Source organism: Aythya fuligula, chromosome 1 (assembly GCF_009819795.1).
Source record: "Aythya fuligula isolate bAytFul2 chromosome 1, bAytFul2.pri, whole genome shotgun sequence".
NCBI lineage: Eukaryota > Metazoa > Chordata > Aves > Anseriformes > Anatidae > Aythya > Aythya fuligula.
The window spans coordinates 80899069-80965429 of NC_045559.1; the positions used below are offsets into that span (position 1 = coordinate 80899069).

A 66361-nucleotide genomic window follows, 5' to 3' on the forward strand; every position below is an offset into this window, starting at 1 on the left:
CAGGCCGGTGCAAATACCAGTGCCTGAGATTACCGGTGTATGAATTCATAATACTGAAACGTGTACATGTGTTTTCCAATATGCCCATGTATATATGCACACAAGTTTATATCTGGGCATACATTAAAACATGTAAACATATTTATATACATGCTCCTTTACCTACTTCATACATAGAAAGGTATGTACACATGCATACATAGCTGTATTTTTACATCTGTGCTTGTTTGCATTTGTGTAGATACACTCTTTGTTCATGACTATGTATACCCTTGTACCTACATTCACCTGTTTCCTTATGTGAAATCTTACATTTCTGATGTTTATTCTTCAGTGGCACCTGTCAATATTTGTACTCCTGTGGCTATATACATGCAATTTTCAGACTTGGGGCATTTTCTTTCCGATGCAGTTTGTTCAAAACTAAACATTAACATTCATATTCACAATGACAAAAATTACAGCACAACAAAATCCTGCATGGAAACTTCTGTAGGTAATGCAAGTGGTTTTTTTTTGTTTTGTTTTGTTTTGTTTTGTTTTTCTTTCCCCATAGCATTGTGTCATGCTTCTCTCTTTGCAGTGATAAGATCACAAAATGCAGAAAAGGAGAAAGCTTGAACAGCAGGAACACGAGTTTTGTTGAAAGCACTGAGAAACTCAACACTTCTGACCCAATCCTCAAAAAACAGAATCAAATCAAATCAAATCTGTACTCTGCCAGTCAATGTGAAGTGCAACACTTCCAATTTTGTACAACAACATTTGCAATAGGGTAGGCTGCAGCTGTTGTTCTGCACTGCTGTCCTTTGCTTTAGCCTCTGCCCTTAAGAGACCATGCCCTGTACACTAGTATCTTTTTTAAGCTTAGCCCGGAGCAGGATATGATTTGTCCCTGCACAATTCTGCATGTTTGCCTGAAAAACAAGGTGTTTGGAATGACTGGGTACGTGGTCATCCCTCTTATCTCTGACGAGAGGTTGCCACAAAGGGTGCAGCGGGAATGCTGACCTAGTGTTCCAGTCTCTTTCCTCATACACCTCCTTCCAAACCCATGAGCTGCAGGAGATGGTGTACAAGTTTTCGCTGTATGAAAGGAGGCTTTCACTTGCTTTCTACTACTGTCTCTATTTTTTCCCATAGAAATTCAGGAAACAGAGCGAGCTAACAGCTGGTTTACTTGCCCTTCAGTCCTGGTATCTCTCCAAAAGAAATAATTGAGATTAGTACAGGTACACTAAGTGTAAGGAGATGTCCTTGGTGTTCCATGGGAGCATCTTGCAGCAGAGCCTTACTGTGGGAACTGCACAGGAGTCGTGGCTGTTCTGGCCCAGGCCTCTCCCAGAGAAAGCTTTGTAAAGTGGAAATGTCACAGTCTTGGCTGCACAGCTCCTTCCTTCCAATCCACACTACTCCATCAAGAGTCCTCCCCTAGAATATTTTGTTTGCTCTCAGCTCTTTCTTAGCAAGGAAAAGGTCAGCTGCTGTGAGGTCAGGGACTCTTTCAGGATATGGCTTATAGGTAGAGATGGTTTAAATATCTTCAGTATTGAGAAGCTTCAGATCTGATAGAGATCACATACTATGGGACAAGATGGAGGAAACAGGCTCAGCCCTGCTCTGTGTCTTTTCATCTGTGATAGCGACAGTTTCATAAGGTATCTATGCCACTTTTTCCAACAGGGGCTTCGCTCTTGGAGACATTCCTTCAAGGAAGATCATACAGGAGCGTGTCACACAGATAAAAACACCATCACAATTGGCTCCAACCCTCCTGTGCCTGAGCAGACAGCCGGTGAGCACTGGGGACTAGCTGCCCATCCCGCAGCTCCAGGTAGGGCTGAAGTGGTTCACAGGGAAAGCCACCACACATGCTTTCGGGAGGGAAAGTGCTTGGCCTCAGGTCAGTGGTTCTGGACGGATTTGTTCCGGTTTAATTGACCAGGTGGGAACAGGGTGCACTTTGTTTGAAAGAGATTATGCTCCTGAATTAGCTCTCCTGCCAAGTCTCTTATCGTTCTGCAAACAATGGGAGTATGGGGAAACGGACCTGGGAAAACACATACTGGATGCATAAGGAAGAGCGTAGATTCCTCTGCTGATGACACTGATAAGTAGAACTGGCCATTTCCCAGCACAGAAATTAAACTAAAATGTGGTGGCAGGCCTGGAATAGCAAGGAGACATAGTGGAGGGACCGTGTGCTGGCTGAGCTGTTAACCCCAACTGCTAACAGAGCCGCAGGAGCACCAACAAGGGAAAAGAGAGAAACCAGCCACAGGAAAAGGCAGAGGCACCCATCTAGTCTCTAAACATGTTCTCTGCAGCCAAGGGTTTTCTCCCCACAGTCACATTTTTAGGCATCAGTTGCTCCCTGCCCTGGCAGGGCCAGGTGCCATGCGTACAGCCCCCAGCTATGCTGCTCGGTTTTACCATGTCACGCCACCCTCCTCTAACCAGGCTTCTCCTGCCTTTCGCCTTCTCCCTGCTGGCCGACTTTTCCGCCTTTTTCCACTTCTTCCTCCAAGCCTCCTTCCCTCCATCTGTGGCTTCTGTGCTCGCCCTTTCCTCCCTGCTCACCCCCCGGCCTCTGCAGCTGCGCTCCCCGGCTCCCCTGGGGCAGGAAAGCGGCGGTCAGCGGCGGGTTAAAGCGCAGCGGGGGCGGGCAGGCGCCCTCCTCCTCCGTCCTTGATCGCTGCCATCAGCCCCCGGGAGCCCTCGGGAGGCTGGAGCCGGGCGCGCCCCGTGCGGGCTCGCACGTCCTCGGCAGCCTGCGCGCAGCTGGGACCCGCGGCCGGGCACGGGGAGGGGGGGGGGGGTGGGCAGGAGAAGCTGGCTGTCGGGCAGACAGAGCTGGGGGCACACCCGGGGGCCTCCCAGGCGTGAGGATGGCAGGGGATGGATGTGGTGCAGAGGAGGTTTTACAAAGCCGAAGCACGCTGAGCATCGTCGCCGCCGGGCTCAGCCACGCTGCACCGGTCCTGCGCGCTGCGTGGGTGCCTGTTTTTGCTTTCATCCCACAGCACATCGCTGAGTCCCGCTCGGTACCCCTTCCTTCTGACCCCCCCTACACGTGCCTCTCAGCCCTGCAATCCCCAAGCAGTGAAATTTCTAAAGAACCGAGCACTGCGCAAGCCTGCTGTATTTCCTTCCTCCCTCAGAAACTGCTTCTCTTTGGCAACACAGAGAGCAAAAATACAAACACAGAGACTGAGATTAGACAATTCTGTGATTCTGTGATTTCTCAGAGGTAAGAACAAGAAAAGACATCTCTCGTGGAGGCATCCCTGACCCTCTGCTCAGATGCAGTGGTACAATTCAGTGGGTGGAAAATAAATAAGTACCAAAATCACAGAGTACCTTGCCAAGTGAGACTAAGCATGGGAATTTGGGTGTGATGTCAGGAGCTGTGCCTCCGAGCCAAATGTCCCCAGCTGAAGGATTGCTGGGTTATTCCTGCTTCTGGTCCATCCAGCTGGAACAAGGCACAGAATAGAGTGGTATCTTGCCAGATCCTCAAGCTTTAAGGGATCACAGAACAATATGTGAAGTGTTCCAAAATGTGCCACCAATTTCACACACTCCATCCACGAGGCATGTGTGCAAACATCCCACTTCTGTAGCTCTGTAGGACCTGGACACCTCACAGCCTTGATTCTTCACAGCACCCCACTGGAAAGAGGAAAGATCCTTTTCCAGATACAGAACTGAGGCAAAGGCAAACTAAGAGTAGATCCCAAACTAAGATGCCACAAGGCTGAACACTTCAGCACAAACACTTTCTCAGCCCTTCAGATGGAAACCAAGAGAATAGAAGGAGAGATGACTATTTTTTTGCTACTATGGACCCCCAAAACCAACAGTCAGGGGAACTGTAATGCAAATTAGCCTAGAGGAAATTGGTGAAGCCCAGCATTCTCCAGGCTATGTTGCTTTACCCAGCATCATTGGGAGCTGTCTCCCTCCAGAGGAGACCTGTAACCTGTGTCTTTCTGAAGCCACACTCATCCTTCTTTAAAAACAAAGGGGAAAAAACAAAAAAAATACAAACCCAGCAACAGTAAATCAGCTGCTAGAGAATCTGTTCTTTCTCCCCATTGACTGGGTGACTCTATGATTACTTCAATACCCCAGAACATGAGACCCATACACCAGCTTCTCCATTAAGGAACCTTTATTCTACCTTCCTCTCCATGGTCTTTATGGATCCAAAAGCTGCTGATGAAGAACAAACCCACTCACTGCGATGCTATGAATGCTTTTTTTTAGGTCTCATAACTCCCTATAGTAGTCCTTAAAATATACATCTTCTCTGCCTACCATAATAAGTTTAACCATGCACATGGTCAAAAATGGAGCAAAGACACCCATAGCAGAAGCCAAGGCCACCTACCTGCTCTCTGTAATTCTGCCAGGTAAGGTAGGGATCATGCTGCCTAATGGCTGATTTATGGGCCAATGCATCTTTAACTCTTCGCATGGGGACGTATCTTTCAGCCCAACCCAGAACTTGTAATCATTATCTGATTGGGGCTTCCACCAGTCCAGTTGCCTCCAGTGGTGAGAAGGCTTTCATAAGGAGGCTCTCTAAGATAAAACGTGTTGCATTGCATGTGGCGTCTGATCTAGCAGGCATGCAAACAGTATTTTAAGAAAAATAAAAAAATAATAAATAAATAAATAAATAAATAAGGCAATGACAGAAATTTGCCTCCAGTATACAACAGCCACCAAGTATGTTTTTTTCAGGAACAAGTTTTTTAGGTGTAGTTGCCTAAACACTGACTGTCACCCTTCAGATTCATAAATTCCTGTATTGAAATCTGTCTTAGTAGTGAGCACTGCACTACCTGTTATACTAGAACAAGTAGCTGAACAAAGGATCTGTAAACTGCGACACCAATGTGGGGCTGGAAACTTCTATCTCAAGGGAGGAAGGTGTGTGAACAGGTGATGCCAGTGTAGAGCCATCGAGGCCTATTTTTTAACTCCACCCAATGTTGTGGCACTACAGCCACCACATCACTCCTTTTCCCCAACTTCAATACACATCTGTCTTTTTAGATCTTCTTTTGGTATCATGGACAATGACTGAGAAAGAGAAATGGAAACAAGGATGAAGAAGAGCTGAAGCAAAAAAATAAGGAGAAAAAAATACCTGTCTTACAGAAAATGAAGGAAGGACAGGAAAAAAAGAGCAACAGAAAAACAAAATGCAGGTTAAGATTATACATGAAAGGAATAGCAATGTGAGAAATATATTTGTGAAAGACAAGAATAATAAAAAATGAAGAAAAGAAGAAAGAAACAAATACATCTGATATAGAAACATTTCTCTTTACTGCAGCTATATTCTTCTGACTTGCAGAAAGCAATTGGGTAAAAGTTGTGGGACAGCATAAGGGAAGGATGTTCTTGCAGTGGTTTTGTGCTAAGTGAAGTAATTGGTGCAGCAATGAGTCAGGGGGGCAGGACACATGCAGGACTCCTTCACTATCCACAGAAGGGATTTCTTTTAAGCTGTTAAATCATTACTTCAGTTACTCACTAGCTTGGAGGTCTTCAAAGTTTCTCTTGGTCAAAAAATATCTCCTGAATTATACCTAGTGTTAGGTACAGGCTCTCTCTGCAGCTCTTTGTGCCATAAAGGAGCTTGGCACCACAACCATTCAGCCTAACCTATGCCAAGAGTTCAGGTTTCCCTGGGAATTTGGGACCCTGAGGCAAACCACCTTTACCAGGTCTAAAGACTTATCAGATAACACATTCTTCAGCCTTTCAGATGAATCACTGGATCAGAGACAGAGAGGACAATGTGCTAGTCACATGAGACCCTAAATCCTGAACTGACCTAAAAGTGCAGTGAAGCTCAGAACTCCATAAATGACCGATTTATATGCAACTGATCCCTAACCAAGTGTTAATGCAAGATTTCTGGGAACACCTTAAACGGTGGGGTGAAATGTAGCAGTTAAATACATGTGTCACCACTATTGCTGGGTCCATACAGCAGACCCAAGCCTTCCCCAGATCCCCATTTTGTGCAAGGCTCAGGGTAAGACCTGGAATTGCTTCCCCATGGCAGCCAGTCCCCTGTTTGTTCCAGAGTTTACCCCATAGAACTCAGAATATTTCAGAAACTAAAAATAAAAAATAAATAGAAAAAAAAAATAAAAACAAACAAACAAAAAAAAACAAACAACTGCTGACATGGCTTTCAGAGTCTGCAGCCAGCTAGGCATGGATTATAATAGGAATAATTAGTGCTCCTAAAGGGTCCAGCTCAAATCATAGTGACACTGTAGAAAGGACTGTATATAAACAGTAAGCGTTAGCTATGTCTTGAAGATCTATCTCAAGACCAACACAGATAAGGAAAAAGAATTAATATTAACTCTGTTTTGCTGATATGGGAACCAGGCATGGAGTGATTACATGGTTTAGCCCAAGAGAAAATCTGCAGTGATGTTGTAAACAAAACCCCAGCATGCTGAGACCCAGACTGGTGCTGTACCAGCTAGGCAATCCGTGATCTCCCTCTGGACCAGGAGCAGACACCATGACACAGATGGCTGTTATGTCTAGAAAACAGGGCTGCTACAAATGCTGCATTTTTAATGCAGTTCATCTTTACCCTAGATTCTATGCTCCTTTACTTACTTGAAGCCTCTGGCACCAAAGAATAATCTGTGGGGAAGTGAGGAAGTATAGACATGGATCATAAACCTTTGCTTGCCTGCTGGGAATGTCCACAGCTGATACTATCAGTAGGATAGATGTCAGATTCTGCCATCTAGCCCAGACCAGAAGCAAGAAAATCACCTTTAGAGTTGCACTCCACATTTTTCTGCCTAGCTGACTGGTTCTAGTAGGACACTCAAAAAGTACAACACTCTTCCTAACCCAGGATGAAAATCAAAGATACTTGCTGTTCGGCTTTATGCACCAAAAGAAGTTGGGGCACAGCCCTTCAGATACTGCAGCGCAACATCAAAGTGTTGTTGTGACTGCCTATGGGAGCACAAGCATATTCTTGCTTTTTACTGAGAGGAATAAGTACTGTTCAGGACTGTGACATTGCTCCTAAATTGCAGCTGGAAGTTGACAGCCTGTCAAAGAGAGGAACCAAGCATCACTGAAGAATATGTGTCAAAAATGCAACCTACTCGTGCAGCCATATGGCCTGTTCTCCCACAGACACCTTAAAAGGGCTACATCAAACCTTAGTGGTTTGTAGTGCAGTAAAAGATCTGCCTAGACCCAAGTAAAAGGGACGTGACATGCTCAAACACAGAACGCCTTTTTCTGTTTCTAATTTTGACTCCCTCGTGGCCTAATTACTGGGTCTGGAGTAACCTGTTAATGCTGAAGCAGGTCGATATGGGTTCAGCATGCTCTGTGGAGAACAGCTGTCTCCTCCCTCCAGACTAGACTGTGTGGCAGCAGGTGTGGAAGTTGAACCTGTCCATCCCCTAGCAGTGGGAGGAGAACATATGGAGTAAATGTGGATTTTATCTACAGGGGAGGCTCTCGCAGTTGCCATGACTCCACACTGGCTCCTCCCCAGCTGTAAAGATGATGCAGCATCTGACAGCAATCAATGGCATTCATGTAACGTGTTCCCTTCACTGTGTTGCTTCTGTCCCCACCTTGCCTGCGGCTTTGGAGCCCCACCAGAACTGCCCCACTTTTTGACCCCCACTGGGTGTGTGTTCATCTTCACCAGTGTGAAATTCAGATGGACAGACAGCAATTCACCTTACAAAACCTCCTCCCTTGGTGTCCCCCTTGCCTGCAGCACTCCCCTCTGTTACACACCCAGGCAATTCTCCTGGAGGAGCTCTGCTATCATGGAAACCTTTGTGCTCACCGCACATGCTCTAGCTTTCTCTTCAGCTGCTTTTCTAACTCCCAGGACATGCAGTCCCCCTTCACCTTCAAAGTACTTTCCCAAGGGCAATGGTCCTGCCACAGAAGCTAATATTGGTTTCCTCTTTGTCTTCCAGCTTCAGCTGACCTGGCTGAACCTCGAGCACCCAACCAGCCTACACATTTCGCCTGCCTTCACTGAGTAATTCAGGAAGGTGGAAGGCAGCATGGCAAAAGGAAGAGCTATGGCTGGGTCACCATGTTAGCAGAGCACGTTGCAGAGCAGGCTGCTTTCCCTGATGCCTCTTGACTTGCCACAAGGCTCTGTGAAACCCCTCACCAGCTCACATGTTTCTAGGAAGCCCTAGAAGCACTGCAGGCCACTTCCACTCTTTTAAAGCTTGCCAGTTGTCTTCCACTCACAGTTGAATTAATCAGATGTCCTCACTTACCCCACTAGGGATGAGAACTGTGCTCCTCAGTATGCAAAAATTGTGACCCTGTCAGAGTGAACTCTGGCTCATGAATTTTGCCAATCACAGGCCAAACAAGCACAGACAATATTAGTGATTCTTCTGCTGGGCACTGTATCATTTTTGGCTTTTAAACTCCTTTTACTAGAGTGTAGTTCAGAAATAGGCAGCATTTGAGAGATGCAAACAAATTTCCCTTGCAGTTTTTCCCTCCAGTCATCTCGTCACAGATTTGTTATGAAAAACTAACAACCTGCTTCATAATGAATGGCTATTTTGATAGTTATAAGATCTGTTTCTGATGTGTGATGGTGTTTCAAAGTCCCATGCCTGTTTTCCAGGCTAAAATGGTTTTGGAAGGCAGGGTACTTATAACTGATTAAGGTCATTTTTATTTTCTATGAAAAATGGATGTAAGAACAGCCACAGAGAAGAGTAATTATCTCACTGAGATGAACCCCAGTTTACTTTCCCTCATAAATAAGTATGTTTAGATTCAACAACAACACAAGCAATTGTAGTCAGCAAGGCCTGAGAATGAGGGAACCTTCTTGGGCATATTAATATCTCTCTAGACAAAGTCAGCCTTGATTTGTCATTGTTAAGTATTGCACTCAGAACATCACATTAAGGACTACACAGAGAAGTTACCACAAAAGCAGCAACTAATATTCCCAAGAGTTTACAAAGGTCATAATTATTTAATGCCCTTGCCAAATGACAATGATCAGTCATGCCAGACCTGGAAATGGATTTCAGGCTTTCTATTTCTGTGATCCCACTATCCAGTTTCCCACCTGCACAGTAACTGAAATTCCTGCCCTTATTCTGTCCTCCTCTAGTTTAGCATCTCTGCAGCCAAAGCTCCAAGACAAGTAACATCATGGAAATGTGCAATTGAATCCATCAGCCTCCCCTTCTCCCCTCATGCCCATGCACCTTCCCTGTGCCCACTTTCCTCATCTTTAACAGGTCCCCTCTCATCTTTAAGCACCTGCGCTGTGGTCTGTGCACAGCATTACCCAGCCCCTGCATTCATTCCCTCGTGCATTGCATGTTTCCCTTCTGTATGCTGCCATTTCCTTCTGCATCATCTTTTCGCCATCATCTTTCTCCTCTTCAGCCTCATTTTTTTTCAACACCTCCCTCATGGTTTAACCTAGACTGAAGTTAACATGTGATGTTAGCCACCCAGGATAACCCAACTATTTTGCCCAGAGAAGCTGTGGATGCCCCATCCCTGGAAGGTTTCAAGGCCAAGCTGGATGGGGCTTTGAGCAACCTGGTCTGGTGGGAGGTATCCCTGCCCATGGCAGGGGGGTTGGAACTGGGTGATCTTTAAGGTCCCTTCCAACAGAAGCCATTCTATGAGTCTCGTTTTTACCAGTCTAATGTAGACACAGCAGACTGTTTTTAAGAAATGTTAAGTGGATCGTTAGAATCTGAAAAGTACACTTTAATTCCTAATCTAGGCAAGAAAGTTTCTTTGCAGCTCTCCCAGTTTCTATCAGTTTCTGACTCATTGTTTCCAAAGGTCTCTCCTCAGTTTTGTTCTGGTCTTTGTCATTTGGAACCCATCTCTTTTTCCTTCCTTTCTGCCCTAAGGAGGCTCTTTTGTACAATTTCTCCATCACCCCAAACAGCACACAACTCTTTATTTTTCCCCTTCAGACTCTGCTACCCACAACACATTTTTAGCCATTCTCAGAAAAATCACATGGCCTTTCTCATTTTTTTACTTCCTCTTCTTACGTGTTCATGTTAACATTTGCTTGTTTCTCATTGGGAGTTCATCACTCCTTCCTCAAAGAGGAGAGAGAAAGAGAGAAAGAAAGAGAAACAAATGACTTGTTTTGCGCCTTAGATATGGATTAGGTGAGGTCAGGATCTGGGAGGACTTTTGCTAACAATAAAGGGAGGCTGAAAGGGAACAAAAAGAGACTTTCAGCTGTGTGTGTGGGGGGGAGCCAGAAGGACACAAATGTATTAGAACAAGCCCAGAGGACAGCCAAGATGAACAGGTTGCCCAGAGAAGCTGTGGATGCACATCCTTGGAAGTGTTCAAGGCCAGGCTGGATGGGGCTTTGAGCAACCTGGTCTGGCGGAAGGTGTCCCTGCCCATGGCAGGGGGGTGGGAACTGGGTGGTGTTTAGGGTCCCTTCCAACCCAGACCGTCCTGTGACTCTATGACTAGAAAATAAGACGGAGTTAAAACATAAAAGCAAAAGGTTGCAGGTCGGGCTGAGTAACAGCTAACATCAGGAACAACAAAGAGGCCTGATCCCACCTTCCAGTGCTGCCTTTGGTATGCAGGAGAGGGCAGGTGGCAGCAAAATCCGGATTGCAGGAGGGGCACCGAGCACTCCAACACTCCCCTCTGCTGGCCACTGCCCAGGGGGCACCGGCAGGGAGCCGCGGGGTGCTGCGGCACGGTGCGGGACTGCGGGGCCCCGGGGCCCCAAAAATGTCGCTCTCAGCTGAGCCACAGAGTTCTCCTTTAAGGCTGAGAGTGGCTGAACTACTGGCAGAATTCATAGCTAAGTTTTAGATATTTGTGTTACTAGTTATACGTGGTATCAACACACCAAACCTCTTAAATTTGCTACGTCTTTAAATGCATATCAATGTATCAGTTATATCAATATGAATTTAAAGATGTAAAATTATATATTAATAATATCATGCACGTGTATTAACATATTAATATATTATAATAGATCATATGGTATATTAATATATATAGTATTTATACACTATATTAATACAGTATATTAATATACCAATATATTAATATACCAATATATTAATATACCACAGCATTCTCATCTCCTTATGGCACTTAACAGCTTCCTCTGGTGGTCTGGGATTTTTTTCCTCACTGCTGTTAAAAGGGGGCAGAAGCTACAATGAAATGATGAGCAGAAGCCCTGAAAGGCTACATCATTTACAAAACAATGTGGAGGCATGCATTCATAGCATGTTAAATAGCATGTAAAAAAAATATGTTTTGCTGCATCCTTTTGTGCTTAAAAAATACTGATGCATGATCTTGGTTTAACACACATGAAGAACTACTTGGCATACTCCCAAGAATTGCATGGCTCTGTAAAAATTTCCTACAGCTTTTCTGTTGACAGTGCAATATGGAATGCACTATTATTTGGCTACAGCAGAGCCCGTTTTCCTTTTTTTTTTTTTTTCCCCAGCGGATCTACAATATGCGTCATGTGTCTGCTGCGTGTGTGTCAGAGGGAGTTTCTGGATTTCCTTCCTACGTACCAGTAACTAGTAGGACAGTGGGCTCACAGCCAAGTCCCATTTCTCCTTAGGTTCTGATCTCTAGTTTTTTGTTGTTGTTGTTATTGTTTGTTTGTTTGTTTGTTTTTAACTGAACATTTCCTTTGCCCTGCTCTTAGCGATGTGCTCTAGACCGGTTTTCAGGCCTGCTTTAATCTCGGCAGGCATTTCAGCACGATCCCGCTCCCCTCACGGCTCCCCTGCAGCCCTGGGGGGTCTGCTCCCCGCTCCACACCCTCTTCTCTCCCTTCTCCTCTGCCTCCTTCCTTTCCCCCTCCTCTCCCTACACGCCTGCAGGACCACTGGGCAGCGATGCCCTCCCTCCTTCCCTCTTCTGCAAACTCACCATGGCCAGTCCCGGGCAACACAGGTCCATTTTTAAGACTTCAGTTCCCAGAGGTCATCCAGCTGCCTGCAGCCCTCTGCCTGGAATGGGGCAGATTGTGAGGCAGGGGATTGTGATGCGCCTCTTGCCCCTGGGGACCTGCGGGCTGCCCTCCTCGGGCTGCTAAACAGGGCTTTTCTGCCTGGGGACAGGGCTAAAAACCTGGCAGCACTTCTGCTGGGAAGGACCTGTTGCAAGATAGGGGGAATTTTGCATTTTTTTTTTTTTTTTTTGACACAGACAGTAAGTGAACGGTACGGCAGGAAGGGCAAGCAGTTCCCATGGCAACAGAGCTCAAGCCATCTGAGGTCAAAATATGACGGAGGCTGCCAGAAAAAATGAATTTTGCTGAGAGGATAAAACCCACGGCGCTGGGCTCCCAATCAGCTCTGCAAACGCCCCCCAGCCAGCCTGCATCACTCCCAGCTACAGCACTGCCCAGGGGCTCTCCCGGAGCCTGACCATCTACTTCAGCGCCTGTCCTGAATCCACCCGTAGCTATTTTTGTTTCTGGGTCACCCAGAATACATCCGCACAGCCAGTAGAGGCGGCTGGTAGCAGCGTGGGCTGGCGTGCGCAGTGCCAGGAGCAAGGGCAGCCCCACGCAGGCTGCACCAGCTCACCACAGCTTCCCAGGGAAGATTCAGCGTGCCAGACACCCCTCCTTCACCGTCCTCAGCTGCCCAGGCCGACTCAGTAAAAAGCCAGCGTAGGCATGCCTAGAGACGATAAAACCACTTTGGCTTTTTCGTGTAGGCTTTTTCCTTTCTCTCTCTGCCTCTCTCTCTGTTTGGTGGCAGGGCAGGCTTTGCAGTCCCGTAAATCTTCCAGACAGGAAAGCAGCTGGAATTTGGCGAGACTCCCCACAGAATACTGGCGTGTAAAAAATGGATTTCTGTTGCCATCTGGTGGATACCTGCCGAGTGCTTGGAAATAAATAAATAAATAGATAGATAAATAAATAAATAAATAGATAGATAAATAGATAAATACCAAGATCCACCCCCACCCCGCCCCTGCCATTCTTTGAGAGGTGCTTATTCCTCTCTGTTTACCCCACAGGCCCTTATTCTTGCCACATCAAAAATTTTTCATGTTAGTTTGTTGTTGGATTATTTCTTTATCTATTATTAAATCTCACGTTGTTAGATTTCTAGTTATACCTGCCATTTCAAGTCTTCTCCATAGTTCTCAATTCAACACTGGCAAATTTTCTTGACTACTCCACGTGCTGCAGTCAGGAGTCCCTCCTAACTTGTGAAGCTTGTGGTTTAGCTGGCCCTAAATTAGAAAGATTCGCTTCATCCCTGAGAGCTGCTGTCACCCACATGAGTCACCCACAGTGGGCCAGTTAATGAATGTGAAATTACCAACCCCATCTGCCTGCTGCAGAAATCACCAGAATTTATAGGACTGTGCCCCTGCTTACCAAGGAACTCAAAACCCACCAGCCACCCTCAGACTATTTGTCTGGCTCAGGGCTCCATCTCTGACTTAGTGGCAGATGTCTCGCAGAGTGCAGGAATCTCACGTCAGATGGTTTGCTCACGTGTGCTCCTTTCGTGGGTGCTGTTGTGCTTTCTGGTTGAGCCTGGCTTAAATTGCAGAATAAAAGAGACAGAAAAAAAAAATATTTTTTAACCCTCTTCTCATCTCCTTATGTTTTGGTATAGAGTAATTCTCTTCCCATTTAAGGATGGGACCAGATCCCAGAACCGTGCAGACAATTCAGAGGGAGGGCAGCCTGATGGCATTTGACAGTAGCTCTCCGTCAGTGTTTGCTCCCAGCTATGCTTAACCCCTTGCTCAAGCCCTGCCTTCGTGCCTCCCTTCCATGCCAGCCTTGCTCCTGCCTGTTCCTTGTGCCAGCTCAGCCACTTCTGCCTGTGTGAACGCCCAGCCTTGTGACCGTCTTGCCCGAACTCTAACAAGCTGGTTGACCACTCAGGCACAGAGTACCTGACGAATTTCCCATTCCAGTGTTCCCAAAGGCAGGGGTGACTCATGACATTTAGTTGCTCCCAGTGACCCAGCCCATGAAATCTGAGGAGCAGCCAGCCACTCTCCAGCTCTGCATGGATGCTGGTGCTCCAGCAGCGCTGGTTTCTGCCCCACGTGAGATTGACCACAGAAGTGCAGTGATCACTGGCCCCAGCTCACAGTTTATGTAGACCCCAGAGGAGTTCGGTCAGCAGAAGCTGCACTCTCAGCAATAAAGCAACAGCAGTGGGACTGTATGGGGATATCTGGCCATACATACTGTGACCCTCAGCGTGGCCTCTGGTAGGAGCACTGCAGTGCATCATTCCCATCTCCAGCAGGGATCAATTGGAAAAGTCCTGGTGTGGTTGAAAACATCCTTCACTTTAGGTAATTTATTTTTTACTCTCTATAACAGTACTGGCCTCCACTGGGAGGACAGAAGGCTGAGAGTTTGAGGGACTCATAACTAGCAGGGATTTTCTCATCCAGCTCTCTAGCACTACATCTTTCAGCTTCACAATCAGCCCAGTGCATGCACAATTGACCAAAGATCAGAGAGGGGCACTCAGCTTGAAGGACTCATTAGCTATCCTGAGCTAAATCCCTGATTCCACGGGCATCACCAACCTAGGCAGCCCAAGAGAAACCTGGCTGACCTACCAACCTACTGCTTTGCTCCGAAACAAAGCAACCTCATCCCACCACAGGGTGACAGCAGTGGGTCATATGAGTTTGAGAGACAGAGGAGTCCTTAGAAACTTCATAGACAAAGGATTTTTCCAATAGTATTGATGATTTTGTACTACTTAGGCTGGGGTGGATATTCATTCACTCCAAGCTGTCTTGTGACAGAGGTTATTTGGGTAGATATCCACACTGGTAAAAGAAATGGTGACTGGGAGTGTTCCCCAGCAGTGAAATTGGAATTTATTTATTTATTTATTTATTTATTTATTTATTTATTTATTTATTTATTTATGGCAGCCGACTAGCAATCTTCCAAACAGTTCTGGTCACAGTTTAGGAGTCAGCACACAGCAAGGACCATTCCCAGAGGGAAGTCTGCACACAGCCAGACTGTCACGGAAGGTAAGAGTGTAACAGGATGGCCACTTCTGGCCATACTGTTGGCCTCAGAACCAGAGAACAGTCTTGTTTAATTTACTGCCACAGACACAGCCTTTCTCTCTGAGTGGGAACTGAGCCAATTCATAAACACTTTGATCACTTTTCATTCCTTCCAATTACTGCAGCATCTATGCATGGTACCAAAATCAAATGGGGCAGGGGACTAATGCAGTTTAGGTCCAAATTCTTCTTTCACTTGCAAGTCTCTACGTGTAATGCTTGATTGCAATGCATTATGATGACTTAACCAAGTTTATTCACTTTTCTTTTTTTGGCTGCGTTGCTTTTAGAAAATCAGAACTTCATAGTTTTCAGGATTCAGGTTACTGGCAACATTGTTTTATAGGTCAAGTGCATTGCTGTGGAGTGCATTACCATGGAGAACATGGATATGGGGTGACATGGACATGGACTCCTTAAGAAGAGAGAAATATCTTCTGGATATTAGCTATTCAAAAATCCTTTGAAATCCTTATATAGGCATTAGTAAATATCCTTTATTATTATTATTATTATTATTATTATTATTATTATTATTATTATTATTATTAATAATAATAATAATAATAATAATAATAATAATAATAATAATTTTATTCATCCTGTTTCTTCTCAAATGTTAGAGGCAAAAGTCTTCTGATTATGTAGAAGAAAGAAAGAACATGGTTACCCATTTATCCCAGTTGCTGTTTTTTTAGACACATGGGCATCTTATACTGACTATTTCTGTAAACTGCCAATTGCACAACATAAATAGCACCCTTGTCCAAAAACAAACAAACAAACAAACAAACAAAACACCTGGCAATTAGGAACACTATGATTAGGACAATGTCTGACAAATGGTAACCCCACATGAAGGAATATGTTGTGCTCTCAAGTGTGGACTGATAAGAAAATAGCTCAGAGAATAAGCTGAACTGAGTTCAAGTTAAATGGTTATTTTCATTTCCTGTTTCCACTCTACCACCTTAGGCTGAGTGGAAGAGTAGGGCAGCAGGTGCCAGTCCATGAAATGAAATATTAGTCAGCCCTTTCTCAACCACTGTGTCTTCACTTCAGATTCAGTCGTGTTTCAGTGTGACTCACACACCTTTGGGACATCATTCACTACAGTCTCTCCTGGGCATCAGTCACGTACCAGATAGCTCAGCATCCTCAGCCAGGATGTTCCATGTCACAACCTCTCAACAGCTCATGTGGACAGAACTGTATCAAATACCCCTTTCCTAAATGTATTTTCATTTCCTCAAGATACTCATGAGAGCTACACGTTCAGTTCTTTCTGGAAGCTACTTGGCTCAACCACTTCCTTCAGCAACGAATTCATCAGTGTAATTTCATGACGTGGAAAAGCATTACTGCATTTTCACTCCTCAGTTTCATTGAATGGTCACTTTGTTCTCATACTGTGATACAGGAAGAACAGAAGCTCTCAAGTTTACTTTTCCTGCTCTAGTAATTACTCTCCTTTACAAAAATCTCTCCTTTACAAAACAGCAACCTCAGTTTTTCTAACCTCTCTCAGAGAGTTTTTACATGCCTTAATTATTCAGGTCACCATTTCCCAAAACCTCACATTTAAGGTCAGACATGCATCCTCCACAGAGCATTCAGACAACATTGTCCACACCGGTGCTGAAATCTCATGGCTATGATTATACAGTTAATTTTAAACCTTGAAGGGGTAACATCATTCTAAACATTCCCCTTACCATTGCACTGTTGATGTTGAATTTCATTTTCTGCTGTGCTGTCTGATCATCTTCCTTGTTTTAGGTCTGACTCAAGTCTTCCAGAATCCACTCTCATGCCACTGTTCTGAATTATTTTGTCTTCTGCAGAGGTTGTTGCTTCACTGTTCACTTTTCCCTTCTCCTTCCACATGATTAATAGATGCACAAGAACACATGGTGGATCCTTAAAACATTTTTCTCTTTACCTTTTACCACGACAATGAATTGTTTAATTGTCCCTTGCTTGCTGCCTGTAGGACAGTCCTTGTTCAAAGACAATTCTCATCTTGCCCTGCAGCGCTTAAAATTTTTTAGGCTTTTTGCTCCCACAATCTAAGGAAGGCCATTTTGGAAAGTCCCTTCTCAGTGTTGGATTTGTCTTTCTGCAGTTCAACTTTGGCCATGCTATACCTATTTGTTCATAATCAGCAGTATCCTTCCCCTTGAAAGCTCTTTTTCCTACCTGTTGCTTACTGTCATATGTGTTTTTAGCCAGCCATCAGAATATTTCCAAGGCTTTGTTTTACTAGGCAAGATTTTTAAGCTCTACTAGCAGGATCATCTTCCCCAGGAAATCCTAGAAGCTGTTCTTCCTCCTGCTTCTGTTTGAAATAATTTTTGTTGAGAATGACTAATCAGAATTATTCACAATATTACGCATGAGATTTCATCTGTGATGGTGCAATATTACTTTTTCTTTTCCTCTTATAGAAAATTCTCTTGATTCTCTCCGATTTATTTTTTAGAAATTCATCTTATGTGACCCTGAATGCTCAAAAGTTCCTCTTTTCCTCCTGCCCCATTTCCAATGGGTGAGTTCCCATGGGGGGGAAAAAAAAAAAAAAAAGAAAAAAAAAAAGCAATTCTTGGCACTAAATTTTACATATGTGACTCTTATGCGAGATCTCATTTCATCCAAATTTCAGAGGTCTTTCAGTATGCTTTTGTAAAACCCTGATCATTCTGTCCTTGTGCTATCAGCAAATTTCATCCAAATGTTCTTTTTATTTATGCCAAGTCCACGAAATCAAATATGAAACAAAAACTGACCTGTGTTAGTAATCCCTTTTCTCTATCAAGATGAACAGGATGGTGTAGCTTTGCAAGACAATAATATAAAAAGTCTCCTACACCCTCAGAATTGGAGTTGGATATGAAAAAGCAAAGTTTTTCTTAATTGTTCTCTGTAACCTCCCCTGATCCAACACATCCACTAATTCTTTCACAGACTTCCTGATTCTCACACACTGAAAGACTCTCATTTATACTTTTCATTCACTTCATTGTTTGCACTTCAACTCCCTATTCCAGCTTCCATCCTAATTATTACGTGCTGCAAATTCAAGCTTCTGTCTACTGTAAATTTTGAAGACTCTCTTGCGTGACTCCAGGTTTCTCAGAAATTATAACTTAAGTCACACAGGTATCCTGCTTTTCTTTTGATCCACAGAGATGCTTGTCATCCAAGACTATTATTATGCCTGATATTATATGTATGTGCAGCACTTCTAAGGATTTTAATCTTTTACTATTAACTCTGATGCCTAGTTCTCAGTCAGGATGCAACAGCACGAACTGCTCATTAGTGTGAGCTATTGCGATCAAACTTTGTATCCTGTCTGCATTTTCACACCGCCTGCTTTTGAAGTGGCAGACAGTTAGTCAGCCTCCCTGCGCTTCAGTGTTTGTGAAATGTAGGGGCTCTGTGAAAAGCGACTTGAGGTGGTCCCACATTCACTGCTTCACAGCAACCTCTGTCCACACATACAGGCAGACTGAGCTTTTCTAGCTGCCAGTCCTGGGATGTGAGACCACAGCTTTTCTTCCTTGGCACCACTGCCGAATATGAAGACCAAAAGTATCATACACAAAACGGGTTCCTTTAAGGACAGCTACTAACTGATCTTTTGGTTTGTTCATTCTAACTAACTTAAACTTATAATGCAATTCTGTTGTTTCAATACAGGCAGGAGCAGTATCCAGCATCCTCTCTCAGAGCTATTTTAATTCTGCAGGGCTAACAAGCAAGAAAAACAGTAAAAATTATTTCAGTCACTCAGGTCAGAAGATTAGTCAGAACACACCTAAGCAACTTAACTGCTGAGTAAGAAGGTACCTTTTTACGTACAGCTTTTCAGAGGAAAATCACTTTGTCACTTTCCTATATATTCATTGAGTCCATAGTAACATAACATCTGTAACCATAGATCAGCGGGCTTTTGGGCCCAAGAATCTGCTATTCATTATCAGTTTGCGTAACTACTGAAATGTCTCATTTGCGAGTACTTTGTAAGTCTTAACTAAGTAGTGTCACTTAGTAAACCTTGTGATTCAGTAAAGTGCAATTATCATGGAGATATTTTCTCATGGAAATCTTGTTGGATGTTTCACACTGAAAGAAAAGCTGTATGAAATGAAAATGAATGTTGAATACATTCAGTCCATTCACTGGCATGCCTGCAACTTCTCTCTTCCTGAGAACGCTCCTCCAGCCCCAACCCAGCTGCTCTCTGGCCTTACGAGCACCCATGTTGCACGGGAGTCTGCATTTAAGCATCACTCGTCATGCTGACTCTATCTGATCTGACTTCACCCTCCAAGCTTTTCAGCTGGAGTTGAAGCTCCAGAACAAGATTCCCATTTGGACCACTTCTAAACCACAGGGAACCCATAGCAAGGGGTGCCCTTCAAATAGGGTGTTTGACCTCGGGCAGACAAGAATCTCCTGATGATGACCCTTGGGAATGAGCCCTGCCCTGGTACCCGCCTACAGCCACTACACCTGTCTGAAGGACGGAGGGAAAAGCTGGTTGCCCAGCTTTAAACCTTTGCTATAAAGAACAAGAGGCCACTTGCAGAGACCTAAAAGGTGGAGAGTTCCTACAGAAAACAGGAGACCAAATACAGCAGAAAGACTTTATTAGTGTCCTTGCAGAAGGAAAGAACAAACCACCCGCGGGTGAGCAACCCAGGCTGGGATTTTCCTGCTTTTGGAAGGGGCTTTCTGTGTTAAAAGCACGCCGCTGCGCTGGGGCTCCTGAGGGCTTCGGGAAGGGTCTGTGTGGTGCAGCTCCTGCGCGAAGGCAAGGGGACACCCACGGCAGGATAACTCGTGTGTGAACTGTGCTTTTGTGTGGCCCGAGGTGTGCCTGCCCATCCTTATGGGCTGCATTTACTCCTTTATTTAGTGTTTGGTGTTACAACAAGACACAGCGGGCGGCTGCGAGCCTCTGTGGCCACTGACAGCCTCCCCCCCCCCCGCCCTGACAGGGCAGCGCCTTCGCGCCCCGGCCCGGCCACCGTCCCGCCGTGACGTACGCGGGGGGGGGGGCAACCACCCTACGGCGCATGCGCGCGCCGCCTCCCGCAGGCCGGCCCCAAGTGCGAGGGCTGGACCGGAAGCTGCAGCCCGCGGACAGGAAGTGACCCCTCCGCCGCCCGCCCCTCTCTTGCGGGCGTCCGCGCGGCCCTTTGTGAGTCACCTGACTGGCAGCGCCAGCCGGCCAATAGCAGCTCCCGGAGGGGGGAACGAGCCAATCAGGGCCGAGCTGCGGGCCGCCCTGGCCCCGCCTACCATGCAGGGGGGGGCCGCGCTGAGGAGCGAAGGCGCCGGCGGGCGGGCGGGCGCGCGAGGGGGGCGGGGCCGGGCACGCGCCGCGCGCGCGCCCCCGAGGCTCCCCGCAGCCCCTGGGGCGGCCGGGCCGGGCCCGGGGCCGCATCCGCAGCGCGCGGCCACGGGCGGGGCGGGGAGGGGAGGGGAGGGGAGGGGCGGGGCCGCGCGCTCTTAAGGTGGCGCCGCCGCCGAGGGGCGGGGGGAAGGAGCCTCGCCTCGCCGCTGGGCACGCGGTTGAAGCGCTTCGTTATGTTGGGTGTCGTTACGCGGCGGTGCTCAGGAAGGGCTGAGAAAGTCCTCAGAGATGTAATAAATATACATCGAGACAGCTCTGCGTTGTGCTGGGCTGCTGAGGCGGGTGCTGGTTACCCGCGGAAGGAACGAACCCTCCGTCGTGTGCGAAGCCCGTGGCGTCTTGAAAAGCTGAGATATATTGGATGTGATGAAAAAATAAGTAAAATAAGCTGCGTGAGGACTAGTTGAGTTGTTTTTCGTGTCCCCATCTGCTGTCCCTGCTCTTGTACTTGGCTTGCAGAGGCCCTGGGATGGGTCCTTCTGTGCTCAGAGTACCAGACGTGGCGATGGGGTCACGATCCGTTATCCTCTACGTTCCTGCAGCACGTAGCTGCCTCTGGAAGCCCCTTTTTGTATTTAATAGCATTCTCATATTTATCTCCTTTCAAGTAGCAGAGTAAGTCAATCACATCAGATCGTTTCTGCCTATAAAAAACAATGTTTCAGACATTAACTTGTGGGAGAAGACAGCAGACACAAAGAGTAAAAATAACTGGGGAATACACGTGGGGTACCTGGAACGTGTTGAGTCCAGCTGCAGTTTTCCAATGCTCCTGCAGCTGGCTGCAGGTCAAGCAACGCGCAGAGCCCACGCTCTGGCTCCTCCCGGCATGGTGATGCTCCTGTCGTGCCTCTCAGCAGGGTGATGAGCCCGTGCACTACGTGGACACAAACCCTGGCAAGAAGGGCACTGGAGGACTTGTGGGAATAGCAGGGAGGAACAAAGACCACCTGCCCCAAAGAGAAATCCTAAGGGGAGGTAGAAAGCCATGGGAGTAGGAGCTGAGGTGCTTACCCAGAACTGGAGCAAGATGGGGGAACAACGAGAACAGGACAGGGCTCTGCCACGGCCTGCAGAGGTGAGGGCGAAGATGTGGATGTTGGCCCTTGGTAATGAGAGGGAACACTGTAATGGGATCTGTAATGAGAGAATAATACGGGTAAAGGGACAGGGAATCATCCTGGACAGAGAGAAGAGTAGGTAATAGCAAAGGGAGAAGAGCTCCCACCAGAGCTGCTGGCATAGAGGCAGAACAAAGGTTTGGTTTGGGAGAAGAGGGCACAAACTTCCTGACAGAGTGGACATCGAGTGTTAGTTCCTGGTACGTCCTGAAATGAAGGCACAGGAGTTTGGCACAGATTTTGACCTGTTGAAGGAATGTCTCTGGTAGATACAAGAAAAAAAAACGAAGCCCTGCTAAAGTAGCAAGTCTTACAGCAGCTGCTGAGCCATCAGAACACTTTTCACATTACAGTTTACAGAAGAAAAAAATAAGAAAATTTGCTCAGAAAATAAACATATTTCCCTCCCAGTGTATTCCATGTCCTGAGCTCCATGTTTCGTAGCAGCGTTACTGCTTGGAGGGGTGCAAATACAAAGCTAGCCATGGAAAGAAGAGATTGATTCAGAGACGGGGAGTCTTCCAGATGAGCGGTGGGGTGTTACAGGTTTGTGCATTTCAGGTTTCCACGCATCAGCGGCCGGCCTGCAGCACTGGCCTTAGATTCAGGGGGATCTCATGCAGCGTCTCTCCCTTCTCCCATGCGGATTTTGGCGTATTTCATCTTATTACCCCAGCCACCTCACCGGGCAGCCTGCTGTGATGTTCTGACATTACGGGCAGCCCGTGTGCCCAGCGCCAGCCTCGCAGCGTGCCCACGCGAGGCTCATCATTTGCAGCCAAGGGGGTGGAAGTGCGACAGCACGGCAGGCAATTGAGGGGGGATTTGTGTAGTGCTTTGGCCGGTTATAACGTGTTATGGGACTGCGGGGGAAACACACCCCGAGCTTTGGGGACGCTCCTGTGGACGGTTATGGAGGAACACACGAAGGCAGATGAGCGGGGACAGGGCTCAGAACCGGGCTGGGAGGGCTGAGGGGAGCGGGGCAGCGCCCGGCACGGCGCCCACACCGCGGGTAGGGCCGCGCTGAGGCGGCGGCCGCCATTTGGGAGCGGGGCCGGGCGGCGGCGCCTCCTTAACCCGCGTGAGGCGGGGGCGGCCGCGGCCGGGGGGAGCCGGAGGAGGCGGAGCGGGGCCGGGGAGGAGCCGGGGCCTGCAGCGGAGCCGCCGCCAGCAGCAGCAGCCGCGGGAGCGGCGGGGCCTGGAGGGACTCAGCGCCGCCCGCCCGGGCGCCCCCTCCCCGTCCCCCATCCCCCGTCCCCCCCCCTGCTCCGGCACCGGGGCCCGGGGAGCCCCCGGGGGCGCAGCCGAGGCCCGGCGGACGGCGGCGGAGGCGGGCGCTGAGCCCCGAGGGCCGCCGCGGCCTCCCGCGGTAGCCGGGGCCGGGGCCTGGGGGGAAGCCGGGGCCGGAGCTCAGGGCGCTGGGCTGGGCCGGGCAGGGCTGGGCCGGGCCGGGCCGGGCCGGGCTGGGGGGGACCCCCGCGGCCTGCCGGGGGTGGCGGGGATAGCCCCGAGCGGCCCCGCGCCCCCCCGGTGCCCGTCTGGGCGGTGAGGAGATTCCCCCCCCCCCAGGCACGGGAGGAGCCGGCCCGCAGGAGGCACCCCGGGTGCCCCAGGGAGGCAGCGGGCAAGGCAGAAGTAAGCAGGAGCCCCGGCTGCGTGTGCAGTGGTTTTGGTTATTTATCCCTGCTCGGGAGGGAGAGCACGGGTAAATTTAGGTGCCTCCTCTTCCCTTTTCCAGCTGCTGCTGGCCGCTGGAGGTAAAGGTGATTTGCAGTACTGAGCTACCCGATCCCCCGCCGTCCCAAGGGAGATCCCGCCTTCCCTAACCCCAAGGGGGTTTTCTCCAAGTGTTCGCTGACCTCCCGGTTACAGGGAGGGGAAAAGGCAGAGATCCCCGATAATACCCACAGCGTTGGCAAGAATTATTTCACAGAAAGTGGTCCCGCCACCCCCAAGGACAAGGTGCACCTACAGGAAAAAGAAGAGGGACTTCCAGGTAGGGAGGCCATTGGAGATCAATTTCCCCAATCTGACAGGCGGCAAGGAGAAGAAAAGGCAGTCTCCCGGGGGAACACCCCTTTGGTGTTCAGCTGCCAAAAGGGAGAGCGGATCTCCATCCAGGGATAAAACCAGCAGTTTTAGGGAGGTGACAGTCCCAGGCAGATTGTTATAATACTCAAGATTCTGATTTAATCTGCAACCCCCACGCCCTCGAAATATTTCTTGAAGAAGCTCTTGGAATAACTAACAGCAACATTCTGAGGATGGGTCTCAGAGAAGTGTGAAGAGCAGCACCCCAGAAACCAGCACTGAAGATAATCCACCTCCCTCCAGAAGAATCTTCCAGTCAGAGTGAGTGACCACATTATATCACCTCCCTATTCCTATCTGTCCTTCTCTTTTGCTTTTTATCTTTATTTTCCATGTCTCTTCTCTCACCATATCTTCTTTCCTTTTAATCTTTTTTTTTTTTTTCCTCTCCTGTTGTTTCTGAACCTTTTCCAAACCTTCCTATGGCTGTTTTTCTCCATCTCTTGTCATTTTGCGATCTTGTTGTACCCTATGTGTAATTGATCTGATGCCTTTCCTTGCTATTTAGTTTATTGGAGACCTTAACCCTAATTAATTGTAAGAAACCTTGCTGTCCTCTCCCTTCTATTTTATTGCACTGGTGCATTAATCCTAGGCTCAGCCTTCGTCATCTCTGGTGTGGAGTGAATTTCTTCCATTCAGGGGTCATTGAGAAGGATAATACTGCCCAAAAAGTATCGAGGAGATACAGACGGTGATTTGCAGTGCTAGTGCCCAAGGATGCCTCCATGGGGCTGGAGTGGCAGTTGTTCTCCTTGCGTGCCCTCCTGTGCAAATAACGGTGGTGATAAAATCACCGTGGGATGCAGACCTTCCTGTGCTTGGGATCTGAACGTGCAGGTCCCGCGTGTCCTGCTGTACCTCGGGGCTGTGGGGTGGACGCTGGTGTGAGTGCCCTTGGGAGTGGGATCTGTTGTGCTCGGGGGCCTAGGAATGAAAAATCACGGTAGTGCTAGTGGGACCTGCTCTGAAAGTCAGAAGAAGCCATTCTGCTGCTGCCAGTCTTGGTGCGTGTTGTATGCTGTCCTCACGTGAAGGGTAACCCTGGTGCCATCGCGAGCCAAGCCGGCTGCTTTCTGTAGACAAGACAGTTAATTTCCAGCCCCAGATGACTATTCTGACAGCAACGTGATTTCCTGAGAAATCGAGTCCAAGGGAGGCTTCGTTTCAAATGAAGTCAAAGCAGATCCCTGTAGCAGAAGAACCAAACCCACGGGTACCTCACCTGAGGTACTTCTATTTGTGTTCTCCACTGAGACAGCAGTGAGGAAATCCAAGATCAAAGGGCCCTTGACCAGGACAGGAAGCCTTGCAGTATGCATTTCACAGAACAGTGAGCAGGGAAACCCTGAAGAAAAAACGTGGCCAGTGAGATCAGACAGGGCATGATGCCTCCAGGTTCCTCCAAAACAATTCCCCATTTCTGCAGGGAATTTTGACAGTTATCCATAGCTTGAGAAGGTGCTCCTTGCGAAGGGGAGACTGAACCCAGAGGTGATGTATATTCAGAGTACTGTTAGATGCCCTCCTACCTGTTGCCCTACAGTTATGCAATCAGCCTGTTTTGAGTACAGTGTTATCTAGCGTAAGAGAAGAGATAACTGAGGCATTTTGTCCTTTGTACATTCAAGGGGGTAACTGACTTCTCATGCTCTAGAGGTTAAATTCAAGGGGGTAGCTAACTTTTCATTCTCCAGAGGCCAATTTACCTTGCTCTGTCCCCATCCTCACAGTAATGACTTGACATTTTTCAAGTGCTTTTGGCTCTGATGGATGCCAGGGCGCTTTACAGAATATATGTGCCAGCCTTACAGAATTCTGCTTTCCTGCAATGATTATTTTTGTGTGTGTATATATATATATTTGTATATGTTTCCCTTGGTTATTATGATTTTTTAGTTTGTATCAGAGCCTTTTTTTTTTCACAACAGACATCCAGGGCAGAAACTCATATGCTGTAGTGTAATTGTTGGCTATTTATTTGGTAATTGCTGACAGTGCATTCGGTGCTGACTCAGACACACAAAATTAAGACAATCTCTGCTCTGAAGATCTTGTAGTCTGAAATACAACTATACAAAAGCCAGGACAGACTGATAAAATCGAGGGAGGGGGTAATCTTTTGGGAGCATAGGTTTTCCGTGGTGATGTTGGTATTTTCATCAAACGTTTATCACAGACTGAAATGCAGCTTCCTCTGAGGTGGAACACTGCAGCTGTTTTGCATCATTTATTTTATTCAGAAGTATCCATGAAAGAAAAATGGAGAATATTGCCTTCATAAAAAGTGCAAGGTACTGTATAGACGCATTTGAATGGAAGCATTATGTCTTTAAGCGTTTACATTAAGAATATTAAACATGAACACCTAAAATTAGACTTCTGAAACCACATTTAGGTACCTAAGTAAATAGCCTAATTTTCCTAAGTGCCCAGGAATGTAGAGTTGACTTAACAGAGGCAATGAAGTCTTCACTGTACAGAGACACTTAAACGCATGTGTATGGATTTGTAAGTTTAAATTTGGTCATTCATCATTCCCAAAGTTGGCTGTTAAAGTTGAAGCAGCGTGATTCTGCCCCGCGTGTGCTCCACTCTCATCTGAGAACTTCATGTCAAGCCCTAAGGTAAAATGCAATGAGAAGGTCTGGAGAGTTATGTCAAAAGGATTAAATTACTGAAAGGTTAGGAGGTTATATTAATGTTTCAGTATGTGTTCTGTAAGTTCCTTGGATTTTTATCTTGAAATCTGGTTCTGTAGGCAAGCGTCTAGGGTAGAATAAAGAGTCAGACAGTTTCAAATGAAACAGAATAAATGATTTTTAAGGAGTTCAGATATCATTTCCCAGTCCAAGATGTGGTTGTGACTATACTAGTACTTATTTTTTCAATAAAAATGCAGCTGAATGCTTATGTCTCTCAAGAAGGTCTTTTCTCATCCCAGAGGTACTGGTATCTTCACTTACTACGTCCTGCTGTAAATTTCAGCTGACCTTTGTAGTGGGAGATTCGGTCTGCATCACAGTCTGGATCTTTGGCCCTTCAAGTGTCAGAAAAGAAGTATGGTTAATGGCAACTGTGATATGGACAGCTGTCTCTCAAGAGCAGGGCTGAGATGATTATCTCATTTTACACAGCTGTCAGACAGGAATTACATCTCTGTCATTAGCAATCAGAAGCTGAGATGCTTTTGGACTCGCTTTTCCATTTGCTTTCCCCAATTTTGGGATTGTAACCAGTGACTTGAGAACAGAACCCTCTGTGCGCTGTGGCACTTCGTTTGCAGAAACTGTTGCCTTGTGATGCTTTAACTAATAATAATAATAATAATAATAAAATGTTTCTAGCACTTCCAGAAGACAACTTGGAAAGTGAGGGTAGTGCCCAGATTGACAGCCCAAAATTGTTACTTCCAAAATGTGTGAATTTTCCAGTTGTGTCAATACTGAAGCCTAAAGAAAAGTATCTGAACCCCTGTTTTGCTGGCTGCTGTACTCATTATTTTATCAAGAATATCCCGCTTGTGTTCAACTGCAAAATGCTTATCATTTTTATAGGATTTAACATTGATACTTGCTACCTACTGTGCTGTTGGTGTGTCCTCCTTCTGAGGTTTATGTGATGAACATAAAAATCCATGGCATACGTCTACTCTGCCCTTAGTTTTTCCATGTTTTAAGGCATCCTCTGAGTGTATGTTACTGAGAGAGGGCAAGCATGCTGCAGTACGTTTTCACAATGAATGAGCTGCAAAATTTTCATTTTACCTTTGAAAAGGAACATGCAGAATACTGGGAGCGTTTCAGAATGCAGAGAACAGAGCGTAGGACCCGTTACAGGTGTGAGCTGTGGTGCCTTGCCAATATTTGGACCAGCCAGCTGTTTTATCCTCCTGTCTTTGACTGCTCCATCCTCTACCCCGTCCTAATATGACCCTTTGAGTCGGTGCCTTAAAGGCAGAAGACACAGATGCTGCGAGCTGCGGACCTCGTGAGCAGTTTCCTGAATCCCATCCCTGGCTTCCATCATTGTGTCATAGTCAGTCTCCTCTCCTGCACCTTTAAGGCCCAGCGTGTTTCCACCCCATCTACTTTACTTTCACTTCCTCCTACACCCCAGTACTCCTCCCAGTTCTCTCTGTACTGCTCTTTGCATCTCATTTTCCTTACTGTCCATTTGTCATTCTCTCTTGTGGCCCTAGAAGCCTGAAACACTTCTTGTCTCTCCAAAGAGAAGCATTCCCTCTGTCCTTTAAAGTTTCTTTACTATCAGGAGTCCTTTCTTAACCCGTTTCACAGATCTCGTTATTTCTGCACCTGTATTTCACCATGTATTTCACCATTATTGCACCTGTATTTCAATCTTTTTGGCTTTTGTTAGATTATATGTTTGTGGATAAACTTTTCCTTTTTTTTTTTTTTTTTTTGGCCAGAGTTTATGTCAAGAAGCACATTTTATACAAATATAAAATAAATGAAACTCTGTTCATCTGAAAATGTCTAGGTCAACAAAGCTGGGGAATGGTACTTTGTCTCCCATGTTCCTTTCCTTCCCCTTCCTTTCTTCATGTTTTTTTTCTTCAAGGTTTTATTTGGTTGGAATGAAAGCCCCTTGCACTGCAATCTCTGGTTGCTCCCAGCACCTCAGGAGCTTGGTTTTGAGTTGGTGTGAACAATTTGTGCAAGGCCCAGTGCCTGATTTCTGATCCGATCTCTCTAAGCTGGTCGGTTTACTTGACATGAAGTCAACAAATAAAGGCATGTGTGTTTTTGTTTGGCCTTTCTAATGTATGACAGACTGAGTAATGAGCGAGAGATGAGTGAGAGCTTTTATACCTGGAGGAAGAAGTATTTGCTTTTTATTCTTTACATTAGCAATTCAAATTTTGTTTATGCTCTTTGCTGTGTAAAGGCTGTGGCTGATGATGAGAAACATATACATACTGCTAAAAGTTCAAATCTGAATAACTGGGAAGGAATCTGGACTGCTTGTTGTCATCAGTTAAAGGAGCAAAGTTTGTGAATTCTCAATTTCCCTCCAAAAAATTAAGTAAAAAAATATTTTAAAAATCTCCCTCTCCATCAGTAACTTGCAGACAAAAATGGGCAAACTATTAATTCCCTTTGAAATTCCCTTTCTCTCCACCTGAGCAAAGCAGACAGGGTTTCAAGGTAGAAAGCTGGCGTGGGCGTGCTGTGTGCTCCGCGTGGCTCTGCTGCTGCTCTGCTGGCTGACCTGGCGCCACGTGCTCCTCTTTGCACAGCTTCCTATTGACGCTGGAAGAGGGAATCGGGAATCGTCCCTTCCAAGGGTTCCAGAGCGTGAGGAGGAGAAACCCTTCGTGAAGGCTGGGTGTTGTTATTGGTGTTCTTCTTCCTGTCGATTACCTTAATTGCGGTGTGAAATTGAACTCGACGCCTCTGCGTGCTGCTTTGCTTGGCGCTGAGGAGCAGTGGCAGCACGATGCCCCTGGTCGTTCGTGTTTCGTGGCAGGACCCACAAAGCCAGAACTGAAGGGTGACAGATCCTGTGCCGTGTCAGTAGCCTGGGATTGTTTTTAAAGTTGACTTGAGTATAGATACTCTGACTCCCTTGAAGAGTCTCCTTCTAAGATCTCTAGTGACCTTTTCTTGGCCAGGTCTCAGGGTCTGTATTCCATCTTCATCCTTCTTGGCTTCCCTGCTGTTTTTGACACTTGATCATGCCCAGTCTTGAAATCTTGTCCTCCTTTGACTTTTGTGTCTGTATTTTCCTGGTTTCCCTCCTGCTGTTCTAGTTACTTATTCAGTTACTTCTGTACTAGGCCATTTACCTTCCTCCATTTATTTTTTCATAAGTTAGACACACAGACCCACTTCTGGCATGCTCTCCTGGCTTTTTTTCACTTTCTTCATGCCAGCGATATTACATTATGCATTTCAGCATACCACCTTAATGTCTCATTTTTTTTTTTTAATGATTTGCTGATAGTTCAAAATTGCTGAGACCAGGATGAAACTCCAGAAATCTCCCGTGAGATTTCCCTTTGTTTCCTGCTTTCCTCTGTTGCAACCTCCCACAGTTGGACCCTAGTTGGACGTGGGTTTTCTCCGAATCACACTATTATTTTTACACTTACGATACAAGACCTCATCCTCCAGTTTCATGCCCTTAATCTGCTGCTTCTTTCTTAGTTACCTCTTTGGGTAACCCCTATGCTTTCTGTTTTGCTTGCCATCTCAGCTACTGCTCTCTCTTCTTCCTGGCCTCTGACAACTCTTACTTTCCCCGAGTCTTGTCAAAAAGACAGTTGCTGAAGCAAAACCTCCTGGCATTTTTAGTCAAAGCATTGCCACCTCTCCTCCGCCTCAGTTCTGCCCGTTGGCCATCGTGCACCACGTAAGGTCACAGCTTCTCACCCCTCCTCTGAGGGGCCTTCCACATTTATGCCTCTCCCCTATCTCTTTCTGCCTTTTATTGTGTTGTCCTTTGCTCTCCAGCAACACAGGCATGACGCTGTGCCTTTCCATTTCTTGCGTGATCATCCCTTCGCATTCCTCCTCAGCTGACTCATACCTTGATACATATAGGAGAATTGCCAGCCAATAGAGGCGAGACAAACTGGAGGTTACTTATTTACATATTTGAAAATTACTCCGAAGGCCTTGCCGATACTCAGATGTAGCTGGGTTATTATTGCATGTGTCCTCCTCTCCCAGGCTGCTCCTGCGAACGGGACCGATTACAAAAGTAAATACAGATAGTCATAAGCGAAGGCACATCTCGGAGACTGGGAAGGTCAGAGCTGGAGCAGAAAACATTTATTCAGAACAGCAAGGTGGCAGCTGTGGTAAGCGTGTGTATGGAAGAACGTGGCTTCTTTATGAGTCTGTAACAGCCCGAACAGGAGGCTTGGTCTGAGGATGACACACAGAAAGTAGCACTTCGTAGGTAGGATGCAGAGTGCCAAGTAGCAGTAATAGCATTTTAAGCTAGAAGAAGGAACTAATGGGTGTACATCCCTTCTCCTGTGGTACGTGGAATCCTTTTGACGTTCACACTTGCTGAAAATCCTTAAAAGTTGTGCACTTGGCTGGAGGGTGTCAGATGTCTCCTGGAAGACTGTTCAATCACATTAGTTCAAATGAACAGCTAACAAAGAAGTGAAAAAGGATTGTGTTTAAAGTTGTGCTTGAGACCTAATTTGTGAACTTTACACAGGGCTACGTGATTCATCTGATCAATCTACAACTTAAATTTCATCTGTACTTTGCTTCCAAGCTCTTCTTTAACAACTTTTTCTGCAGTGCTTTGGTAATCTCAACTCTGGGAGCATTTCCTGTGCTAGGTGGTACTCCACTGATCTGTACTTGATACCAGTTTCCTTGTTCTCTATGAATTCAATGCAAAGTTGGTGCTTGATACTCATTTTCTCACAAGGTCGGTGTGGGTTGTGGCTTGTTTCAGCAGCTATTGCAGAACTCGTATGGACTAATGTCTTTTTCAGTGGTTCAGCTTTTGGTGAACAGGCCACTTGCAGTCAGATTTTCATTTTTTACTGACAGATCCATTTTTTAATGTGAATAAGAACACATTTTTTTTATTTACAAGTGCATGTTGCATTTTTTTAACCCGGGTTTTTCTAGCTGTCTTTGCAGTGATGTGAAGATCTTCTGAACAAGATACTTTGCATGCTGATCTACTTCTGATTGTCTCTAATTTCAGAGACAATCTGTGTGTCATATCAGTGTTTGCATATCCTGTACTGAAGCTTTACTACGGGATATGATTCTGATAGGCAGCTAAAATCGAAATCCTTCTTTTCAAGCTAGGTGCTTCCATGAAGCTGGGGGAAAATACCTTCTCTTAAATATGGTTTGTCTACCTCCGACTTCTGGGTTTCCAAGGGAAACCTTCGTTCCAGATATGTGCTCATGAATTTGAACTATTTCCAAAAACAATACCCAATACCTTTTCCAGTGTAGGACTAATTGTTCTGTTAATATTCGTGCCAAAAGATTTCTCCTACCTTCCTGGCATGTGCTTAGAATCGTGCTCCTGTTTCCAATGGTAAGATGTTGCGTAGTGGTTCTGAAGGTGGAGGGATGCTGTAGAGATCCTTCTGCTGGGGTGATCTATTTTCATTGTGCTGCTTCAAATTTACTTGGTTTGCTTTTACTTTTTTTTTTTTTTTTTGTTTTACATAATAATGGGACATGGGGCTTATTATTAGAATAAATCTTTTATGATGGTCTTACTACAACTAAAGTAACTTTTAGCTCAGAAGTATTTTAAGCATGCCACTATTCTCAATATCATTTGCTGTTTCTTTTAACAGGTGTTACATATTCCCCGCTCTCACTTGCACAGCACCATAAATAAGCACACTAATCTTAACTTTGAACACATCTTCAGACTGTCTGAGGGGTTTCTGCAATGTTTGCTGAGTGTTTCTCTACATTTCTGCAGCATGTTCATGTAACAAATGACAAAAGTCTTTTGAGTAGTTGGTCTTACTACTAAAATTTAGATCAAACTGTTTGATTCTACCCTTTTATGCCTGTAAAGACACTGTTTCCCTTGACGTGATGTTTTGGATGTTGGCTGTAATGCTATCTATTGATAAGTTTAAATATGCAGGTCAAGTTTTGTAAACTGTATCTTCCTGCCAGTTTTCTACAAAAATTAATACATAATAACTTTTCACAGTTCATATCCATATAGCTGTGTGCTTTTAGATGACAGTAACTTCCTTTGATTGAAGCCTTTTTTTTTTTCCTTTGTAGCTCATGACTAGTGTGAGCTGTGTACACTCTATTACCACACCTCCAGTCCAATAATTTATTGGCAATAAATTATTAGCTTATTAGTTTAATTATTGTATTAGTTTATTTTTTGTGCTTGTTATACTGCTCCCAACGAAGAGAAGGGTGGTTCTAGGGTATGATGATTTCTGCTACCTCTTTGCCACAGGGACTGCTTTCCTCCTTTTATAGATACTGCAAACAGAAGTGTGCTTTCTAACTGCAATGCTTTCATTTTTGCCTGCTAATATAATAACACAACCCCTGCCAGTTCTTCCAGGTTAAGTTTCATTTATGAACAATCATAGAATGATTTGGGTTGGAAAAGACCCTAAAGATCCACCTGTCACCACGTGCCTGGTGACAGGATGAGGGGGAATGGGCTTAAGTTGAGCCAGGGGAGTTTTAGGTTAGATGTTAGGAAGAACTTCTTCACTGAAAGGGTTGTGAGGCACTGGAACAGGCTGCCCAGGGAAGTGGTGGAGTCACCATCCCTGGAAGTCTTCAAAAGACGTTTAGATGTAGAGCTTAGGGATATGGTTTAGTGGGGACTGTTAGCGTTAGGTCAGAGGTTGGACTCGATGATCTTGAGGTCTCTTCCAACCTAGAAAATTCTGTGATTCTGTGATCATCCAGTTTCACCCCCCCTGCCATGGGCAGGGACAGCTCCCACCAGCCCAGGTTGCCCAAAGCCCCATCCAGCCTGGCCTTGAGCACCTCCAGGGATGGGGCATCCACAGCTTCTCTGGGCAACCTGTGCCAGGGCCTCACCGCCCTCTGAGTGAAGAACTTCTTCCTTATATCTAATCTAAATCTCTCCTCTTTTAGTTTAAAGCCATTCCCCCTTGTCCTGTCCCTACACCCCCTGACACAGAGTCCCTCCCCAGCTCTCCTGCAGGCCCCCTTTAGGCACTGGCAGGCCGCTGTAAGGTCTCCCCAGAGCCTTCTCTTCTCCAGGCTGAACAACCCCAGCTCCCTCAGCCTGTCTTCATAGGAGAGGCGCTCCAGCCCCTTGATAATCTCCAGCTCCTTAGTAACATTGATAAAGTACATTTTTTATTTTTTTTGTCAAAGTAAAAGCTGTTTTCTCATGCATTCTTATGCGTTACTTTCTTCCTTAGTTTCTGAGGCAGTTTAGTCTAATTGGCATCCTGCTCACCTTTCTGTTTCAGTGGTCAAGTTCTTTTTTTTTTTCTTTTCCTCATGATGATGTTTATTTGTTTGCTAAATACCCCAGAAGTGAGGTTTATGTCAGACTATATTAGATGCATACTGTCAGCATTGGATCTGTGCTTCAGGCACCTCAGTAGAAATGATCTTATTTTTACAGGTGTTCTGCAGCAATGTGTCTCACTACTTGGTAGTCTGTTTTGTGTATCTTCCTTCTCAAAGTTTATGTTGAGAAAATTAGATTGAGTGTCCTTTGAGTGTTTCACCAGCAGTGTTTCATTGGATTAGAATAGCAGGAGGAAGAAAAATAAAGCAACAGTGAAAAGTAAATTTAGAAAGTAAATCCACAGATCTGTTGTAGAATATGCATTATCTATAGGCTGTGTATGGTGTAGTTTCATTCATTGCTTCACCCTCTACTGAATGGACAGCCTTTGGGCCCTGCCTTAGAGAGTATTTCAGGTTATAAATGTTAAGTGATTGCGCACAGTGTTGCCCCTCAGAGTGTTGTTCCTCACTGTTCAGATCTTTCTTCCGTTCCTGATACGTAAGTAGTAGTGGCACAAGGTAAGGGCTGACTAAGAACAAGCTTTTGCAAAACAGCAGGGTAGGCACAGTACACATTTCTGCAGTCCAGCAGCAGGTATGGTACAATCTGACAGACAGAAAGCTGGCTTACGTTTTCAACCTGAGGTTCAGTTTGTGAGCTGCAGATACTCACAGTAAGGCAGTAGCTTTCCTGGAGTGCTGCAGTGAAGTGTTACTAGTCCTGAGGGAATTAATGGTTTTTAACAGGTATTCTGTGCTAGGATTTTCTTTAATAGGTCTTCCTTATGAATCAGACAGGTTCTTGTGTATTTAGCTGCAGATCTGAGTTGGTGCTTGGCTGTCGTTTCTGTATCTCTGATCTGTCTTGACTTGGTCTTGTGCTGGAACTAGTTAGTACTTGAGGAGTGCAGACTGTGCAGTCAGTTTCCAGCTGCTGATGGTGGTTATGACTGGCTACCTTACAGCTGATTTTTTAAAGTCAACCAAATATATAAACCGATAACATTTACTTCTGTACATGCAAAATGGGAGATGATGAATTCTGGTCCTTAACTGTCTTTTTATTTATTTGGAGTTAAATCTGTCTTGCTAATATGGTAGGATTTTTTTTTTTAAACACCCTTGTTTGGTTCAGTATGTTTGTTAGTCACTAGTTGTTGTTTTTTTTTTTTTTTTTTTTTTTCTCTCTTTGAGTGGGATTATAAAAAAGGAATTTGAAAGAAGAATTGTCAGGCAATGAACTGGGAAGGGGAAGATGAAAGAACCATCAGCTGCTGACGTTTGGCTGTAGCGGTGTTGTGCTGTACCATTAAGTAGTGTCAAGCTGGTGTACGGCTTGGATCAGATGAATGAAAATACACAGCACAAATAATAGCAAGTACTACTGTTACAGTAATTTAGTAACAAATTATACCAAATTATTTTTGTGTCAACATTGTTCTGGAACTGCCACCGTACCTGAGGGTTTGACTGTGCACGAATGCTACAGATCCTTTACTGCCAGGATACAGATTTATAATTCCGGCAATATGATAAAGTTTAAGCTTGGAAAAACAGTCTTATTCCACTGCCTTGAAATATCACAGGTGATTGCTTTCATGTCTAAAAGTCTTTCTGTCCAGAATTACTGTCTGGCGTATGTATTCTTAAAGAGCTGCTGGATTTTACTGAGAAGTAGTTGTTTCAATATGGGTTGGTTAGTGCATATGCATACATATATTAACATACATATATATTTAATTATATATATAGTTAAAGTTTAAGGATTTTGTTTTCTTGTTAAAATGTTTTATAAACCAGAGAATGGGAAAAAAAAAAACAAACAGATTCTTAGTGTGAAAGTGATGGGACCCAATTCTAACCTTGCTTGTCTCCCTGACAGATATTTTACACAAATACAGTAGTGCTTGTACGTTTGAGAGTTGGTGTGTTGGTATCAACTTCGCATTTTACTTCATAGCCAGTGAAGTAGAGCTAAATGCTCTACTGATACAAGCTGGGCAAATCTGAATCTTTAAGAAAACTGCAGTGTTTTGTGTTGTTCCATATTTTTTTTTTCTTTCATTTTGGTATCTCAATATGTTATAGGTTTTAGTAGCTTAATTTTCTTGATATGTGTTTAAGAAAGGAGGTGTTAGCTGTAACTTGTAACTATTTTACTTTTGATTTGTATTGTTAGCACAACTGATATTTCTGAATTAATGCATATGATAAGATCATGTGTTCTCCGATTGCATTGTGAAAAATTGAAATCTTTATGAGGCACACTTAGAAAATTCAACATTCATCTGACATCAGTTCATGTTTGTTTCCTCCCAGGTTGATCAAACTAATACTTGTTAGTGAGGGCTGTCCAAGTGAAGTTACCGTGCAGGTCTCGCTGTGTTTCCGTTCGATGTCAGCAGTCCCAGCAGCCTTTGTCCGTGTGCCCAAAGCTGTGTAAAAATGTATTGTTGCTTTACCCTTGGGTGATTTGGAAAGGAATAATGCTGCTTTCTGTTTTTTAAAAATGCCTGAGATTGGCCCCTCTTGGTTGAACTATCTACGTTCAATAAGCAGTAACTTTAGCAGGCTGCATGGTGTGAAGCCTTCTGCAGCTCTGATCACTCAGCTGCAGAGCAAGCAGTCATCGCTGTCATCTGTGGCAGATGAGCAGATAGATAAGTTGGTAGCAGTTGGGCTTTTCCTTTCCTCCACAGGCAGAGAAATGTTTCCACCCACTACAGATACTGCAGTGGTGCAATTTTACTTTTCAATCCATGCAGGCGCCGGGGCGTGAGTGGTGACGCTGGGAGGTGTTTCCTCAGCCCCGCGTGCTGGCGCAGCTGCTTGCGGGTTTTGTTGGTGTGCTGTGTAGGTGGCCCGGGCCTGAAAGGTGTCATGTACGCATGAAAATGTGCACGAAAACGAAAGGTTTGGTGTGTAGGATCGTGTCGGGGTGTAGGCTTTGTGCATTCCTCTGTACTGTGAGGGCACATCGGTGCAGAAGTGTGAGGTGGGTCAACAACTGGCCGAATGGCTGGGCTTTGAAGGTAGTGGTCAGTGGTGCAAAGTCTGGTTGGAGACCAGCAGCTGCCAATGAAGCCCAGAGGGCAATACTGGGTGCAGTCCTGCTTCACGTTTTAATTAATGATCTGGGTGAGGTGGTGATGACACAGAACTGGGGGGAGTGGTTGACTCACCAGAGGGCTGCACAGCCGTGCAGGGGGATCTTGACAGGTTAGAGAGGTGGGCTGACAAGAACCTCATGAAGTTCATCATGTTCAAAAGTGCAAAGTCCTCCATCTGGGGAGGAACAACCCCAGGCACCAGTACGTACTGGGGACGCTCAGATGGAAAGCACCTCTGCTGAAAAGGACCGAGGAATCCCGGTAGACACCAAGTTGAACATGAGTCAACCATATGTCATTGCTGCTACGACAGCTAATTGGCTGCATTAAGCAAAATACCACCAGCAGGTCAAGAGAGGTGATCCCTCCCCTCTGCTCAGCACTGGTGAGGCCACACCTGGAGCACTGTGTCCAGTTCTGGGCTTCCCAAAACAAGAGAAATGTTTGAATACAGAAAGAGCCCCACAGAGGGCTACCAGGATGATCAAGGGACTGAGCACCCCTCCTATGGGGAGAGGCCAAGAGACCTGTGACTGTTCAGCGTGCAGAAGAGGAGGCTCAGGGGGATCTTAGCAATGCCTATAGATACCTGATGGAAGGGTGCAAAGAAGGTGGAGCCAGGCTCTTTTCAGTAGTGCTCAGTGCCAGGACAAGAGTCAATGAGCACAAACTGGAACACAGGAAGTTCCCTCTACACATCAGGAAACACTTTGCCACTGTGCAGGTGATGGAGCACTGGAACAGGTTGCCCAGAGGGGTGGTGGAGGCTCCCTCCTTGGAGATCTTCAAAAGTTGTCTGGACATGATCCTGGGCAGCGTGCTCTGGGTGTCCCTGCTTGAGCAGGGGGCTTGGACCAGATGGCCTCCAGAGGCCCCTTCCAGCAATAACCACTCTGTGGTTCTGTGTAACACACGTGGTTGTGGGGCAGAGTGGGGAGCTTCTGTGTCAAAATGCTGGGTGCATCCACTGCGTTATTGTAAAATGCCTATTTTTAGAATGAGTGTCTGTAATGCTCCACCAGAGTATTGTATCATACTCTGCATGAGTACTCAGATACTCTAATGAATGAATATCTATTTGTGCGTCTCCCTTTCTCATCTGATCTGCTCAGATGAGTGATGGACTTGTGTGGGGGGTGTTGACTGGTGAATCTCTCCGAAGCAGTGCGTGTTCACACTAGTCTGTGCTCTCTGACATGTAGGCATGTAGTTAATTTGTTACGTGAGCATGTACAAAAGCGTGTGCATGTCTTTAGGCATTTAACTTTTGTATGTACTAGCGAGATACGGGGTGGTATCATTGAATTCTCCACAGAGATTAATTTCCAAAATGAAAGATGCAGAACTTGCAGCCCTTCAAAATTTTATTTTTATTTTTGTTCAATGATTAAGTGCAGAGCAGTGCAGGTTGTGACCATGGAAACTACCTCAGTCCAAACGAATGATGCTTCTAATTGCAAGTAAGAATAATGATCTTTCTGATGCCCTGACTACTTCAAAAGGCAGCATATAAGCTTTTCGTGCTGTGTACAAGTTCATCCGTGTTTATGCTATTAAATATTTTATTCCTATAAAATATTTAAGTAGGAAACCCTGGCTACAAGTGCTAGTCATGTTGGACAGGTGTGTTTTAATTTTTTTTGGGGGGGTTGGGGGGGAATATGTAATATTTATGAAAAGAAAGATCCCGAGTCTGTTTCTGCCCTGTGGCAAATTTGTAGTGTGAGCTTGGATAAGTCAGTTTTTCTCATGTCTCAGATTTGGGCAAAATATTTGCTTGTTATTTCGTGAATTCAGCAAGATTTAATACAATCAAAATTGTATGTATGTTTAGGAAAAATGGGTTATGGTAGGCAAAGCTTTAACTATTACAAGCTTTATATAGTCTGTTCCACCTCGACATGGTAGATGTAATTATCTATATATAGTATTATGCATGATCTTGGTGTTTTAAAATGAGATATGTAATCCTAGCCCTAAGGAATAGGATTAATTATAATGTCACCTGATGCAAAAAGACAGAGTGGGCCTTAGAGAGAAATTAATTTCTCCCCAAATTAAGATAGTCACAGTCCTGACTTTTCCAGATGATCTTAATTAGATCATCAGATCCATTGTGGTTTGGATATGGTGTGAATGAGTGGGTATTCCCTTTTAGCCACGATCTTCCTCTTACATGACACGACAAACCTACTGTATTACAGCTAATCTTGGTGAAGGCCTCAAGGTTATATTACTTAGGTAGTAAAGGAATGAATGTGATGCAGCTGCTGAAGAGGGTCCCTGTCCTTTGAATAGATCTTGGCTCTTTACCTGAGAACAGTTGGGATGCTCTGGATAAGGCTGTCCTAGCAAAATTATCATCAGTGCTGTCCTAGCAAGAATGGTCCTCCTGGAGACGTAGTGGTAGGCCTTTTTGGATGATTATATCTGTCTGAATAATGTATGCAAAGCAGGATGATCTTCACTCAGGTATTTTGTGATAGGGGAAGAAGTAGAGAAGGGGAATGCAAACGGATATTTCTGTTGTTACGGTTTACCTTGTTTGTATATGAGGAGTTCTCATTGTGCTTTTTGTTCTTCTCACAGATACACCTGCTTCCAGCACCATGGCCTCTGACCTGGAAAGCAGCCTCACCTCCATTGACTGGCTCCCACAGCTTACTTTAAGAGCTACTATTGAAAAACTGGGGGGTTCCTCACAAGCAGGGCCTCCAGGGGCTGCCCGAAAGTGTCCTCCAGGCTCACCAACTGATCCCAATGCTACTCTGAGTAAGGATGAGGCTGCAGTGCATCAAGATGGGAAGCCACGTTACAGCTATGCCACTCTGATCACGTATGCAATCAACTCGTCGCCTGCCAAGAAGATGACACTCAGTGAGATCTATCGTTGGATCTGTGACAATTTTCCCTACTACAAAAATGCTGGTATTGGTTGGAAGGTAAGGACTTCCATAGCTAAAGTGCCCTTTCCGTCTAATAAATGGATGTTATTTTCTTAGTTCTGTGCCAAATGTGCTCACTGAGCAAAATGAAGAGAAACAGATGTGAAATTAAGTTGACCATTTGGAAGAAATGAAGAGAGACAGAGGTCCCATTTTTTTCTCAGATTTTTGTTGCGTGTACGTGGTGGCCCTTACAAAGAATCCTGGGGAAAAGAGGGAAGAAAATCACCACAAAAAAAAAACACCACCAACAAAAAGAACCCACAAAACCCACGTTACTGCCAGTCTCTGCATCACGCTGATACTATTTTCACTGTACCTTTTGTATTTGTATAGGTGGTTCAGCCCCAGTTACTCAGCCTATTCTATTCCTCTCCTTTCCTAAGCTTCTGTTCTGCTGCATGGTGGGTATATGTAGTGAGGTTTGGCTTTTGAGTATACGCTTCCCTTCCGTTTTCTCTACCCACACCTGAGCATACACAGAAGGCTGTACGTTTTTGTTGTAGCACTTACCTGTACCTCTCAATTTCTCTTCAGAACTCGATTCGTCATAACCTCTCTCTGAATAAGTGTTTTCGAAAAGTGCCTCGACCAAGGGATGATCCTGGGAAGGTAAGAAATCTGCACGCTCCTGGGCAAGACATTTTAAACTGCAAGGAATAAGCAGGGGTTGCTCTTTCTAACTCATGACTGGAATTTGAAACCTAAAGTGCAGGCAGAAATGGAAGCAGTAGTAAGATTTACTGCTGCACTTGGCTACAGAAGCATTTGCTTAAAGGGAACCTGTAAAAGGGCCTAAATGGTTTTAGCACTTTTTTCTTATCTGTGATCTTCTGTTAACTTTAAAGATAATGGAAAAGGAATAGTGTTAAGTGTACTTTTTCAGTTTTGTTTCTTATTTTTCTTCATCTATATTTGTTAAGTGTGGGTCTGGTCCAACCTGTTCTGTTACGAAAGATTTTAGTGGCTGGTGGTGCATGGCAGGATTATGACATGACATCATGGTTCATGGAGGCAAGATCCAGGGAAGTGAGAGCAGAACTACTTATGTAGACTGCAGACAATTTGGCATTGAGGGAAAAAAATGTCATGATCAGGTAGTTCAGATCTGTAGAAACCAGTTACAAGTAGCAGTCATGATTTTATTAATTTGTTGTGTTAGTAAAGGCTGATAAAGTCTTGTTAGTACGTAACAACTGTAAAGGAGAGTTGCTAGCAAAACCAAGACATGGCAAGCAGATATTGTTACTTTTACAAAAGAAACAAGCAGAAGAAGATGGTGCGGATGAGAAACTATGCATTTAGACAGAAAGCTTTTATTTTATTGATTTATTTTAACTTTCTTCCATCCCTCAGCATCCTAAAGTTGCCAGGCCTTTGTGCAGGCCTTTTCAGGTTATATTTGAAGGACTAGGTGATGCTCAGTTGGCATCTAAAAATTGAAGTAAGGTCTCTGGAGACCACTGCTCAAAATGCTATTGATTATATGGCTTATTCCAGGGAACCCATCCTGACTTCAGAGTACGTGTTTGAAGGTGCTCATTGACATTTTGGGCTGGGTTTGTAATGATAACCCATCCTCTGCTTGTCACTGATTATTCAGGTTCAACTGGAGGTCAAAATAAGTTAAATCACACCCTAGAGTTCTGTGTATGCTGCTTCAGAAAACAAAAAGCTGACATAATTATAGTCTATTTCAGGTTGAAAGGGACCACAGGAGGTCAAACACCACTCTTCCCCCGCCTCCCAGCTTATCAGACAGGACACGATTGGGTTGTTCAGGCCTTTGATGGGCACTTGTTTAAGCAATGCACCACCATCATTTATATCTGATTGGAATTCCTCTTGATATAACTCGTGTTTGTTGCATCTTATTCTATGCATATCTGAGAAGAGTTTGGGTTTTGTCATCTTAAAATTTCATCACATAGTTTAAGACAGTGGTTGGATTTCCTTAGCCTTCTCTTCTCCAGCCTAAACAGATCTGTCTGTGTGAACTGCTTGTATGTGGTGTATTTTAGTCCCCTAGCCAACATGGTGCTCCTCCGTTGGATGTATTCCTGTATGTCAGTGTCTGTCTTGCCTGGGAGGCCCCCAAGAGGGCACAGTACTTCAAGTGAAATCTCACAAGCATGGTAAAAGGGATCCTTCTCGTTCTTTCTGCCCAGTCTGAACACTGAGCTGGTCCTCATTAGTCAATTAAAAATAACATGCTGTGAGGAAGGTACTGACGGGGGGCGTACAGGCCCAAAAGAGTTGGTCTGTCTCGGGTCTAAAACATCTTTTGCTCTTCTTGTTGTCATGTCTCAAAGTGATGGAAACGTAAAGCATCCTGCCTTCCACCTGTAGCACCCACCATACCTCATTGTTCAGTACAACACGATGCAAGAGAGCAACCTCTGTTTCCAGCACCCAGGCCTTAGTTGTCTGATACTCAGGGTGGTCCAGGTGGTCCTAATGTTTAGTAAATGCGGCATTTTTTGAGGCAGTAAATCCCTGCTGCAGGAAGCACCCGGATTTAATACTGCAATAATTCACCACTGGGTCTTCTTTCCAGGGCTCATATTGGACAATAGATACGTGTCCAGATATATCTCGCAAGAGGCGGCATCCTCCCGATGATGACGTGAGTGTTACTCTTTCCTGACAGCATGGAGCAGGAGGGGGAATCCCCCTTCTTGTTCCAAGGAGTCCTTCCAGCACTAGATGATGCTGTCATTTTGGGGGTAAAGTGTGCACACTGGGGAAACAAAGGCTAGAACTGAATGAATTAACGTGTATCTTGCTGAGTGGCTGTTGCTGCTGTTCGGTAGCTAAGTTAATAATGCTTAAAGTCCTTTATCCTGTCTTTTTGGTGATTAAGGCCTAGTCCTCCTGTTTTCTAAGCCATGAACAACAGTGGGGGGAGCTGGCTTCCCATCTGCAGTTTCACTTCTCCATCTGTTTTTGATTTGGGCTTCTTTTCTCCTTCTTCCCCCTCCACAGATACCACAAGACTCCCCAGAGCAAGAGGCAAGCAAGAGCCCCCGAGGTTCTGTTCCAGTCAGCACAGAAGCCTCTTTGCCATCTGAGGCCACCCCTCAACTGTCACTCCAGAGCACTGCCCCCATTGCCAACTACAGTCAGGTGAGCAGTGGAGAAGAGGACAGAAGCCTTAAGAAGTGTGTGTGTGTGGGGAGGGAAAAATAAAAGGAAGGGAAGAAGTTAATCAGACAGAAAATAAGGAGGAAGTGTCATTTAAGAACGGGTTGGATGTTGGAGCCAGTGTGCTATGGGGGGTGGCTGGTTAACTTCTGTCAAGGAAAATGGCATTTGGGATGGTCTGCTGGGAGAGAGCTAAGTGATAGGAGATAGCAGCGCATGTTCTACCTGTAGGTAGTGTTTGGATCCCTGTCAGAAGTTACAAAACCTAGTACAAAGCCAAGGCCTTATTTCTGTTGCGTGTGGTCCTTTTAGCAGGCTGCAGGACCTGTGGATGTTGCCTCTACTGTAGCGGGGGGGCAGGGCCGTGAAGGGGCCGACGTGCCACCCCCGCTGTACAGTGCCAACCATGACTTCAAGTTCTCCTACTCTGAGATCAATTTCCAGGATCTTAGCTGGTCCTTCCGAAACCTCTACAAATCCATGCTGGAGAAATCATCTTCCTCTCAGCACGGTGAGTAACAATATGTGACACATGGGGTGGGCAGGTACCTGCCTACACAGTCCTTGTTCGCTGATCTATCCTTACGCTTTCAGGTCTTTCTTCTTTTAGAAGCCTGTGCAAACAGACTTTCCTTCTTTGGCAATTAGCTCTTGGTTTGTAATTAGCTCTGCCAGGAGCAGATAAGAAATCTGCCTGCCCCTTCTCTATTGCTCCCCACTCATTCACTCAGAATAAAAAGGATTATGATTTAAAAATACTTTGTGTTGATAGAAAAGCAAATGCTAAAATGGTAGAAGCGTAGAGAAATGAAGTCCTGAAGAAAAGTGTGTCTGAGAAGTATTCACAATCTGACAAGCTAGAAACTGTAAGAGGGAGGGGGTTGTTGCATTTAGGCAGTGGAATTTCCCCCAAAAGAGAATGGAAGGTCGTCACTGTGAAGATCTTTTAAAAGCAGAATTTGTACGAGACCTTGGAGAATTGAGCTTTGTGGGAAAGAAAGAGCCTGCAACTCCATTCATAGCTCACATTTCTGTGACTGAGGAACCAGCCAGCAGAGGGCAGAATCGCTGTAGGGATGAGATGAGACCTGTGTTTCTGCAGAAAACACTTCAGGAAAGTCTCCACTTGCTGTCCCTATCCTTAAACATTCTTCTGAATACTAGCAGGAAGGAATATTCAATTAGATGAGCATTTCACTTATGCTGTCAGCCGTTATACAGCACAGGCAGAGTTTGCTACTCTGCTACTTTCAGGAGGAGCCTCTTGAAACTTGTAGCTTCAGTAAAATAACAAGCTATTACATTTATTACTTTCATCATGCTGGCACTTGAGATTACTGGTAGTACTCTGTTGTATAAGATGTTGTACAATGAGAAAGATAGAAAAATGCAGAGAAGAACCTTGACTCACTTGTGTGCCTTTGTGAAAGTTAGCAGTGGTCTGTTTCTCAGTTCTTCAGCTGTAAGATAGTCTAGGAAAAGTTGCAGTTTTTGAGGAAATTGTGCTGGCAATTTTAGAGTTAAGATGTTAATATTGACCCTTTTGTTCCATTACAATTAGTAGGGTGGTCTAAGGGTTGATTCTGGGTCTAGTGAAAAACTGAGGCTTGCTTGCAGATGGTCAAGTAAGGAATGGATAGCTCAGGTTAGTGGCCTTTCACTGTGACTGTTCTCAGAAGTCCAAGATGTAAGGGGACAATGAACTGGGGAAGCAGACATAAGAGGCAGCAGGAGCTCCTGATGTGGGGAAGAATGGAGAACACCTGATGCTTTTGAACGTAGATTATGTCTGAAATGGAAGAGGATAGAAGCGACACACACAATGAATTGGGAGGAATTAAAGTAATAAAATCAATTTTATAGAATCCATAATAAAGGAGCCCTGACACGTGCTCTGTGTATAAAAGCAGTAGGATGTGTGACTTTTAATGATCCGTGTGAGGAAAAACTGTGAAGGTTCCAGACCATGCTGCTTGTAGGATAAGAGCTGAAGGGAGCGTTTCGAACCAGCAAATCAGATTTATCAACCTCTTTATTTTATAAATGTTTTGTTGTTTAAGTTTGCTTGTGGTCATTTCTAGGAAAACAACATGGGCATGAAATTTCCAGAAAGCCCACGTTACTTGGTATATATGGGAAAAATCCAAGAAGGCATTTAAGTGCCTAACACTGTACTAAAAGGTTAACTTCTGCTGGGGCTTTCTTGTAGAGCCTTTTGTTCTGAACAGGACCTGGAGCACAGTGAGAACATAACTATAAAGGTGCTAATTGTTGGCAGCCTCCAGAGGGCATTCCAAAAGCTTCATAAATAGCAGGATGAGCAGTGTGAAATTAGAGATGGATAATTTAATCAGAGGTCTGATTCAGACAGCTCTTAAAGCTCCCTCCTCTTTCACCGCACAGGTTTCTCTTCTCTCCTTGGTGACATGCAACCCTCCAACCACAACTACTACATGTACCAGCAGCAGCAGCAGCAGCAGGGTCCCTCAGCAGTGGGTGCTGCTCCCCCACTCCACACTCCAACCCCAGACGGTTGCCCGTCCCAAGGGGGAAAGCAGCAGGGTGGTGAAAGTTATGTCCCTCCACCAGTGATGTCCATGCACCCTCCTCCAATGCAGCATGGAGGCTACCACCAGCATCAACAACACCACCCACACTCCCACCCACAGCAGCAGCCACATCAGCACCAGCAGCAGCAGCAGTCACAGGCTTCAATCAACAATGCTGGCTTTGGTAAGTCAGGGCTGATGGAAAGAACAGCTGGGGAAACTGGAGCAATGGGGTGCCCTCAGACAGAAATCCCACAAGTGAGCTTTCCCTGAGTGGTACCTGCAGAGTGAGAAGAAAAAGGGTGAAAACGGTTATGATTGAAATCTGAAACGGAAATTGCCTTCTTACTGAAGGAAAGAGGGATGCCGTCACGCTGGGCTTGGGATTCTGTTTAGGGATGAGGTATAAAGTCGGGCTAAATGAAAAAGGAAGCATCACAGCTGGTCTTCCAAGAGAAAAATGTTTTCTAGCTACTATAGCATTAGGATCCTTGGTGAAGAGCGAACAGTCATTTTTTATCAAGGGATAGAGAGGAAGGGTATTCTGCACTGGAATAATTTCTTACCCATTTCATTCCAGCATTTCCTGATTGGTGCTCCAACATTGATTCCCTGAAGGAAAGCTTCAAGATGGTAAACCGGCTGAACTGGTCTAGCATTGAGCACTCCCAATTCTCAGGTCAGTGTTGGCCTAGTGACACAGTCTAGTCACGTAGTGACTAGGGACTGTAATCTATAAAATTTAGGAGTGCTGTGCACAGATTTTTTTTTTTTTTTTTTTTAACCCAGTTTACATTTGTCAAGTTTGTTGGTTTCTCAGTGACTCAACTCTTCCATTTGTAAAATGAGGTGTCCTATTTCATGGGTTCTATTAAGACCCTAAAGCACTTGAATGCCATAGAAATTTTGGGCAGGAGGTATTAATTTATAGATGTCAGAAACCTAACCAAGATTTTTTCCCTTCTGCTCCTCCCTCCCTCCCTTACCTGAGTCAGTGAGACAACACCTTTAAAAGGGAGCTCTCTAAGTGTCCAGTTACCGATTAAAAGTGATGAAGTTGGGTCTGTGGGGGGAAGGTGAGATTTAGAGCTGGAAAACAAAAACTCTTTACAGGGAAGACTGCAGTGTTAGTGCTGTCTTTGATGCCGTTCTTGTACTCTGCAGAGCTGATGGAGAGTCTGCGCCAGGCTGAGCGGAAGAACTGGACGCTGGATCAACACCATATTGCCAACCTCTGCGACTCCCTTAATCACTTCCTTACCCAGACTGGTCAGCTCCCTCATCTGGTCGGCCCGCAGCAGCCCCCTCGAATCTCTGATTCTTGTGCCCTGAACAGTGGCAAACAGGAGCAATCCATGAACCAAGGTAACTGGGAGGGAAACTGAAATGCCATGTTAATGAAGGTGCAGTTCTCTGAATATCCTAAATTACTTGCCACCTTGCTAGTCAGTGTAGCACCAAGCAGTTCAATGCTGGGCTGTCAGGAGCTGTCCACACCATCTCAGTCTCCTCTGACTTTAAAGAATTAGGATGTCCAATGTTTATGGCCTAGACACACCATTATTATGTGATGCATACTGCTGACAGGCTACCTGTCCAGACAGAAATACATATAGAAGATTAACCTGGAAAAAGAGAAGGAGAGGTTTTTGTTTGTTTTATTTGTTTTGGTTTGGTAATGGTAAGATTGAGAGTTTGTTGTTCTGGATGGCAGGAGCTGTAAAACAGAAAGCTTTTGCTCCCACTTTGGAGAAGGAATGACCTGACAAAAAGTAAGAGGGTGCTCGCTGAGCTGAGTGCAGAGGGTAACATGGTCTTGGTACAACTGTGATGGTGTATGTTGCCTAGTACTGAACTAAATGAGTTCAAAATAAAAAATAAAATAAAATAAATTGAGCCATCTTCTGACATTTTTTGATGGGAAAAAAATCTTTACTAATAAGATAAACTCCTGCAGGTGCCAAGAAATGAGATCCTTGACCAAGCTATAGCTTGTGGTTAGGACCCAGCAACTGAACAACTTCTCAGTATCCCATAGGTTTGAATAGGTTGCTTTATGGCTGAGCTGCAACCCCGTCAGGACCAAGACAGCTGACCAGAACATTAATAGTTCGCTTTACTTCATTCCACAGTGAACTCCTATGGTCAGCCCCAGCCTCCCCATCTCTTCTCCGGGCCATCTCCTATGTACCAGATTTCCACCCAGGACTCCCCAGGATATAATCGACCAGGTAAGAGGCAATGTTAAGGCATATTTATACATGGAAAAACCAGAGAAATCACAGAACAGCTTGGGTTGGAAAGGACCTTAAAGAACATTCAGTTCCAACCTCCCTTACATGGGCAGGGATGCCACCCGCTAGATCAGGTTGCCCAGGGCCTCATCCAGCCTGGCCTTGAACACCTCCAGGGATGGGGCATCCACAGCTTCTCTGGGCAACCTGCTCCAGTGCCTCACCACCCTCTGAGTGAAGAATTTCCTGTTAATCTCTAATGTAAATCTCCCCTATTTTAGTTTAAAGTCATTCCCCCTTGTCCTGTCATTATCTGATTGAGCAAGGAGTCGCTCTCCATCTTTTTTATGAAAGATGGAGTCACCCCAGAACCTTCTCTTCTCCAGGCAGAACACCCCCAGCTCTCTCAGCCTTTCTTTATAGGAGAGGTACTCCAGCTCCTTGATCATCTTTGTAGCCCTCCTCTGGACCTGCTCTAACAGACCAACATCTTTCTTGTGCTGGGGGCCCCAGACCAGGACACAGCACTCCAGGTGGGGCCTCACAATGGCAGAGCAGAGGGGGACAATCACCTCCCTCAACCTGCTGGCCACTCCTCTGTTGATGCAGCCCAGGGTGCAGTTGGCCTTCTGGGCTACAAGTGTGCACTGCTGGCTCATGTCAAGCTTTTCAACCACTAGCACCCCCAAGGCCTTCTCTGCAGGGCTGCTCTCAATGAGTTCTTCTTCCAGACTGTGCTCATATCTGGGATTGTGCTGACCCAGGTGCAGCACCTTGCACTTGGACTTGTTGAACCTCATTAGGTTCACATGATCCCACTTCTCAAGTTTGTCCAGGTCCCTTTGGATGGCATCCCTTCCTTCTGTTGTACTGACTGCACCACTCAGCTTGGTGTCTTCTGTGATCTTGCCGAGGGTGCACTCGATCCCACTGTCTATGATGTTGATAAAAATATTAAATAGTACCGGTCCCAGGACAGACCCCTGAGGTACACCAGTTGTCACCGGCCTCCACTTGGACATGGAGCCATTGACCACCGCTCTGGAGTGCAGCCTTCAAGCCAGCTCCTTATCCACTGAATGGTCTGCCCATCAAATCCAAACCTCTCCAATTTGGTGATCAGGATGTCATGCAACACCACATCAAAGGCCATGCAGAAATCCAGGTAGATGACATTTGTCAGTCTTCCTTTGTCAACTGATGCAGTAACTCCATCATAAAAGGCCACTGAATTGGACAGATACAATTTACCCTTGGTGAAGCCATGTGGGCTGTCTTGGACCACCTCTTTGTTTCGCATGTGCCTTGACATTGCTTCCAGGAGGAGGTTTTCTATGATCTTGCCAGGCACAGAAGTGAGGCTCACTGGTCTGTAGTTCCCTGAGTCTTCCTTTTTTTACCCTTTTTCAAAATGGGAGTGATGTTTCCCTTTTTCCATTTAACAGGGACCTCACCCGACTGCCAGGACTTTTCAGATATGATGGAGGGAGGCTTGGCAACTACATCAGCCAGTTCCCTCAGGACCCTGGGATGCATGACATCAGGCCCCATAGACTTGTACTTGTTTAGTTTCATCAGGTGGTCTCGAACCTGCTCTTCACTTACAGTGGGTGGGACTTTGCTCCACCAGCTTCCATCTATGGGTTCAGGGAAACAAAAGTACTCTTCCCAGGCCACATGTCCCTGCCCAATGGCACTGCCTGTGCGTTTCTTCCTTGAACCTGTTTAACCAGCAGGTCCTTATGCAACCATCCTGGTTTTCTGCCCTCCCTGCTCACTTTCTTAGACAGAGGGATGGAAAGTTCCTGTGCTCTTAAGAAAAATATCCTTAGAAAATTATAAATTCTCTTCAGCTCCTTTGTCCCTAAGGATGGTGTTCCGGGGATCTCATCCACTAGGTCTAAATAGATGGAAGTTTGCTCTTCGCAAGTTCAGGGTCCTGACTTTGCTCTTTGCCAGGCCCGTGTTCCCTGAGATCACAAACTCCCGGAAAAATGGAAGCTGGCAAATGTGCCGATTTTCAAGAAGGGTCAGAAAGAAGACCCTAGCAATTACAGGCCTGTCAGTCTCACGTCAGTGCCTGGTAAAATCATGGAGAAGTTGGTTCTCGGACTTATTGAGGCGCACCTGGGGGACAAAGCAGTCATTGGTCCCAGCCAGCATGGGTTTGTGAAGAGTAGGTCCTGCCTAACTAACCTGATTTCCTTTTATGATAAGATCACCCGTATGGTGGACGAAGGGAAACCAGCTGATGTGATTTTTTTGGACTTCAGCAAGGCTTTTGACACGGTTTCCCGTAGGATCCTACTGGACAAAATGTCCACCATACAGCTAAATAAAAACATCATACGATGGGTGAGCAATTGGCTAACGGGCAGGGCCCAAAGGGTTATGGTAAATGGGGCTGCGTCAGGCTGGCGGGCGGTCACCAGTGGGGTCCCTCAAGGCTCCATTTTAGGGCCGGTACTTTTCAATATTTTTATAAACGATCTGGATGTAGGAATAGAGGGTATTTTGAGCAAGTTTGCTGATGACACCAAACTTGGAGGAGTTGTGGACTCAAATGAGGGCGTAAAGGCCTTACAGAGGGATCTGGACAGGTTGGAGAGCTGGGCGATCACCAACCGCATGAAGTTCAATAAGAGCAAGTGCCGGGTCCTGCACCTGGGACGGGGAAACCCTGGCTGCACGTACAGACTGGGCGATGAGACGCTGGAGAGCAGCCTAGAAGAGAGGGATCTGGGGGTCGTGGTAGACAGCAAGTTGAATATGAGCCAGCAGTGTGCCCTGGCAGCCAGGAGGGCCAATCGTGTCCTGGGGTGCATCAAGCACGGCATCGCTAGTAGGTCAAGGGAGGTGATTGTCCCGCTCTACTCTGCGCTGGTGCGGCCTCACCTCGAGTACTGTGTGCAGTTCTGGGCACCACAGTATAAAAAGGACATGAAACTGTTGGAGAGTGTCCAGAGGAGGGCTACGAAGATGGTGAAAGGCCTGGAGGGGAAGACGTACGAGGAACGGCTGAGGTCACTGGGCCTGTTCAGCCTGGAGAAGAGGAGGCTGAGGGGAGACCTCATCACAGTCTACAACTTCCTCGTAAGGGGGTGTCGAGAGGCAGGAGACCTTTTCTCCATTAACACTAGTGACAGGACCCGAGGGAACGGGGTTAAGCTGAGGCAGGGGAAATTTAGGCTGGACGTCAGGAGGGGGTTCTTCACAGAGAGGGTGGTTGCACACTGGAACAGGCTCCCCAGGGAAGTGGTCACTGCACCAAGCCTGTCTGAATTTAAGAAGAGATTGGACTGTGCACTTAGGCACATGGTCTGAACTTTTGGGTAGACCTGTGCGGTGTCAAGAGTTGGACTTGATGATCCTTAAGGGTCCCTTCCAACTCAGGATATTCTATGATTCTATGAACTCAACCAAGGTGTGGTCACTGCAGCCCAGACCGCCCCCAGTCTTAATTTCTTTAATGAATTATTCTGCACTGGTAAGCATCAAGTCCAGTAACTCTTCTTCTCTGGTTGGTTTGTCTAATACCTGGACCAGGAAGTTGTCCTCAATGCATTCTAGGAGTCTCCTGGACTGCTTACAGCCTGCTGTGTAGCTTTTCCAGCAGACATCTGTGTGGTTGAAGTCCCCCACCAGGATGAGAGTGTGCAAGCACGATGCTTCTTGTAGTTGAAGCAAGAAGTCCTCAGCAGCAGGCTTCCCGTGATCAGGCGGCATGTAGTAGGTCCCAACACAAGGTTCTGGTCCTTAACTCTCTCCCACAAGCTCTCAACCTGTCCATGGCTGTTCCTCAGAGGTATCTCTTCACAATCAACCCATTCCCTAACATAGAGGGCAACACACCTGCCCTTCCTTCCCTGCCTGTCTCTTCTGAAAAGCTCGTAGCCCTCTATTCCAGCGTTCCAGTTATGTGATTTGTCCCACCATGATTCCACGATAGAAATCAGGTCATATTTTTCTAATTGCACCATTGTTTCCAGCTCTTTCTTGTTTCCCATGCTGTGTGCATTGATGTAGAAGCACTTCAGCTGGGCTATTGGTCTCATTGCATTTTCAGAGGAATCCTTCCTATCTGCTTGGGGGCAGTTCTCCAGTATTTCCCTCTTGTTTCCTACAGAGACAGTGTTCCCACATTCACTTCCATCACTCAGAAGTATTTCCCTTTCCCCCACCACATCTAGTTTAAAGCCCTGCTAAGAAGGCCAGCCAGCTTGCTGCCCAGAACACTGTTGTTGCCCCACCTGGCCAGGTGTGCCTCATGCAGTGTCAGCGTGCCCAGTCTCTCAAAAGTACCTCTGAGCTTGTAGGACCTTGAGCTTGGCATCAGCCTCGCAGCCAATTGTTCACTTGGTCCATTCATCTCCTCCTTCTTGGGTCCTAGCCTCCAACTGGGCAGATAGAGGAGAATGCTACTTGCACTTCTGATCACTTCAACGTCTTTCTGAGGGACGTAAAGTCCCTTTTTGTATTTCAAAGTCTCTTCGTTGCAGTCTCATTTGATCCTACATGAAAGAGTAGGAATGGGTGGTAGTCTTCAGGCCCCACCAAGCTTGGTAGCCTCTTCATAACATCACAAATGCAAGAACCGGTTCCCAAGCCCTCTATGCATTTCTCCCAAAACAAAGTGCTTCTCTGGTGAAGCACTGAGGGTAGAGAGAGATTGGACTGCAAGAGACCCTCCGTTAGTGCTCTGTCAGGGTTTAGAATTTCAAGGAAAAAAAAAAAATCAATATTTTCTTTCACCTCACATAAATCATCTTACAGTCCAGTCTCACCTTCAGTTAGTTGCTCAAAGGAAAATTACATGAGAAGTTTTTGTTGCCAAAGTCCTTTGTATTCTATCAGCAATCAGCTGTGAGGACAGTTAAGGAAGCTGAAACTGAACCTCTATAGAAGCTGCTGTGGAGAATGTCACAGCACACCACCTACAGACATGAGTAGGTACTGTCTGACGGTCAGAAGTTCATGCCAGTAGTGTTCTTGCTTGTTAAAACTGTTGGAAGGAAGTCCACAATGCTTCTATGAAAGTAAAACATTTTTTATTCTAACTGTTCTTTCCCTTTCTCTCTCTCTCTCTCTTTTTTTTTTTTTTTTTTTTTGTCTCAGCTCACCATCTGGTCCCTCGGCCTCCAGGGCCTCCTCCAGGTGCCAATGAGGAAATCCCCGATGATTTCGACTGGGACTTGATCACTTAGCGAGTTACAGACTGAAGAGCCCGTCCTTTGTGAAGGACGCGGGAGGCGAGGGGGACACGGGGTGAATGGTGCTGCACCACCTTCCCCAGCCTCCCCACCTTGCCTGTATATAGATATATATTCTCTATCTCCGCCAGAGAAGCCACCGCAAGATGCTGCCGAAGATAATCCTTCCTTGCGTCCTGTTTTATCTTCTTTTTCTTCTTTTGTTTATTATTATTATTATTATTATTGTTATTATCAATAATTGAGCACAGCCCTTCCCCTCCTCTGGTGGCCTCGGACGCATCAGATTGACTCTTTCATGTTGCGTGGTGCCCTGTGGAGGGCAGAAAGATGGTTCCTTGGTGCCACGAAAAGACCTCGCAAGGTTGAATCCTCGAGTGCATCTTTCTCTGCCTCCATCATTTTGCGTTTAACAATCCCTCTTTCCCTTCAAGGTGGCCAGTGAATCTGTCGTATTGGCTACCGGAGTGAGAGAGTCTAGTGGACCCTGGGAGCCTGTAGTTCTGTTGTTTCTTAAATGTTGTAAAGGTCGGGGGCTAAAGGGACACTGGAGGGGTGATCTTAGCTCTGTGAACTTTCTCGCACCCGCAGAAAAAGCAAGAGAAGCAGGAGATAGCCCAAGTACAAAGAGAGGGTGACCTCTGAAGTAGGGAGAACAGAGCTGAGCTGCGAGGGAAGACCTGAGTTTGGAGAAATGAGGATGTAGCAGATGTAGGTTTCAGAATGCAGTGCCATCTGTGAGGACCAAGAGCGATTTTGGGGGAATCCTGACCTGTTTTCTACACTGCCTTTTGCAGCCTCCAGGGAGGTGAAGTCTGCATACCCATCAGGTAAAAGGAGCAGTCGGGGGCGTCGCGATGCAGCAAAGTCTGTTCCCCAAAGCTTTTAATTTCACCCCCCACAACCACCCCTTCAAGCCTTTCTTCCAAGTATGCGGTGAGACTCTCACTTGCATATACAAATCCAAAAATTTTCTCGCTATCAGTATTTTTTTCAGTTTGTTTGGTTGTTATTTGGCCCTCTCCCCCTTGCACTTTTTTGGAGACTGTCCTTGCCTGTGGCTTGAAAATGATAATGACGGGTGTCTTGCTGCATAGGTGTAATTCTTAGTCAGTGGTTCCACTTTGTGAACGGGCGAATGGTGGGAAGAGGAAGCTGCTGCTCGGAACAGAGGTGAATTAGGCGACTTCTGGTCAAGGGGCTCGAACCCTCTGGTCGAGTAAGTGGGAGGCCCTTACAAGTGATTTTTGTAAGAGATGCATTAGAAGAGAGGACGAAGTGGGGCAGATTTTTAAACTGAACAGCCAGAGTATAGTATAGTGTAAAATGAGGAGGGTGGGTCAGACCCTTGCAGTTCAGCTGGGGAGATAGATGGCGGAATAGAGCACAAATCCCAATTGATGGGCTCTGTTGGCACTAGCAAATCAGGAAGGCAGAAAAGGTGCAGGAGCAGGAGTGAGTGTTGAGATGTCTCCTCTCCTAAACTGTGTCCTTTGTTCCCCTTTTTTTCTGGTATGGCTCTGTTCTGTCAAACCTTTTGTTTCCTTTACATGTTTTATAAAGCCTCCCCCCAGGCTTTATTCCCTGTTTACCAATGAAGGGAACAAGACACACAAAATATCATGGCGGCTTGACGTACCTGGGGCAGAGGAGGTCATAACCTCTACTCTGACTGAAGGAAGGTGGGGAACTGACATTGCTTTTTAAATTTGCTGTAGGGATGAACCAATTGGATCTTTGTCAGGGAAGTGGACAGAGTCTCATTGTATTGGGGAGGGGGGGATGGGACTTTTTTTCTTTTTTTTTTTTTTTTTTTTTCTTTTTTTAAGTGTGTGTGTGGGGGGAGTTCATCATTGAGTGTTTCCAAGAGAAATGAGGAATTCCAGAACCAACTTCAGCATGGAGTCAGCTGTTATCTCTGCTGCCTTGGGATGGGAATGACACGACTTGGAAGCATGTGTGATTGGTTTTCTGTGGAACGTGGCACCAGAGACAGCCCCTTGTTGGTGCCAGTTAGTGCTTTGCAGAGGATGTTACTGAGAGCCGGCCCTGTGGATACCTGAAACCACCAGAAGAAAAAAAAAAAACAAACAAAAACAAGAAAGATGGCTCCTTCTGCATATCCAAGTGCTCCTCATTTGCATATTTGCCTCATTTGCATATTCAATCGCTCTTCATTTGCATATGTAAATATGTGCCGGTCAGTGTGCAAATTAGCCTCATTCCTCTGTCCCTGAAATAAATGTGCGTTGTTGGAGTGTGGGAAGGCATCGGGTCGGCTACACGCGGCTCGGCGCTGCAGGCTGGCCCACGGTGGTTTTGCTCGATGGTCAGGGAGAGAGGGGTGTGGTCTCACAAGTTTATTTTTGTGCATGCTTTCTTAATAAAAAGAAAAAGTGAATGTTTATGGTTTAACTGTTTTGGTGCCGGTATTGAGTTTCTTGTGGCGGTGCCCGACAGGTGGGCTTGGAAAATTACCAGTTACCTTGGAAATAGCCATGTCTACACTCAAATTCTAAGTTAACAGCTTGCACCTGCATGTACATTGACAACCTAAGAAGCTTAGGTTGCAAGAGAAAGACTCAGAAATCCCTGTAGCTGTCTGTCTTCCCAAAACTGAGATCACTGAGTCTTTCAAATCACACCTTTTCCAGAAAGGCAGTGAAAACTGTACCATGGCTTAGTTGTTTGTCATGGCACTTGTTGACCTTACTCCTTAAGCCAAAGCTTAATAAGGAACAGGGAACATTCAAGCCTGGGGAACACCCCTAAAAAGTCTGGAAGCAATTTTTATCCTCCTGTACAATAAAGACACAAGCACATCTCTCTGCTAGAGAGCAGGACATGGCCGAGCTGAAAGAGGCTAGTTCTCCACCTTCCTGGGAGTCAGACTAGAGGTTATCACCTCTCAATTACAAAGTTTTCCCAACTGCGTGATCGTCCAGCAGCCATCCAATCTGGTTCATCAGTGAAGGCAGCTGCTCGAATTCTGCTTGTGCTATCCTAAAATGCAGTGTGGACATTTGGGTTGTTTCTGGCCACCTCCATAAAGGAAAACTGGGGGCTGTCGGTGGAGTGAATGCTGGGGAGACAGCGAGTGAGTGCATGCTAATGAACATAGTTATACGTTGTGAACTGGGCCAGTTACTACTGTACAGTGATGTATTTGTTGGGATAAAGAGATATCTTGGTCACCTACCAGGGCATGTAAGTCTGTTAAATGCAGCTCACTGGGACAAGTTCCGATGTACTGCTGTAAGAAAATGTAGTGCTTCCCTCTAGGTTTATCTTCAGAAAAAAGCCTCTCAGGCCCCAGTATAGTCAAATGAGAGGAAGGGTGGGATGGTGGATTCCAAGGAAAGACACCAGCGTTGATTTCATCTGCATTTTATCCGAGACAGGAGATGCACAACATCTATAATAGACACATGCAAATAACTGATGAGTTCCGCATCTAGCAATTCAGAAGTTAAACTACATGATCCCACCACAAATCGTTCACCAAGTCTGCTTTCAACTTTAAAATACTCTGGGTCTCCTCTTTCACCAGTCATCTGTCAGAGATTATTACTCTTCGTATTTCCAGCTTCCGATCTCTTTATAGCAGGACATAAAGGGCATTTGCTGATGTGATCTGAACCATCTCAGTGCCCTGTGTGCAGATATGCTGATTGATCAGATGTGTTGGAGCAAAAAAAAAGCAGAGAATTGATGTACAGAGCTCTTTCTTTCTGCATTGGTGAAGTCCTGTGTTAGACCGTACTGCTAACATCCTTGTCTGCTGAAGTCTTGCTTTTGGCAAAGGAGACAGGGGTTGAATGTGTCGGTTCATCAGTAAAGGCTCCTTCCAGCACTCCTTGCACTGTTTGCCGTGCCTTTGCCCTGAAGTCCCGACCCACAAAAACATAGAGCAGAGGGTTTATGCAGCTGTTGGCATATGCAAGTGCTGTAGAGATGTGATCCCAGAGGATCAGTAAACTTAGTCCTGTCTCAGGAGTAGCTACAAGGAACAGAATCCCAACTACGTGGTACGGAACCCAGCAGATGAAGAATGCTGCTACCACAAGCGTGATGGTTCGCAGCATCTTGCCGTGTGGCTTATGAAACTGTCTCGCATACATCCTGAAAGCAATAAGGGCGTAGCAAACTGTCATCACGACAAAGGGGAGCACGAAGCCGAAGATAGCCCTAGTTACTATCATTAAGGCGAAGGGTACAGGATAATCACCCGCATCAAAACTTCCCAGTGAGTCATTACCGCTGTAGTCACTGTCAAAATCAAGCAAAACATCAGGATAGTCAAGTAGATTCAAATGCAGGTCAGCATCGGGTGGTACAGACAAGTTAGTATGAGGTAGATCACTACCAGATCCCAATAGCCTGATGTCAGGATAGGCAGTGGAAGTTAATAGGGAGTGCACACCTACAGGGGCATAAAAAAGGTGAGCTGCCGTGGTTGCGTCTTTGTTGGTGGTTATAGTCTTTGCCTGGAAACCTGGATAATTGTCAGCAGGCTGATGAGCGAAGATGGTGCTAGCATACATGACAGTCGGTACTAAAGGTGAGTTTTCTTCCAATAACTTAGTTATAAGATCACTGTCATACATATAATCTAGCATTTCATTGTCTCCAAAATTGTACCCACACTCAATTTTGCCATCTTTGTTGACGATCTCGCGGTAGTGAAAGACAGGGCAGCAGAAAATGAGGGCCAGGATCCATATGCCACTGCATGCTAGTGATACAAATTTCACTGTTCGATGATTTTGACACCAGACAGGTTTCATCACAAGGAGGCACCGGTCAATGCTGATTGCCATGAGTAGAAAAACACTAGCAAACATGGTGAAGATTATGATTGATGGAATGATTTTGCAGAGGAACCAACCGTATGGCCACTGTTCATGGAGGAATAAGTGAACAATGTAGAATGGCAAAGATAAGCAGCACACAAAGTCAGCCACAGCAAGGTTTAGGAACCAGACAATGTTCACAGACCTTTTCATTTTCAGACCAGCTACCCAGATAACCAACCCATTGCCTGGGATACCTATGATGAAAACGAGGATGAAGACAGCAAGGGAGCCAATGGTTTCTGGTGCATAATGTACAGCAGCCTGTTCATGTGAACTGCTATTAATCAGGAGTGGAGGCATTCTGTAGTTATAAAACAGAAAGCAAATTAGTAGGCAATTCATACTCCCCATTTTTTTTTTAATCTGTACTGAAGTATCCCTGAGGAAACAGTACCAATCTGGCTGGATACAAAGGCATCAGCCTGTACTAGTTTGTGCTAAAGACTTTCTTCTACTAATCTGACCATTCTACAGCTTCATCATTCTCATGGTAGCTAAGCTATGTAGGTCGCACTATTCAAACAGGGATTTTGTATATGTACTTATGTTCTACTTCTGTCACCCTTTTTGATTTCAGTCCGCTTCTTTTTACTCTCCATTCTAAAATGGAGCTCTCACTTTACTTACATGCTCACACAATCACCAGGTGTCTTTCCTGACTGACTTCCAGCTTTGCACAGTTTTCTTCTTCAGAAAGTCATTTAAGTTCCTTTTTAAGTTCCAGAAAGCACTTTAGTTCCTTTTCTTTTTAAAATGAACAGTTTCTTTTCCTGGAATAACCAGTGAAATATGTTTAGGTTGAGAAAGTAATGTTTGTTTTAATGAAAGACCCCTGTTCTACTTTCCTGACATCGTAAATAGAACAGACAGGACAGCAACAATGCTTGCTAAAGGATATTTTTTAGGGAAGTCTCAGTAAAGCACTTCCTTCTTGCTTTTCTAGTCTATGTATCTGTGTTCTGAGCTCTCGGCCAGATCCTTGCAAAGGTAGTCTTGATGAGCAGAAAGACAAGAAATTAATGGTTTGAGAATGACAGTAATGTTCTCAAGCCCGTTAGGCATGAGAAAAACTGTCTTATTGCATGACAACAAAACTGAGCCACAATACAATTCAGTGTGTTTTTAAAACTATGAAAAGTGGCATGGAAATATTAATTATTCAATCATTCTTGGACTTAGATGCTAGTAAATTAAGAAGGAAAGGTGAAGAAATATAGAAAACAAAAGATAGGTCTGAGAGAGAAAGCCTGATACTTATCCTGTAGGCATTAACAGAACTGGTTATAAAATCCTTGTTAACTAAACCCTTGCCAAATCAATGAAGACAGTGTTGTTACTGTATGGTCCCTAAAAGCATTATGAGAAGGCAAGGAAACTGCAGAGGCACAAGCTGAATACAGTCTGTGGAAGCAACAGGGGAGACATGAATAAGACAGCTAAGACCAGTTCTATTTAAACCTCCACGCCAGTACTTAGATGCCAGTCAGGGATTGTTGTGTGCAGGACTAAATCTACAATACTATTAAAAGATCTGAATAATCAAATTCTTTCTTGCATAACATGTAGTCTAAATGTGGAGTGATGCACGAGTGTTCAAACTTTCACCACAAAGAAAAAGATATTTGCAACAGACGTTGTAATTTATCTTTTTTTTTTTTAACAATTGCTCACAGGCTTAGGTCAGGGTGACCCATGAAGAAAGCTATGAAATAAGTTGCTGGAAGGCAATGATGGTATTAACTTAAAATTCTAACAAGTTTGTTCAGTTTCCTGTGATGTTGTTGTTACATGCAGAAGTAACTTTACCAGGAACAAGTGGAGAAAAGTGCTGCAAGAGATGAATCTGGCTGCCCCCCGTATAGATACAGAAGATGGTGTGAAGAGGGTAGGGAATCAAGGAATGCTGCAGGCAGTAATGCTGTCCACAGTATGTTTTCAGGAGTGTTAAGAGGGCTACTATGCGGTTATGAAGATGGAAACAGGGATTGGAGGGAGAACAGAGGCTTTTAGAAGTGAACAGTAAAACACTGCAAGCTGAAGAGGAAAGCAGAATTCTGTACCTACCCCAGTGAAACAGCTATTTTGGTGTGTCAGGGAGAGAGAACCACCAGTCCTGTCTCTGAAGTGACTGAAAAGAAAAGAAACGCTCAAAAGATTTTAGGAACTGCTTTTTTCCTCTGTGTATGTGTATATGCAAACTACACTTTCCACCCTGAAGGAAATGCTTATGACTCATGTTTGAAGTTTTAGAAGGCAATTGGCTGGTAAAATAGCAAAATAAAACAAACCAACCAACTAACCAACCAAACCAACAAAACCTTTCAGCACTGTCAAAATAAAATATTGTCTCAAGTCAAAGAATAACAGGAAGCTAGGGAGTGATAAGCACAGACACATTCTCTATTATATAGCTTCCATAAGACAACACAAGATCACAATAGCAAAACATGTCTTGCCTATTGGCATAACACTGACTTTTTCTTCATGTAAATCATAAATAACAAAAAACACCTCCATGATATCATTAGGTGTCTTGAGCTATGGTTTTTATAGCCATTTCATCTTTTGTCAGATCAGCACATTCATCTAGCTAATCCCATTTCTTATCATTCTGGATTCTTATCAATCCAGGTAAGCTTCTGTCCCAGCTTGAGACAGTTTAATTCACCAAACACAGAACATTGTACTCAAAAAAGCGTAATTATTATTATTATTTTTTTTTTTTGCATCTGTGTGTGTGTGTTAAAGAAGGAACTTGACTGATGAAAAGCTGGAAGTGGTTAGCTGAAATGCTGATACCACAAAATGTATCCACCCTATAAGATAAGGTAAGGCATTTCAAATGTGTAACAATAGGGTTCCTTTCCAACACACCTGGTATGGGAAATCAAGAGACTGTTAGCAAAGCCCAGACATAAAAGATCAGACATAAAAGATTTGGTCTCAGTATTTTGGTTTTGAACTGGAAAGTGAACGAGGATTGTGGAGAGTTCTGCTCCTGCTACAGAACATCTGTTCCGTGAAACACAAAAATACTGACTCAAACTCAAAAAAAAAAAAAAAAAAAAAAAAAAAAAGTGACCAGATGACCATAAACAGGAAGGCAGGCCAGAAATGGGCTGTTCCCCCAAAGATGGGTGAGCTGTCAGCAGCCCACAAAGACAAATCCTCTCTAGCTGTTTCTATTCTCAGCTGCCATCTTTCCTGAGAGACTCCTGAGAGCCTGAGAAAGTGATCTGAGAGTTGAATGAATTGACCTGTTGAAAGGAGTGTATTCCTATTGGCTTCTATTGGTCAGGGGATGCAATGCCTTTTCACCAGCACATGACTTGCTAGCTCCAGTTAAAATCTCTCTTGCAAGAAGGTCCTTTGCTACCAGTTGCTTCAGCTCTGATTCCTCCAGCTACAACCTCTCCCTTGCAGCCAACCTTATCACAGCAGGCACTGTATCTTTTGTCCCAACCAGCTCATTCTGGAGAGTGAAGTTGATGAGGTTTCTCTACATGTTTCCAAGCCAAAGAAACTTTCAAGCAGTTTGACTTTGAACAGTTTTACACCTCAGAATGAAGGAGTTAATGATATGGCCACTTAACGGACATGGTGCAAGGAGGAAGGAAGACGTTTTGTCACTTTCAGAAAATGATAACTCAGGTCAAACCAGACCTTCGACTTGCAGCTGTGATATTAATCCCAAATCACAACACTATGATGATGATGATCATTTTTTCATCTCTTCCGGATCCCTCCTGCCCCTAGTTGGGAAACAGAGTTATCTTAGGAAGGCTGTATTTCACAGAATCATAGAATAGTTGAAGTTGGAGAGAACCTTTGGAGGCTGTCTAGTACATCCCACTGCTCAAAGCAGGATCAGCTAGAGCAAATTACCCAGGACTCTGTTGTTTTGATATCTCCACAAAAGGAGACTCCCCAACCTCTCTGGACAATCTGTTCCAGTTGTCAACCACCCTCACAATTAAAAAAAAAATAAAAAAAATTTTGTTCAGACAATTTCCTGTTTCAGTTTGTGTCCACTGTCCCTTTTCCTGTCACCAGATACCACTGAGTCTGGCTCCATCTCCTTTACACACTCTGATCAGATAGCTACACACATTTATAAGATCCCCCTGAGTCTTCTCTTCCCCATGCTGGACAGATTCCGCTGTCACAGCCCTTACTGGCATGAAGGATGTTCTAGTCCTTTAATCATCTTACTGGCCCTTCACAAGTCTCACCCTGCTATGTCCATGTCTCTGCTGTACTGGGGAGCCCAGAACAGCACCTAGCACTCTAGATGTGGCCTCCCCAATGCTGAGTAGAGGAGGAGGATCACTTCCCTCTGCTGACACTTGTCCTAACATAGCCATGGATGTTTTTGGCCTTAATTGCCATTGGGGCATTAGGGTGCATTGCTAGCTTATGCTCAGCTTTTTGTCCACCAGGATCACAAGGTCACCAGTCCCTGCAGCGCTGCTTTCCAGACTGTCCTAAGAATGTACTGGTGCATGGGGTTTGTTCTTTGTCAGGATAAGGCCTTTGTAGGTCCCTCTGCTGAACTTCATGATGTTCTTGTCTTCTCAGTTCTTCAGCCTGTCCAGGTACCTCTGAATGCCAGCAATGCTGTTTGATGTGTCAGCCAGATTTGTACCATCTGCAGACTTGTAGAGAGCCTGCTTCATCTTCCTAGTGTTAACTGAGTTAAACAATACCAGATATTAAACAAGATAGGCCCCAGTACTGACCCCTGGGGGACACCACTTGTAAGGGGATGCCAACTGGACTTCATTAATCACTACCCGCTGGGCATGGCCCTCCAGACAGTTTTTTACCCAGAGAAGAGTATACCTGTCTAGGCCACGGGCAGCCAGTTTCCCCAGGCTGCTGTGGGAGACCGTGTCAAAGGCTTTGCTGAAGTCTAGGTAGACTGCATCAACAGCCTTTCCCTCATCCACCAGTCTGGTCACACGGTCATAGAAGGAGATAAGGTTGGACAAGCATGGCTTGCCTTTCATGAACCCGTGCTGGCTGGGCCTGATCCCCTGAATGCCACAGATGTGCCATGTGATCTCACTTGAGATGATTTTCTCCATAGCTTTCTCTGGAAATGAGGTCAGGCTGACAGCCCTGTAGTTCCCCAAATCCTCCTTATGGCTCTTCTTGTAGATAGGAGTCACATCGGCAAGCCTCCAATCCCCTGGGACCTCTCCAGATAATAAGGAATGCTGATAGATGGTGGAAAGTGGCTTGGCAACTACCTCTGCCAGCTCCCTCAGCACCCTGGGGTGGAGTCCATCTGGTCTCATGGTCTGGTCCCATGGACTCGTGATGTTCCAGATGGAGGAGCAGGTCTCTAACTGTCTCTGCCTGAATGACAGGGGGTGATTCTTTACCTGAATCACAAGGGACTTCCAGGTCAGTGCATGAAGTACCCTGAGGATAACTGATCCAACTATTAAAGACAGACGTAAGAAGGCGTTGAGAACCTCAGCCTTTTCCTTATCCTCAGTGATCACATTCCCTGCTGCACCAAGGAAAGGATGGAAATTCTCCTTGGTTCTTCTCTTACTGTTAATATATTTGTAAAAGGATTTCTTGTTCTCTTTTACTGCAGTGGCCACTCTGAATTCAAGCTGGGCTTTCTGCTTTCTAACTTCCTCCCTGCATATCTTAGCAACTTATTTGTACCGTCCCAAAGTAGCCCATCCCTTCTTTCAGAGGAAATAGACTCTCTTTTTCCCTCAGAGTCTCAACAAAAGTTCCCAGTTGATCCACACTAGTCTTTTTCCCCTCCAGCTCGCCTTACGGGACTCAGGAACAGCCTGCTCCCGGGTCTTTAAGATTTCTGCCTTGAGGAGCATCCAGGCTTCCTGGACCCTTTTGCTCTTAAGGAGTGAATCCCAAGGGACCCCTGCAACAAGTGTCCTGAACAGGTCTAAGTCCACCCTCCAAAAGTTCAAGATAGCAGTTTTGTTAGTTACACTTCTGACATCACCAAGAATAAAAAACTCTACAATTTCATGGTTGCTCTGACAAATACAGTCCCCAACCTTCACATCTCCCACCAGTCCTTCTCTGTTAGTGAAGAGCAGGTCTAGTGGGGCACTTCGCTTGGTAGGCTCTTGTACCAGCTGTGTCAGGAAGCTGTCTTCCACACACTCTAGAAACCTCCTGGACTGCTTCCTCTGCGCAGTATTATACTTCCAGCATATGTCAGAGAAGTTGAAGTCTCCCATGAGGATGAGTGCTGGCGATCATGCAACTTCTGCGAGCTGCTCATAGAATGCCTCATCCATCTCTTCATCCTGCTTAGGCAGTCTATAACAGACCCCCAACAAGATGTCACCCCTACAGGCCTTCCCCCAATCCTTATCCATAGACACTCAACTTTATAATTCCCAACCCCAAGTTCTTCAATATCAAAACACTCTTTAAAGAGCCACACCACCACCCTTCCTTCCTTGTCCATCCCTTCTGAAGAGCTTGTAGCTGTCCATCACAGTACTCCAATCATGGGACTCATCCCACCACGTTTCAGTTATGGCAGCTAGGTCAGTTAGCCTGCCTCACAGTTGCTTCCAGCACCTCCTGTTTGTTGCCCATGCTGAAGTGCAGATGCACTTCAGATGAGACATCTGCCTCACCCCCAGCTTCAGCATCGTTCCCCTAGGCTCTTCTCTGGTGAGTCCTGTTTTATCCCTTCCCCCCATCACAGCTAGCTTAAAGCTCTCTTGACAAGTCCTGCTAGCTCCTGCGCTAGGAACCGTTTCCCCCTTTGAGACATGTGAGTTCCATCCATCAACAACAGGCCAGGGGTTGAGTGAACTGCCCCATGGTCAAAGAACCCAAAGTTCCTGTCTCAACACCAGCCTCTCAGCCAACTATTCATTACCTGTGTTTTCCTAGCCCGCTGTGTCTTTCACCTCTCCAGAAGGAATAGAACAAAACACCACTCACGCTCCTGCTCCTTGAACTATTCGCCCTAAACCTGTCCCCCCTGAGGCTTTTTTAAGGCTGAGGGCGATGTTATTCCATGAATAGTTGGTGAAGAACCCCGCGCCCTGCTGCATCAACAGCACACACGCTGCTCAGTGGGCACCTGCGGCCACCACAGGTCATTGAAAGTGTATGACCGGGCACCCTGTCACAGGAGGCTACCAAATTCCCCTGGCATGATTTGCCCTAAGAGAAGCCGTGTTGTCTGTCACCAGTTATCTCTCTGCACTTCTAAAAATGTGGTATTTCCTAGTGTTTCCTTCATGCAAGGTTGTTTCCAAAACATTTTAGCAAGAACTAAGAATTCCACTTTTATTTATTATTTTTTACTACTTCTTGTGCAGTTCACCAAAGCTTTGCAACCTCTCTTGATACCCCAGTTGTTTCTGCGCAGGTGGAGTCACTAGGGAACTATCATCTTTCAGACTCTGAATGCTCCTTGTATGTGGCAAACTCTTCTTCCTAAACAAACAAAAACTGTTCAAAAATTTCCCTATAAAGCTTATCTATAACTAGTGCAACTATTTCTCTAGAAAGCGCATGGCAGTGCTTTGGTGGGCAGTCTTTGCACTGCGCTTGTTTTCATTGTCACAAGTGCATGGTTAGTTTCATAGGGTCTCCCAGTGATACCACATATCTGCAAGGTTGCCCTGCTGTAGTATTTCTGAGATTTGCCTCTTCAGAAAATCCCATGTATGGTCCCAACATATCTTGTACATTTCTAAGTTTAGGTAAGCACAAGAAGTTTGGACATCAAGCAGGGAACAAAGGATGGCAAAACTGGTACGAACATAACTGGATCACACGTAAAAACTAAACGAGCAACTAAAAAGTAGCTCTTCGCAATAACGTGTTCTCAGGACTGGGTGAGTGTTCAGGTCAAATATTTTGCCAGGGCATTTTCAGTGAAGGAAGTACCATTTGAAATAGTATTTGGAATGTTATGTAAAAATGCTTGTCTCAGCATCAACCTTTAAACAGTCCAGTGAGTCATTTTGTGAGACTGGCTTGCCTTCTATGCACAGGAGGAGAATTCCAAATGTTGTGTCCATCCATAGAGACAGGCTTCATGGGCATTCATAGACAATGCCATATGTATATGTATTTTTCTTAAATAAGCAAAGGAAAACAAAACAAAACAACAACAAAAACAACACAAAAGCACAAATGATTCTTTATGTTTTATTATCAGGCTACTCATACAATGCACTAGATATATATATATCTATATATAGAGAGAGATCTATCTATCTATCTATCTATCTATCTATATATCTATATCTATATATATCTATATATATATATAGTAGCCTGATATATATATATATGATATATAGTATATATATATATGATATATAGTATATATATATATATATGAGATATATATATATATCATATACTATATATGATATATAGTATATATAGTAGCCTATATATATATATATAGGCTACTATATATGATATATATATATATATCAGGCTACTATATATACTATATATCATATATAGTATATGATATATATATATATCTCATATATATATATATA

At 45.2% G+C, this 66361-nt stretch overlaps 2 protein-coding genes across 3 annotated transcripts; one reads left to right on the forward strand and one right to left on the reverse strand.

The window, feature by feature from the left end:
* Positions 1-23215: 23215 nt before the first annotated feature.
* On the forward strand, positions 23216-54743 carry FOXJ2 (forkhead box J2). 2 transcript variants are annotated; one of them, XM_032199380.1, is made up of 11 exons: positions 23216-24036; positions 39476-39828; positions 40369-40443; positions 42389-42457; positions 42817-42957; positions 43288-43486; positions 45379-45708; positions 46105-46203; positions 46689-46889; positions 47657-47755; positions 52874-54743. In XM_032199380.1, exons 2-11 carry the CDS (start codon positions 39496-39498, stop codon positions 52960-52962), a joined length of 1635 nt encoding a protein of 544 aa, XP_032055271.1. In that variant the 5' UTR covers positions 23216-24036; positions 39476-39495; the 3' UTR covers positions 52963-54743. The 2 variants fall into 2 exon arrangements, with proteins under 2 accessions (XP_032055271.1, XP_032055281.1); XM_032199390.1 differs by having other exon boundaries at positions 43291-43486.
* A 1619-nt stretch (positions 54744-56362) lies between these two features.
* C3AR1 (complement C3a receptor 1) lies at positions 56363-59961 on the reverse strand. Its single transcript, XM_032205421.1, has 2 exons — positions 59889-59961; positions 56363-58125 (listed from the first exon to the last, which is right to left on the reverse strand). Exon 2 carries the CDS (start codon positions 58122-58124, stop codon positions 56721-56723), a length of 1404 nt encoding a protein of 467 aa, XP_032061312.1. The 5' UTR covers position 58125; positions 59889-59961; the 3' UTR covers positions 56363-56720.
* Between the last annotated feature and the right edge of the window lie 6400 nt (positions 59962-66361).

What these genes read in the sequence shown, in the direction of transcription:
- FOXJ2 (XM_032199380.1), top strand. Translation starts at nt 39,496, where the DNA reads ATGGCCTCTGACCTGGAAAGCAGCCTCACCTCCATTGACTGGCTCCCA. An exon ending in ATCATCTTCCTCTCAGCACG is followed by an intron (nt 43,487 to 45,378) that starts GTGAGTAACAAT and finishes TTCACCGCACAG; the next exon opens with GTTTCTCTTCTCTCCTTGGT. An exon ending in GGAGCAATCCATGAACCAAG is followed by an intron (nt 46,890 to 47,656) that starts GTAACTGGGAGG and finishes TTCATTCCACAG; the next exon opens with TGAACTCCTATGGTCAGCCC.
- C3AR1 (XM_032205421.1), bottom strand. Translation starts at nt 58,124, where the DNA reads ATGCCTCCACTCCTGATTAATAGCAGTTCACATGAACAGGCTGCTGTA.